Genomic DNA, 71329 nt, shown 5'->3' with positions numbered 1-71329 from the left:
TTAAAGTCTTTGTTGTGGAGTCTGACAGCAGTGGGGAGGAAAGACCTGCGAAATCTCTCCGTCCCACACCGTGGGTGCCGCAGTCTCCCACTGAAGGAGCTGCTCAGTGCTGTCACAGTCTCATGCATGGGGTGGGAGATGTTGTCCAGCAGGGATGACAGCTTAGCCACCATTCTCCTGTCACTCACAACCTCCACTGGGTCCAGAGGGCATCCTAGAACAGAGCTGGCCCTTCGGATCAGCCTGTTCAGTCTCTTCCTGTCCCCAGCAGAGATGCTGCTGCCCCAGCAGACCACACCATAAAAGATGGCTGAGGCCACCACAGAGTCATAGAAGGTCTTCAGGAGTGGGCCCTCCACTCCAAACGACCTGAGTCTCCGCAGCAGGTACAGCCTGCTCTGCCCTTTCCTGTAGAGGGCGTCTGAGTTATGAGTCCAGTCCAGTTTGTTGTTCAGATGAACACCAAGGTACCTGTAGCTGTCCACAGTCTCAATGTCCATACCTTGGATGTTCAGTGGTTGCAGTGGAGGATGTTTGTGCCTGCGGAAGTCTACCACCAGCTCCTTGGTTTTACTGGCATTGATCTGGAGGTAGTTCAGCTGGCACCAGTCCACAAAGTCCTGAGTCAGTCCTCTGTACTCCTTGTCGTCCCCATCAGTGATGAGGCCGACTATAGCAGAGTCATCAGAGAACTTCTGCAGGAAGCACTGGGTGGAGTTGTGGGAGAAGTCTGCAGTGTAGATGGTGAAGAGGAACGGAGCCAGAACCGTTCCCTGTGGGGCCCCCGTACTGCAGACGACCCTGTCCGACACACAGCCCTGAGTCCTCACATACTGTGGTCGGTCAGTGAGGTAGTCCAAAATCCAGGTAGTGAGGTGATGGCCCACTCCAGAGTTCTCCAGCTTGTCCTTCAGAACCGAGGGAAGAATAGTGTTGAAGGCACTGGAGAAATCAAAGAACATGATTCTCACAGTGCTCCCAGCGGTCTCCAGGTGAGCGAGGGAGTGATGTAGGAGGTAGTCTAAGGAGCTTGGAAAGAAAAGCGTCTGGACTTCTTAAAGTTGCTTGAAGACGTTTCACCTCTCATCCGAGAAGCTTCTTCAGTTCTAAGGTCAAATGGCCGAGAGTCCCAGATTTAAACCCAGTGGGAGTATCCCCCCAAAGAGGGACAAAGGACCCCCTGGTGATCCTCTAATCACATGAGCCAAGGTGTGAAAGCGGGTGTGGGACCTAATCAGCCAGGGTTTCGGGTGAGCTCATTGTTAAACCTGGCCCCACCCTATCATGTGAATTCCTGAGGTCAGATGGCCCAGAATGTGAGTGGGCGTTAAGGCGTCTGGGAAGGGATCTCAAAACTGGATTATAGATGGCAGACAATTGGTGTCGTAAACCACCGCCTCTGTTCAAAGATGGTCGCTCACAGTGGACATAGATGGCCTCTTTCACTCCTCTTTCAAACCATCTGTCCTCTCTGTCCAAAATGTGAACATTGGCATCCTCGAAAGAGTGACCTTTATCCTTAAGATGCAGATGGACTGCTGAGTCTTGTCCTGTGGAGGTGGCTCTTCTATGTTGTGCCATGCGCTTGTGAAGTGGCTGTTTGGTCTCTCCAATGTAGAGGTCTGGGCATTCCTCGCTGCACTGTACAGCATACACCACGTTGTTAAGTCTGTGTTTTGGAGTTTTGTCTTTCGGGTGAACCAGTTTCTGTCTGAGTGTGTTGCTGGGTCTGAAGTACACTGGGATGTCGTGCTTGGAGAAAACTCTCCTGAGTTTCTCTGATACACCAGCTACAAAGGGGATGACAACGTTGTTGCGTCTGTCTTTCTTATCCTCCCTCGCTGGTGTCTGATCTTCTTTTCTGTGCATCTTTGCTGACTTCATGAACGCCCAGTTGGGATAACCGCATGTTTTGAGTCCTTCCTTTACATGTGTGTGTTCCTTCTTTTTCCCTTCAGGCTTAGAGGGAACATGTTCTGCCCGGTGGTGTAGGGTCCTGATTACTCCAAGTTTGTGTTCCAGAGGGTGATGGGAGTCAAAGAGGAGGTGCAACTTTAAGAAGTCCAGACGCTTTTCTTTCCAAGCTCCTTAGACTACGATGACCTGGATGACTGAGAACCTTCACAGACAGATGTAGGAGGTAAATGACGGCATCATCCGCTCCAATGCCAGGCTGGTAGGCAAACTGAAGTGGGTCCAGTGATGAGCTCACAAGGCGCCGAAGCTGAGCCAGGACCAGCCGCTCCAGGGTCTTCATCAGGTGGGATGTCAGAGCCACCGGCCTGTAGCTGTTGAGGTCCTTGGGGCGTGAAGTCTTTGGCACTGGTACAACACAGGAGGTTTTCCAGAGCTGTGGGACTCTTCCCAGCCTCAGGCTCAGGTTGAAGAGGTGCTCCATCACACCAAACAGTTGGTCCGCGCAGGACCTGACGACCCTCGAGCTGATGCCATCTGGACCCGCTGCCTTCTTGCCATTAATCCTCCTCAGTTCCCTCCTAACCTGGGTGGTTGAGAGAGACAGGCTGGAGCCTTGTGTTGATTGTGTATTGGATGGTGTTGTTGTGCTTGATTCTTTAAAGTCAGTCCAAAACACAGACAGATATCTTTTGAACAAATCTTTTGCTGATGCACATGTGAGCTAATGTCCAGCATTTAATAAATGAATTCATGAATAGATGACACATCCACATTTAGGCAGGTTATCCCCCCCCCCCCCCCCGATATCAAACGGAATCAACTTGTCACATCTTTCATGTCTAAACAGAATGTCTGTATGTGTTCTAACTCTGCAGGAATTATATTAAATGAGAAAAGTTGAGAATAATTGCTTTACATTTAAATAAGAATAAGAATAATTATGTGCATATTGTACTTTACATTGACACATACATAATAAAGTAGTGCTTAAGAATTCATCAGAATCCAAGAAATTAAGCATCTGTCTCTCATCACAATGCTCAAATCATAGCTAAAACTAAGACATGGCTTTACATAAATTTACATCTGATAATTTTACATCACATAACTCCATACTGAACCTTTAGAACTCAAATTATAATGAAATGGAAACATGAGACATTATGTGGCCATTAATCAAATCAATCATTCATCCATCATTAAATGTTATCATACTAGTAACATGTATCATACTTTCCTTTTTTATCTGAATATCAGTGTCAATCTTTTAATGCTATTGGCTTTTTACACCAAATCTTTGATATGCTAGCCTACACAAAAATATAATTCGCCTTCGAATTTTAGTCAGGACCAAACCGTAACAAACTGGATTTAAAATAGGTGGGATGATGAGGAATTCAATGGCCATGAAGTTCTTTAAATGCTGTGGCAGAGATGCTGATCCATACCTCGAGTACATGAGATCAAAAAGCAAAGCAATCGTGACATTAAGCAGACAAAATAAATGTGGCACACAAGTCTGTGTGAACTTTTTCCTGCCTGCTCTAGATTTTAAAGCTGCATTTACAAGCTGCACATATGAACATGCAATGCAGACAGCATGGCAACAATAAAAGGTGATGAGAATCAGCCCGACAATGTCATTCACTTTTGTTGAACCACAAGCAAGTTTGACAATTGACCAGTTCTCACAGTAAAGCTTGTTTATGTTGGAGCCACATAATTTAAGTGTTGACGTTAAGCTTATAACAAGAGTCTCAAAGCAGAGAGGAACAAGCCAGGACAGAGTGACTAACACTGCAGTCCTTCGTACAGACATTACAGAGTGATACTCCAGTGGTCTACATATAGCCACATATCTGTCATAAGCCATTAGAACTAAAGTAGAATAGTCAACCTTTGCATTTGAATATATAACAAACACTTGCAAAAGGCATCCAACATATGAGATCAGATGTGTGTCAGACAACAGATCAAAGGCAAATTTGGGAAAAAACCCAGCAGTCCCATAAAGTCCATTAATACACAAAGAACACAAAAATATATACATGGGTTCATGTAGGTTTTGATCTGATATTATAGTTAAAATAAGAGATATGTTTACCATCAAAATGAGAAAATAACACAGCAAAGTGAGAGAGAAAAGTGTGACTCTGTAGTTCACAGTTGCACTGAAGCCAGTCAGAGAAAAGACAACTATACTAGAAGTATTCATTTTGCTATCTAGATGTGTAAAAACATAATTAACTATTATATTGGCACCTTTACTGTAAGTGCACTTGTTTTAGAAAGCTGCAAAATTTAAGGCAGGATGTTGGAGAAGACTCCTCCTTCTATATTGCTGCTGTGTCACTAGCTGACAGTTCAAAGGCTTGAATTTAATATATTTTAGGAATTCTGTATTTCGAAATCTATCTATCTTTTCTAGCATGATCAAAGAAAAAACAATCTCATCCTGTTTTTAGTCCACAATATTTTTTGCAGGGACCAACTTAATGATTCTCTCTAAGAAAGAAAATGAACATTTATTGAGAAAAAAAGTCTCTCTTTTAGAAACAAAAGTGCCATTTTGATTACTGTTCATTAAGGAATGAATTATTGCACAAGGAAACCAAAGAAATTTTATAAACAAAGTTGTCGCATTGTTGTTAGAAAAGTGTTCCATGTTGTCCATGATCTCACTGAGGAGGTTCAGCCCTATGCATTGCAGCAGTGGGGACAGGCCATCTCCTTGGTAGATCCCACACTTGATCGCGACTTGTGCAATTGGCTTGAAGTTGGCCTCCAGTGTTATTTGTCACATCCCCATTAAGTTCCTGATGAAAACTCTTAGGGTCCTGTTGATCTTGTATAGTTCTAGGCATTCCAGGATCCAGGTGTAAGGCATTGACTATTGGGCCTTATTGTAGTCAAACCAGACGGTGCACAGGGTGGTCAGTCTGGTCTTGCAGATCGGGTGACTGCTCTTTCTACCAGCAGCTGGTGTTTTGCTGCTCTGATATTCCTGCCTATTCCTTTCTGTGCTTCACTCATGTATTGAGCCATGTGCCTCGTCATCTTAGCCGCTATGACAGAAGCTTCCATATGGTAGTGAGGCAGGTTATTGGCCGGTATTTGGATGGGATTGCTCCCAGTCCTGATCACAACTGTCTTCAGTTAGCCATGTTGGGTCTCACTCGTCGATTAGCAGCTGGTTCATTTGTGCTGCCAAACGCTCATGGAGTTTAGTGAGCTTCTTCAGCCAGTAGGCGCGAATCATGTTGGGGCCTGGAGCTGTCCAACTCTTTATGCTGGAAACCCTTTCTTGGATGTCTGCCACTGTGATGGTTACTGGACCCTGTTCAGGGAGGTTGACATGGTCTGCTCTTAGATCCACTATCCACTGAGCATTGCCATTATAGGTTGCGTCTTTCTCCCATATGCTATTCCATATACAGTGGCTTGCAAAAGTATTCGGCCCCCTTGAACTGATCCACATTTTGTCACATTACAGCCACAAACATGAATCAATTTTATTGGAATTCCACGTGAAAGACCAATACAAAGTGGTGTACACGTGAGAAGTGGAACGAAAATTTTTTACAAATAAATAACTGAAAAGTGGGGTGTGCATAATTATTCAGCCCCCTGAGTCAATACTTTGTAGAACCACCTTTTGCTGCAATTACAGCTGCCAGTCTTTTAGGGTATGTCTCTACCAGCTTTGCACATCTAAAGACTGAAATCCTTGCCCATTCTTCTTTGCAAAACAGCTCCAGCTCAGTCAGATTAGATGGACAGCGTTTGTGAACAGCAGTTTTAAGATCTTGCCACAGATTCTCGATTGGATTTAGATCTGGACTTTGACTGGGCCATTCTAACACATGGATATGTTTTGTTTTAAACCATTCCATTGTTGCCCTGGCTTTATGTTTTGGGTCATTGTCCTGCTGGAAGGTGAACCTCCACCCCAGTCTCAAGTCTTTTGCAGACTCCAAGAGGTTTTCTTCCAAGATTGCCCTGTATTTGGCTCCATCCATCTTCCCATCAACTCTGACCAGCTTCCCTGTCCCTGTTGAAGAGAAGCACGTCCAGAGCATGATGCTGCCACCACCATATTTGACAGTGGGGATGGTGTGTTCAGAGTGATGTGCAGTGTTAGTTTTCCGCCACACATAGCGTTTTGCATTTTGGCCAAAAAGTTCCATTTTGGTCTCATCTGACCAGAGCACCTTCTTCCACATGTTTGCTGTGTCCCCCACATGGCTTGTGGTGAACTGCAAACAGAACTTTTTATGGTTTTGAACAGTGCTCCGTGGGATGTTCAAGGCTTGTGAAATCTTTTTGTAGCCTAAGCCTGCTTTAAATTTCTCAATAACTTTATCCCTGACCTGTCTGGTGTGTTCTTTGGACTTCATGGTGTTGTTGCTCCCAATATTCTCTTAGACATCCTCTGAGGCTGTCACAGAGCAGCTGTATTTGTACTGACATTAGATTACACACAGGTGCACTCTATTTAGTCATTAGCACTCATCAGGCAATGTCTATGGGCAACTGACTGCACTCAGACCAAAGGGGGCTGAATAATTACGCACACCCCACTTTTTAGTTATTTATTTGTAAAAAATGTTTGGTATCATGTATGATTTTCATTCCACTTCTCACGTGTACACCACTTTGTATTGGTCTTTCACGTGGAATTCCAATAAAATTGATTCATGTTTGTGGCTGTAATGTGACAAAATGTGGAAAAGTTCAAGGGGGCCGAATACTTTTGCAAGCCACTGTATAGTATACTGGCCAAGGCTGTGAGTCTTTGCGTTGCAGTTTCCAAAGCCTCAGGTATGGGCAGCTTGCTGTACTTCTTAGGCACCTTTTTCATCACACCTTTGTGCAACTCTGATAATTGGCTAACTTCCCTCTGTGCCACCTTGATCTTGGCCTCTAGTCTGCTTTTCCATGGAGGGTACTGCTCCTTGTGGCTTTTCATCTTGTAGCTAAGCATCTGACTGAACACTGCTGCCATGCTGTAGATCAGCTGGTTGGTTTCGGTGATGGTCAGCGTCGGGATTGTCTGTAGTGCTCCTTTGGGTATTGAAGATTTTATAGGTTCTACATCCTCTTCATGTAACCCTTTGCGCTGGGGTTACTTGCGTAGTAGCATTTCAAGCAGCCCGTTCTCATCTCTTGCCCTCTTATGCCTTCTTGTTCCAGTAGAACAAGAGTATTCGCATTCTCCTAGTTTTTTTTTTGTCAAAGTCCCTCGGGGTCACTAGAGATAGGTCTAAGAGCCGCATATGGGTTGATTTTGTGTAGTCAGTAGTTATTTTGGTCAATTTGCACTTTACTAAGTATCTGCAAAGACAACATGCTAACACAACAGCAGCATGATGTAAAAATATATATAAGCTGACCTCAGTCCAGCCTGAGCTTTATTTTCAGCAGGTAACAGAAATCAGTTATAAGAAGTCAGACTTTTAGTATTCATTTCAATCTGCACCTGTTTCATTTTCATTTTTCAGTGGAGTGCTTTTTGAGCTGGTTTTCAGCTTTAACCCTCTGTACTGGAAGTGATTGCTTACAGTGTGTACACAGCTTGAATGTGTGGGCATTTAACCTAAGTTTTATATTTTAACTGGTAATTATGAGATAACTCATTTAAGGTCAAATAATGTAACAAGTAACAAGTAATATTTTTATTCTGAAAGTAAGTCTCCTGACCACAAGCTATTGTTTTTCTGTGAAATGAAAGTACATAATAAATGTGTAAAAGATCTGTGTGCTTGCGTGTATGTAACATCTTTGTGAAATTAAAGTTTAGGAACTTACAGTCACAATGATGAAATACAAGTGGCGTAATTACAAATTTCCAGCACAACCTCCATTGGGTCCCTTGCTGGAAAACAGCAGGCCTCAGGGAAAATGGTTAGAGCCAGCTAATTATGATCCAGTGGTCAAGGTCTGTTGGCCTCATGGGATAGCTGTCAAAACACAAACAGTAACTTTTACCTGTTGAAACCAAATGTTGGAAAAGAGTTTAACTTTATTAATGAGCTCTTCAGAGGATTCTAGTGTTGCTCTTCCCAAAGAATAACAGCAATTATGTTATAAGAGGTCAACAGGTCATTAACTTCATTCCCCTTAGAGAGCAATTAAGAGAGCAACACCACTCTGGAGAGCCACACAAACAAGCCCTTTAGCCACTATACCACAACATCAACTAAAACCTTAAACTTTTCTTTAAGGTATTTTCTATTTCATGTCAGTGGGATATATGTTATCCAGAGTTTTTGAAAAAAGTGACAACTATTGTATTTGAACCCTGACTTTCCCCAAACCAAACCAAATTGTTTTAAATAATTAATCATGTATTTTAAATGAAGAATTTAATAACCCATCAGTAGTCTTTAAATATAAGGTTTGACTGTGCTAGGGAAAATATATTATTTGAACTTGGTAGTCATTATTTGGTCATTTAAAATGAGCCTGTGTTACCATTGTGCAATGCACTCTCACATCAGTTTGTGAAGTAGTCATGGCCTTTTCATCTGTTGATTTGTCTTTTTGGATGTAAATTTAACGATTTCCTCATGCTCCTGAAAACAATTCTTGATCTGTCCAGCCATATACCTATGGATTCACGTCCACGTGCACATAATCAGTATTTTCCTCCCCTCACCCCAACTGCTTGCAGTAGATGGTCGTCCCTCCCTGAGCCTGGTTCCTTCCTGTTAAAGGGGAATTTTTCCTTTCCACTGTTGCCAAAGCGCTTGCTCATAGGGGGTCATATAATTGTTGGGGTTATCTCTATTGTATCATTGTAGGGTCTACCTTACAATATAAAGCGCCTTGAGGCGACTGTTGTTGTGATTTGACGCTGCATAAATAGAAGTGAATTGAATTTTAAAAAGCAAAACTTGTGGAAGTTGTTTCATGGAGTGAAATTGATATTTTACTGTTCACACCAGAGACCCAAGTTTGAGTCATACGTGTCACAGATTTTCACACATAATTTGTCCGTCCATCCAACTCTTTCTGCTTATCTAGCTCAGGGTCTGGGTGGGAGCTGTAGTCTTTTCTGTTCAAATACAGAAAACACACAGACACATCCAAATTCACACCTAGAGCAAATTTAGACTCACTAGTTAACCTAGAATGTATGTCTTACATCTGTGGAATACAGATTGAGTACCCAGAGAGAGCCAGCGTAATGCATTTTTTAAATACAATACTTGGTTACATTTAAGCTCGTTCACTAAATCAACAATTAAATCTAATTAGCAGTTTACTGTAGTTTATGCATTGTACTGTAGAATAAGCTGTTGCAGCCTGGTGTTGCATCCAGTGAAACATACTTGTGCTATAATAACAAAATAATGAAATCCCATGGCCTGCTTACACTTTCAACACATCAATTTTTCCTTCCCATCCCTATGATATCTTTATGGTTCAGATGTAAACTGAGTTGTGGTCATGGTATTTGAGCATCTAGCTAGCACTACAGAAGAGAAGTGAACATAATTAAAGGTCAGACTTTTTTAGGTTACAGCTCAACAATTAGTTACAACTAAATGAACTAAGCATGTGTAGGGGCTATCAGCCCCCACTATGTAGGGGTGTAAGAGTGTACAAGTAGCCCTCAACAACTGAGGGGTGATAGGATCTGGGTTAGTCACCCACCTAGTACAACCATCCATCCATCAGTTAACCATCCATCAGTTACAATGGGCCCTCATGGATGGCAAGAAACAAAAATACAAAATAAATTAAAGGAGACTGGGTTCAAAAAAATGAAACAGGCAACAGTGACCCCACTGTTGTAAAACCCTTGGTTTACACTAGCCACAGAAGGGGTCCAAAAATCACAACACAAAGAAAATAATAAAATAAAATGAAGAAATCCTCCTCCCTAGAATGATTAACACTGTATCACAAACATAACACAATTTACAATGTTCACAAGGAAATAGTCCCAATTTCTACCTGTTATTTCCAACAAAATGTTCTTGGATACAAAACCATATACAGTCTCCTCTCTGAAGATGTAACTGTAGTGAACGGGAGCTGATTGCAGGGTCCCAGTCCATTAAGCTGACCAAAGGTACAGCAGCCAGAGTGAGCAATCCAGTCTCAGGTTCACAAAAGCAAAGAAAATAGAAACTGTACGTTTGTCTCTCGGCGACAGTGCGTGGGAAAAACATCAGCTACGAAAAGGTGATACTTTCACATACAGCCAAACGAAGCAGGATGAACAACCAGGACATCATCTGGAGGTCGCTAAAACTCTCCCGGAGACTTGTTAGCTTCCAGTGAGGTGGCTAGCCGTGGTGGGAGCTAATGAACATTCACTTAACGGCCAAACTCAGCCTAATCCAACTGGAAATGGTGGTGGCTCTTAAAGAAAAGCACCGCTGAAGTTAGCCCTACCCCCATGATATCTACTTCGACGATGGTCACGGCTACGCAAAGCCAAGCTTCGCACCCAGAGCAAAACTCTATCTAAACTTAAATCTTACATGTAATGTCATAATTCATTTTTTAAGTCAGATATTGAATCTATACATGATGAGTTGCCGAGCTGTATTTTTTGAAATGTTTTGCTATATTAATTAAAGTATACTAATTTTGTATTATTCAGACAAAATACTGGTAGCATTAGTGTAGACTAAACTTGTTAGTTTGCAGTAGTGTGGTGAAAATTTCAGTATTGTACTATGCTGGACTGGTACTGGTACAGTACATAGGTTTAGAAAATAATCACAATTTAGGTTAAAGTGCAACAGTTATTTTTTAAGTTCTGTTTTCTTGGTTGCCACGTTGATGTTTCCTTATTTTGTCTGGACAACATACATGTTTCAGGCACAAATATACTCCCTATTAAAATACATAACTTACAAATCTGCTGACTGTCATGAACAAGGTCACAATTTATGTGACAGTTTGTGAACAAAAACAGATTTTGTGACTTTTTCACATTTAGTTATGTGAGGGCCTAGACTTCACAGTAACACCTCTCTGGCTGTCAACAGAGATTTCAGGAAGTGACTTCAACACAATAGTTGAATCCAAGAAGATTCAAATTACACTTTCTCTACAGAAATGTATGCTAAACTTTAGCATACTCAAGAGAACAATGCCATATAACTATAATTGTTTTGTTTTTTTAGCTCAGCACCATCAGCATTAACAGGGTTGCTATGTTTTTGTGTCAGAAATCTCCAGATGATATTGATTTATGGAGTCAACGATGATGTATGGAGTCAACAACATTACAAAACTCCTCCCATTACTTAATGTTGTTGTGTGGTGTCTACAAATGTGACCAACAACCTATTTTATGAGCAAAACAAAGCTAAAAGTAGTGTAGTGACTGAAGTAGTGAATGAACCATAGTCTGGTAGGTATGTAGATACCAGTTATGATTAATATATTGACCGTATTTTATAACATAGCTGTTTCCATGTTCCTTTTCCACAGATGCTGTCATTAAGACCATTGTTTCTCAGACCATACCAAACTAACAAATGATTTCCGTGTCACTGACTCTATGAAGTGAAATGGAAAACAGCACTCTGTCATTTTACTTTCGCTTCACCATGTTTGCAAACATCGGACATTACCGCTTTATGGCCTTTATTTTTTGTCTTCTGCTCTTCATCTTTACCATTTTTACTAATCTTCTCATGATAGTGGTAATATCCCAACAAATAACATTACATGAGCCCATGTATATTTTCATTGCATGTTTATCTGTTAATGCTTTGTATGGGTCTTCAGGTTTCTTCCCCAGATTTCTCATGGACCTTCTGTCTGACACTCATTTGATCTCACGTCCTGCTTGTTTCACTCAGATCTATGTAATTTACTCATATGCATCCTGTGAACTGACTGTTCTCAGTATTATGGCTTATGACAGATATATAGCTGTTTGCCTTCCTTTACACTATCACACAAAGATGACTCTTAAAACTGTTGTGAAGTTGACAGCACTGGCTTGGATTCTTCCTGCATTTTCTCTTGCAGCATGTCTTTGTTTGTCTGCCACACTTCCTTTATGTGGTAATGAGATCCACAAAGTGTTCTGTGCTAACTGGAATGTAGTCAAATTGTCTTGTGTTAACACTGCTGTCAACAACGTTGTAGGTATGCTTTTGACTGTAACCACAATTTTCCTTCCCCTCTTTTATATCCTCTACACCTATTTACGAATTGTGGCTATTTGCTGGAAAAGCTCAGCAGAATTTAAAGGTAAGGTATTAGAGAGCTGTCTGCCACACACAATTTCATTTGTGATTTATTCTATCGCTGGATTTTGTGATGTTGCCTTGAGCCGGAATAATCTTGAAGTGATTAATCCATTTATAGCTGTCATTTTATCACTGGTGTTTGTTGTGATTCCTCCAGCTTTAAATCCTCTTGTGTACGGCCTTAAATTACCAGAAATTAGAAAACATATTTTAAGGTTGTTCTAGTATGAATGATGATCATTTGGAAGACTTTGATTCTACAAACATAAATGATTTATGACCCCATTATATTTTAAACAGAAAGACTTTTTTGTGGCAAATCTTGTGTTTATCATACCTACACTGTTTTCTTTATATATGAAACAATCTGAAATATGATCAATCTGTCTCTGTTAGTAGGCTGCTTACCACAGGTTAGCAGTAGTTAAACCGTTACTTAAAAAGCCATCACTTGACCCACCTGTCTTAGCTAATTATAGGTAATGGCTAATTATAACCTTCAACCTTTCTTTTATCGCAAAAATTGTTGAAATAGTAGTTTAGTAGTAGTAAATGATGATGAAAGCTAACTGATCATCTGCAGAGTAATGGTTTTTGAAGAGTTTTAATCAAGCTTCAGAACATCACAGTACAAAAAACAGCATTAGTGAAGCCTGAAAATTATGTTCTTATGGCCTCTGACAGTGGAATCATCTCTGTGCTTGTTCTAGATGTCAGTGCAGTGTTTGATAATGTTGACCATAATATTTTATCACAGCAATTTGAGATTACCATAGGTATTACAAGTACTAGGCTGCAGTGCTTTAAATCATATCTGTCTACCAGACTGGAATTTGTTCATGAAAATGTGGAGTCCTATTCACACTCTAAGGGTAATTATAGAGTTCCACATGGTTCTGTGGTAGGACGAATTCTTTTTATATTCCACGTTTCTCTTAGGCATATCATACACTATCAGTGCTATGAAGATTATAACTAGCTCTATCTATCAATGAATGCCACACACCATATTTTAGTGATTCTAAATTGATATGAAACTGAGTTTACTATACTTGGCCATAAAATGTTAGAAATTGGGTATCTAACTAGATACTCATTCTATATAAACATGCAATAGTAAAACCAAAGGTTAAGTAAGTAACTATTAATAATAGTGAATTTATTTATACAGCAATTTTCAAAACAGAATTATAAAGTGCTTCACATATTGAATAAAAGCCACAGATACATGTTTTAGCATACAGATATAAAGACACATAATCAACCATACGGTCAGACATTCCCAAATACACAATTCCATTCCAAACTAAAGGAAAAGGATTAGTTCTCAGCAGTTGTTTAAAACAAACTATCTGTTCAGCTGACCTGATAAGCTAAGGAATGCTGTTCCAGGTTTTTTTTGGATGCCAAAGATGCAAATGCACTGTCAGCTTGGGGTTTAAAATTAGAGTGTGGGACAGTTAGTAGACTCTGGTTAGTGGATCAGAGAGGCCTGCTGCAGTGATAAGGTCTTATAAGCTCATCTATATAAGTACGGGCCTGTTCATGTAGAGTTTTATATGTTACTAACAGGGTTTAAAGTGGATTCTGAATTTCACTGGGAGCCAGTGAAGGGATGCAACAACAGGTGTGATATTTGAGTCCTGGTTAGATTCTTGGTGGTGTGTTCTGCACCAACTGGTGATCAGTGGTGTTCTATACTGCAAATTTTGGTATTGATCCAATACCAAGTAAATACAGGGAAGGCATTGGCAATACCAATAGAGATACCAATACTTTTAACCTATAAATCAGCTTATATAGTGAAAAGGAGTGTTTCATGATTTTTTGAGATGAATTATCATCAACATGCAAGTTCTGAACAAATTTTAATGATGACTAAATCTCTGTGATCACTAAATCACAAAACACACCTTTCAGCTTTTCGTGTATTTTGAAACTGTATGTTATGGAGAGCTGGCATCTAAATGTGCCTGTCTCGATAGCACTTTGGGGCAATTTCTGTTGTTCAGATGTGCTCTAAGCTATAAATAAAGCAGACGTGACAACAGCGACTTGATGTTACTGATGAGGGGGCTGATGTACCGGCTGACTTCCTTTTGGAAATTATGAGAGCCAAACATAAGAACCTTAAAGATAACTTGTTACTGTTTAGGGTACATTTGTTTTCTGTAAAGAAATGTAACCACAGTACATACTAACGGGGTTTGGCGGCGTAACCCAACGCTGAAAGCTAGTCGTTGCACGTGCAAATCCGCAAAAGATACAAAAACGCCCCCTCAAAAAAATTCTCATCCATCCATTCAAATTATAAAATGAAACATATATGGCAAAACAATTTCTGTTGTATGTGTGAAAAAAGTGCAGAAATTGTATTTTCAAAAGTAAATTTAAAAAAAAGAGAAATGAAAGCACCACTAGCTTGAAGCACCACTTCAAGCTAACTACGTAATGCCATTAACACAAAGCGTATATAAACCTCTGGTGACATACTCTTTGAGGGAGACAGTCGACAGACAGTCTTCTTTTTACTGTGACACTAACTTCTACAAATGTAATGTTCTCTTGTTGCAAGTGTGAAATGACACCTTAAAAAGGTAAACTAAAATTTTATTATGGATAATGTGTCAGTGGTTACTGTTTTTACTCTTTCAGGTTTAAGTGGTATAGCAAACTACAAGATTACTATCTTTATTTTTACTTTACTGTGTTACTGTGTGATTTGGCTGGTAAATTTGACGATAATTGTGACAGTCATTGTGGATAAAAGTCTTCATGAACCCATGTACATCTTCCTCTGCAATCTGTGTTTCAATGGACTCTATGGGACAGCTGCATTTTATCCCAAGTTTCTCTACGATCTTCTATCCACCACTCATGTCATCTCTTATGCAGGATGTCTTTTACAGGGTTTAATGGTGCACTCTTCAATTTGTACGGACTTCTCTCTTCTAGCTCTCATGGCCTATGACAGATACGTGGCTATATGTCGACCTCTTGTGTACTACTCTCTGATGACTACACAAAGAGTTTGTATCTTCGTATTTTTTGCTTGGCTTATTCCCTTTTACCTGATATTAATGAGTACGATAACAACAGCAGTGTTGAGGTTATGTGGCTCACACATACCAAGAATCTACTGTATAAACTGGTTAATTTCTAATCTAGCTTGCTCTGCTTCTGTAGCTACAATTATTATTCCCGCTTTTAATTACACATTTTATTTTGGTCATGCCGTTTTTGTTTTCTGGTCTTATGTACATCTGATCAAAACATGTCAGTCATCCAAAGAAAACTGGAACAAATTCATGCAGACATGTGTACCACATTTATTCTCTTTAGCAGTCGTTGTTGTGTCTTTTCTTTTTGATATGTTATACATGCGATTTGGCTCAAAGGAAATACCACAAAGTTTTGAGAATTTCATGGCAATGGAGATTCTCTTCATCCCACCAATTATTAATCCCCTCATGTATGGATTCAAACTGACACAAATTAGAAACAGAGTTTTGAATTTTATATGTGGTAAAAGTTCAGCTTTTATATTAAAGTCATGAGTGTGTCTGTTTATATTTGTAAATATTTAATTCAAGAGAAATGTGAACTATATTGTTAATTAATAGACACTGTAACATATACATATTATTTCTAGGTTGTCTTCATTAATTGAAATATAAGCATCAGAGCTTCCTTTTGGTTTGAACATATAAACTAAACACATTTCCTGTACATTGTTCCTGTACATTCATTTATTTATATTTGTTTGTTTTCTAATAAAAAATGAGTTTTATTTAGTTACATCTTACTCTGAAGTCCAGCTTCTTTTTCTGGTCGACTGAGATGTTTTCTTTCACCTATTTAAGTTATACCTTAGGTCCAGAATTGCATTATCGGGTAATTACTGAAAATCTCAGGCACTAATTTATTTACTAAATTAATAGTGTTGTTTTTTCTTACACAGCCTCTTTTTGAGCTTGATGGTTCACTTCACACCTGGGGTTCACTGTTCAGGGTTGCCACCACAACAGGCCCTTACAACTGTACATGCCACAGATCAGTACTTGTTCCTTACCTCAGCAACAGAGGTGAGAAACACAATCCATTCATTCTTAATGACCCCAGCCACCCTTGTGATGCTGCTGAAGCTCTGTCAAGTTAAAAAACTCCCTGAACTAGGCCTCTCCATACCTTAAGTTTGAAAATAGTCTTTTTATTTACATATAAAATTAAGTGGTTGTCATCACACCATACCACAAACCCCTGTATTTCAAAATACTAAACGATTATATCCCCTTTCATGTGAAGAAAGTTTAAAATAGCAGTATAATCAGAGTATGTAACAATATAGGTCTGTGACTAGTTAGTTGATCAGTCATTTGTATGAATTGTGAAAAGGATTAATGAACTGGCACAACCAGTTGAAAGCAACTAACTGGAACCGAGTGTATTGATTTTTAACCCAGTGAATTGACTTTATTAAAACAGAATGACACACTTTATCCGAGGAGTGTACAGACTTGCTTTAGCTTTTGAATTAAAATAAAAAGGCTAGATAGTATTAAACACCAAGATAAAATCAATATAAAGCAGCTAAGCATACGTTGTGGGGGTATTAAAACCAAGCATTATACTATTTATAGCATCAACTGAACCTTATCCTTGCAAACTACAAATATTGCTCACAAAGATTTAGACAGATTTGTGAACAATATTTGAGAGTAATGTGTCTTTTGTGCATGTAGAAAATGTTTCAGATCTTTGAGTTCAGCTCATGAAAAATGGGAGCAAAAACAAAAGTGTTGCATTTATATTTTTGTTCAGTGTATAATGAATCTTGTCTTCTATTTACATTTCCCATAAGACACCCAAAACACATTTCTGAAAACATTTTATTACAAATGATGGTACTGATGGTACCAGTCTTTACTTTCAGCTGGATAAGCTGTGTTTGGAACAGAAATGATAACATACAGTATTTGTAACATAAAGTGTTTGCCACCTTCCTGTATTTGTTTCTTTTTTGCATTTATTTATGTGTATTTATTTATATGTTTCAGATTTTTTATATTAGATAAAGAAAACCTGAGTAAACATAAAATGCAGTTTTGAAATGATGATTTTTTTTCCTTAATTTAATATGGATAATAAAGCTTTCAAAACCTTCTTGGCTCTACGTGGAAAAAGTAATTGCCCATATATACATAATAACTAACTGTGGGACCCTTGGCAGTGAGAACTGCAATCAAGCATTTTGAATAACTGGCAATGAGTCTTTTACTCTGGAGGAATGTGGGCCGACTTGCCTTGGCAGAATTGTCTTAATTCAGCCACAAATGAGATTTTTTGAGCATGAATGGCATGTTTAAGAACATGCCAGAGAACTCAAGATTTAAGTTTGACTAGGTTACTCCAAAACCTCAATTTTAGGCCTTTCTTTCCTTCTTTTTTAATCCATGTTAGCCATTTCAGATCATTCTTCACTTGCATAACTGATTGCTAAGTATTCCCTTTCAGGAGTTTCTGGTAGAAAACAGAAACCCCATCTGTGATTTGGCAACTCATTGTGTTGGAGGGGTTTGTGTCTTGCAGCGATCCCAGGAGTTAGACTGGATGGTAGGGTCTCCCAAGGCAACCAGGTGCTGGATAAAGGGTCAAGTCTACCCTGCCCAGGACAGGGCCGCTTTGGTCCCATCCTGAAGAACGGCCCAGGGTGAGCATCTGGCAGCAGGCCTTCATCCATGGGGCCCAGCTTAGCTTTGCCATTGTGGGTTATGCTTTATGGAACAGGCAGCAGTCAGGGACTGAATGTCCTGGCACTCTGATCCTGAGCTTTTAAAATTGGCTTGTGGTACATGGAACATTACTTCTCTGGTGGAGAAGAAGCACAAGCTGGTGACTGAGGTTGAGAGATACTGACTAGATATATTTGGAGTTACCTCAACTCACAGCTCGGACCTTGGAACTGGTTGGTTGGAGACAGGAGAATCTGTTCCACTTTGGAGTGGCCCAAGTTGAGAGGCAGCAGTCAGGGGGTAGTATACTTGTATCCCCCATGCTTGCTACCTGCATATTGGGGTTTTACTTTGATGGACAAGACAGTTAATTCCTTGTAGATTCAAGGCAAGGAACAGGTCCTGACTTTTGTTTGTGCCAATGCACAAACATAAGTACCAGAGTACTGGTAGTGGTGACTTCCATGTGGGTACTCCATTGTTCTGCTGGGTGATGTCAACACTCATGTGGGCAATGACTGTGTGACCTGGAGGGATGTGACTGGCAGGAATGGCTTGCCCAGTCTGAACCAGAGTGGTTTTCTTTTGTTGGACATCTGTCCTAGCCATATGTTGTCCATGACAAAAATCATGTTCAAGCATAGGGGCATTGTTATGTGCATGTGGCACCAGGACACCATAACTTGTAAGCTGATGATGGATTTTGCAATTATATTATTATAACTGTGGCTGAATGTCTTGGACATTTGGGTGAAGAGAAGAGCTAAATTGTCAACTGATTACCCACTCAGTGGTGAATTATATCAGATGGTGGAGGAAGATGGTGGGCAGACCTGGTGTACTAAAACATGTAGTGTAAGTTCAATTTTCAATTCAGTTCAATTTTATGTATATACTGCCAAATCAAAAGAACAGTTCCCTCAAGGTGCTTTATTGTAAGGTAAAAACCCTACACTAAACACAAACATTCAGGTAACCCCCTATGAGCAAGTACTTGTGACCGATTGGGGGTGATGGGAGTAAGACAAGTCAAAGACAAATAATAACATTAATAATAACTAATGATTAATAAAGATAGGCTGATTATATTTAAGATTGAAGCATTAATAATTTGTAGGACTTCTTGGAGTAGTCTTGTAGGAAGACAAGTTGATGATTTGGAGGAAGTAATCATTGACATTAACTCAGAAAAATCAACTGGAGAGAAATACTCTAAATAAATATCAATAGCATTGAAATAATAATTATATAATATGATTATATTATGAAATATAATAATAATGATAAGTCTTTCAGTAATTTTTTTCTCTAAAGGTAGAGATTTCTGAAGAAATCCATGAAGTCATTGCTAATTAATATTAAAGGAATGTTTGACTCAACTGAGCTATGACTTTTTTGTCATCCTGGCTACAGTGCTGACAAGAAACCTAAGGTTGTTCTTTTTTTCTTAACTTCACTGGAAATATCTGCTGTAGTCACTGGTCCAAGAGATCTTCAATTCCCACCTCTGTCAGAGCTTCAATAGCATTCAGCAGGAGGGTTGTGACACTGAGTTTGAGGACCTTAGACCCTAGGGTCCCCTAGACTCATTCATTATTTCACTCAAGGAGTTAAAACAGCACTTACATCATGCTAAATATGCAACTGTTCCTGGCACAAACAGTATATTAACCCTGGTGCCATACCCTGCAAGCTATGTGCAAGACAGTCTTCTTTTCCCGTCTAACATTAATTTGTAAAAATTTAATTTACTTATGCAGGTCTGAAATGACCCGTAGTAAGGTAAACTAATATTTTATTATGGATAATGTTTCAATAATTACTGTTTTTACTCTCTCAGGTTTAAGTGATATTGCAAACTACAGGGTCATTCTCTTTGTTCTCACTTTACTGTGTTACTGTGTGATTTGGTTGGTAAATGTGACAATAATTGTGACAGTCATTGTGGATAAAAGCCTTCATGAACCCATGTACATCTTCCTCTGCAGTCTATGTTTCAATGGACTCTATGGGACAGCTGCATTTTATCCCAAGTTTCTCTACGATCTTCTATCCACCACTCATGTCATCTCTTATGCAGGATGCTTTTTACAGGGTTTTGTAGTGCACTCCTCAGTTGCTGCTGACTTCTCCCTTCTAGCTCTCATGGCCTATGACAGATACGTGGCTATATGTCAACCTCTTGTGTACCACTCTTTGATGACTAAACAAAAAGTTTGTATCTTGATATTTTTTGCTTGGATTATTGCCTTTTATCTTCTCTTCATGAGCACGATAACAACAGCAGTGTTGAGGTTATGTGGCTCACACATACCAAAGATCTACTGTATAAACTGGTTAATTGCTAATCTAGCTTGCTCTGCCTCTGTAGCTAAAATTGTTATTCCTGCTTTTAGTTACACCTTTTGCTTTGGCAATGTCTGTTTTGTTTTCTGGTCTTATGTACATCTGATCAAAACATGTCAGTCATCCAAAGAAAACATGGGCAAATTCATGCAGACATGTGTACCACATGTATTCTCTTTAACGGTTGTTGTTGTGTCTTTGCTTTTTGATTTGTTATACATGCGATTTGGCTCAAAAGAAATACCACAAAGTGTTCAGAATTTTATGGCAATGGAGTTTCTCCTCATCCCACCAATCATGAATCCCCTCATGTATGGATTTAAATTAACAAAAATAAGAAACAGAGTTTTGAATTTTACATGTGGTAAAAGTTCAGCTTTAATTTAAGTCATGAGTATTTCTGCACAGAGGGGGAAAAACTGTTTATATATGTGCATATGTAATTCAAGAGAAATGTGAACTATATTGTTAATCAATAGACAGTGTAACATGTACATAATCTTTCTAGTCTCGAGATATAGGATGCATTATTTAACTTGGAACACAAATAAAGGCAATTTAAAATAATATTTCGTGTTTTTCTTAGTTTGCATTTTAATGCTAATTTTATCACAGTTTCTTAGTATTGTCACAATTGTGGCCTTCCACACATCAGTACCATACATTACATTTAGTTTCTTCAAATGTGTCTAAAACTATATTCATAAACAGTTTATTTCTTGTTATGCTTTTATCTTAAAAGATCTGAATCTCTGTGAGGAGATTCAGGAAACCATCAGCATACAAGACCAGATGTCCACCATCTATTACAGCAGTGTCAAAACTAGTTAACCAGTGGATTTATAGTTTTATACATTTCTTATTAGTTTGCATATGTTGCAAAAAATATATATATATAAATTTGTTACATATATTGACTACAACCACTCATATCATATAGATAACACTGTCTCAATAAGCATATGGATCAGAGTGTTCATCTGGTTTTTCCACATTTAATAAAAAAAAAGGTGAACATTTTTTAAATTTATTTATTTTTTGTTTTGCAAATACAAAAACAATTTTAAATTTTATTTAAAACATCTAAGTTTAATTTCTACTTTTGATTTACTGAAATATTTTGTTGCAACTAGTTTACCTGTATTTACCTATAATACCCTTAGTCCAAAGTTGGTGTTTTACACTGTGTAAACAGTATTCAAATGTACCCTGAGGTTGTTGAAAATTTCAGGCAGTGAGTCAGTTTTTACCGCTTCTTTTCAGGGTTAAAGTTTATACAGAGGCCAAGTTGTTAGAGTAAAATACATTTTACTGGATTCTTTTCTTTTGCTATCTAAAAAGAAAAGACTGAGTATAACACAACTATTTTATGTATTTCGCAGGAGGGTAATACCGCAGAAAAAACTGACGTATTATTATGTGTATATATATATATATATATATATATATATATATATATATATATATATGGTGATCAGTGCCGAACATGGAATGATGCAGTGAACACAGTGTAGGGTCATGTGTTGGTGGTGGGTACAGTCATATGGTTATTGTTCATGAGTCCAACAGCAGAGGGGAAGAAACTGTTCTTGTGGTGAGAGGTTCTGGTGCGAATGTACCGGAGCCTCCTGCCTGAGGGGAGCAGGTCAAACAGACTGTGTCCAGGGTGAGAAGGGTCAGCTCTGATCCGAGCTGCACACCCCAGTGTCCTGGAGGTGTACAGGTCCTGCAGAGATGGGAGTTTGCAGCCAATCACCTTCTCATATATATATATATATATATATATATATATATATATATATATATAGTTGCAGAAAGGCTCAAAGAAGGTGCATAAGAAATACAGCAAGCTGTCCATACCTGAGGCCTTGGAAACTGCCAAGCAAAGACTCACAGCCTTTGCCACCCGCTTGAGGAGGTACACCAGAGAGATAGAAGGCAGGAGAATAAACCAGCTGTTCTCCACAGAACCAGCAAAGGTGTACTCTCAGTGGCAAGGGAACAATAAGAGAACAGCACTACCAAGGCTGGAGACGGAGCAATACTGGAAGAGCATATGGGAGAAGGACGCAACCCATAATGGCAATGCTCAGTGGCTAGTGGATCTAAGGGCAGACCATAGCGACCTCCCTGAACAGGGTCCAGTAACCATCACAGTGGCAGACATCCAAGAAAGGGTCTCCAGTATGAAGAGTTGGACAGCACCAGGGCCCGACATGGTTCACGCCTACTGGCTGAAGAAGCTGACTGCAGTCCACGAGCGCCTGGCAGCACAAATGAACCAGCTGCTAGTTAACGAGAGACACCTGGAATGGCTAACCGAAGGTCGGACGGTCCTGATCCCCAAGGGAAGGGACCAGTCCCATCCAACTACCGACCAATAACCTGTCTCAGTACTACATGGAAGCTCCTGTCAGGCATCATATCGGCTAAGATGAACAGGCACATGGGTCAATACATGAGCGGGGCACAGAAAGGGATTGGCAAGAATACCAGAGGCGCAAAACACCAGCTACTGGTAGACAGAACAGTCAGCCGAGACTGCAAGACCAGACTGACCAACCTGTACACAGCCTGGATTGATTACAAGAAGGCCTATGACTCAATGCCCCACAGCTGGATACTGGAATGCCTAGAATTGTACAAGATCAACAGGACCCTAAGAGCCTTCATCAGGAACTCAATGGGGATGTGGCGTACAAGACTAGAGGCCAACTCCAAGCTCATAGCACAAGTCACCATCAAGTGCGGGATCTACCAAGGAGATGCTCTGTCCCCACTGCTGTTCTGCATAGGCCTGAACCCCCTCAGTGAGATCATTAACAAGACTGGCTACGGATACCGACTACGGAACGGAGCGGTTGTCAGCCACCTCCTGTACATGGATGACATCAAGCTGTATGCCAAGAGTGAACGAGACATCGATTCACTGATACACACTACCAGGCTATACAGCAATGATATTGGAATGTCATTCGGACTGGAGAAGTGTAGTCGGATGGTAACAAAGCGAGGGAAGGTAGTCAGAACTGAGGGAATTGAACTACCAGAAGGCAACATTGCAGACATAGAGGACAGCTACAAGTACCTGGGGATCCCGCAAGCGAATGGGAACCATGAAGAGGCTGCTAGGAAAGCTGCAACCACCGAGTACCTGCAGAGGGTCAGGCAAGTCCTGAGGAGTCAGCTGAACGGTAAGAACAAGATCCGGGCCATCAACACCTACGCCCTGCCCGTGATCAGGTACCCTGCTGGGGTAATAGGCTGGCCAAAGGAGGAGATAGAAGCCACTGACATCAAGACAAGAAAGCTCCTTACCATGCATGGAGGGTTTCCCCCCAAGTCCAGCACCCTGAGGCTGTACGCTAAGCGGAAGGAAGGGGGCCGGGGACTGGTGAGTGTCAGCACCACAGTCCAGGATGAGACAAGAAACATCCACGAATACATCACGAAGATGGCCCCAACTGACAGCGTGCTCAGTGAATACCTCAGGCAGCAGAAACCCAAGAAAGAGGAGGAAGGCGAGGAACCATCATGGAAGGACAGGCCCCTGCACGGTATGTACCACCGGCAGATAGAGGAGGTGGCTGATATCCAGAAATCCTACCAGTGGCTGGACAAAGCTGGACTGAAAGACAGCACAGAGGCACTAATCATGGCAGCACAAGAACAAGCTCTGAGTACAAGATCCATAGAGGCTGGGGTCTATCACACCAGGCAAGACCCCAGGTGCAGGCTGTGTAAAGATGCCCCAGAGACAATCCAGCACATAACAGCAGGGTGCAAGATGCTAGCAGGCAAGGCATACATGGAACTCCATAACCAAGTGGCCGGCATAGTGTACAGGAACATCTGTGCCGAGTATAACCTGGAAGTCCCGAGGTCAAAATGGGAGATGCCCCCAAGGGTGATGGAGAATGACCGAGCTAAGATCCTGTGGGACTTCCAGATACAGACGGACAAAATGGTGGTGGCTAACCAACCGGACATAGCAGTGGTAGACAAACAGAAGAAGACGGCTGTAGTGATCGATGTAGCGGTTCCGAATGACAGCAATATCAGGAAGAAGGAACACGAGAAGCTGGAGAAATACCAAGGGCTCAGAGAAGAGCTCGAGAGGATGTGGAGGGTGAAGGTAACGGTGGTCCCCGTGGTAATCAGAGCACTAGGTGCGGTGACTCCCAAGCTAGGCGAGTGGCTCCAGCAGATCCCGGGAACAACATCAGAGATCTCTGTCCAGAAGAGCGCAGTCCTGGGAACAGCTAAGATACTGCGCAGGACCCTCAAGCTCCCAGGCCTCTGGTAGAGGACCCGAGCTTGAAGGCTAAACTGCCCGCAGGGGCGAGATGGGTGTTTTTTTTTTATATGTATATATATATATATATATATATATATATATATATATATATATATATATATATATATATATGTAGGGAGAGAGAGAGAGAGAGAGAGAGAGAGAGAGAGAGAGAGAGAGAGAGAGTTAACAATGTCACAGTGTGGAGAGAGGAGAAGCTGAATTTTTTCTGAATTTAAAATAAAGGTATGCCATTTATTTAGGCAGAAAAACAAAACAGGGAAAAACATGGATCTGAAACTAAATAGAGCAATGCCTGAACTGGGGAAACTATGCAAATACACCCAAAATCAGAACACTAGAAAATCCTTGTAACCTCGGAAAAAAACATGGAGGAATTACAAACACAATAACAACAGGTAAAGGAAGACAAAGGACTAAATACACAAAGGATAACGAAGGGATGGCAACTAGGAGGGAAACACGGCTGGGGCTAATCTTACACACACACATACACACATGAGACCAGGAGGAAAAACTGAATACACTATATACAAGACAAGGAATTATCAAAATAAAGCAGTAAAGATGAGAGAAAGACAGAAACGTGGACTAGATGCTGGAACCGGGGAAAAGCAGACATGAAAACTTAACTAGACATGATACATGGAACACAGGAGGAGGGATAGGAATAAAACCTGGGAACAAGAAATCACTAAATACAAAAGAACTAAGGAAGCTAGAAGTACAAGACACTAAACTAAGCACATAAACACAAAACCCGGAACACTAGAAAAACCTTGGAGTATCGGGGAAAACACGGAGGAAACACAGATGCGATGACAACAAGAAAAGGAAGACAAAGGATTAAATACACAGTTGGGGCTAATCACACACAAGATCTTGAGGAAGCAAAACTGAACACGCTACAGTGGTCCCTCGCTATAACGCGGTTCACTTTCCGCGGCCTCGCTGTTTCGCGATTTTTTTTGGGGGGGGGGGATTTTTTTTTTTTTACAGCGCATTGTGTTCTTCGTCCTGATCGGCTGTAGACCATTGTCAATCAATCTCCTCCGTGCCGTGTCTCCTGTACAGTACAGAATGTGTTCAGCTTGTGAAATATACATAAATCTTCAATTGCTAACAGTGTGACTCTGAAGTGCTGCACTGTATTTTTGTAAGTTTTCTCCCCATCAAACACAACAATGTCAACAAAACATTTTGCACTGTCAAAGTCACCTGCGGTAGCACCCAAAAGGCAGAGGAAGATGCTAACCATCGCACAAAAAGTTGGACTTCTAGACATGCTAAAAGAAGGTAGACGTTACCGTATTTTTCGGACCATAAGACACACCAGATTATGAGGCGCATTAAGCGAAACAAAACAGTCAGATAAGTCAAACTTTACTCAACTCATTCTTCTTGATTCCTCCACTTCCATGCCATTGATTCATTAGTGTTGAATTCTCTGGCAGCTGCTCTATTCTCATGTTCTGAACCTGAAAACAGGGTTTGATCTTTGGTTTCATACTATAATACTGGACTTATTTTTCTACTAAGGTTTGAACTTTGAGGGTGTTTAAACATAAGAGTAAAGTGTGAAAATGTTCATGCCTGTCTGAGAAAACTGTATAAAGTGTGTAATGAGGAGTTTTACAGCCTTAAAACATCCATAATAATTGTAAAAAAAATAAAGTTGGATACTTCACAGATTTCACCTATCGCGGGTTATTTTTAGAACGTAACTCCTGCGATAAACAAGGGACCACTGTATACACAAAACGAGGAACTATCAAAATAAAACAGAAAACATGAGACAAAGACAGAAACGTGGACTAGACACTGTAACCGGGGAAGAGCAGACATGAAAACTTAACTAGACATGACACACTGAACACAGGAGGAGGCACGGGAATAAAACCTTGGAATTAAAAAAAAAAAAACACTAAATGCAAAAGAACTTAGGAAGCTAGAATTACAAGACACTAAACCATGGAAAACATGTTACCATGTTACTGTTTTACACTGAAAACAAAAGTCTTAATGTATCAATAGACAGATTGAATAAACTGTAACAACAAGCTTGATACCCCATACCCATGAATCACCCCCCAAAATTCATCAGGATGCTGCTGAAGCTCTTCTTGCAAGCTCTTCTTCTTAAACAAAATGCATTAACTTATCTTACTCCTCATAATTTGATCAGACTTGTTTGTAATCATTTCCCAGACCTCAGCAGCTGCATAAAACACAAGGAACTGGTATTTTTTTTTAAGTAATTCGACCTGGTGAAAGCACCACTTACATCATTCTAAACACCTAACTGTTGCTGACAAGAAGAGTATATAAACCTCTGGTGACATACTTTGTCAGGGAGACAGTACGCAGACAGACTTCATTTCACCCTGACTCTAACTTGTAAAGATATCATTTGCTCTCAGTCTGAAATGACATCTAGTAAGGTAAACTAAATATTTTATTATGGATAATGTTTCAATAATTACTGTTTTTACTCTCTCAGGTTTAAGTGACATTGCAAACTACAGGGTCATTCTCTTTGTTCTCACTTTACTGTGTTACTGTGTGATTTGGCTGGTAAATGTGACAATAATTGTGACAGTCATTGTGGATAAAAGTCTTCATGAACCCATGTACATCTTCCTCTGCAATCTGTGTGTCAATGGACTCTATGGGACAGCTGCATTTTATCCCAAGTTTCTCTACGATCTTCTATCCACCACTCATGTCATCTCTTATGCAGGATGCCTTTTACAGGGTTTTGTATTGCACTCTTCAGTTTGTGCTGACTGTTCTCTTCTAGCTCTCATGGCCTATGACAGATACGTAGCTATATGTCGACCTCTTGTGTACCACTCTTTGATGACTAAACAAAAAGTTTGTATCTTGATATTTTTTGCTTGGATTATTGCCTTTTATCTTCTCTTCATGAGCACGGTAACAACAGCAGTGTTGAGATTATGTGGCTCACACATACCAAGAATCTACTGTATAAACTGGTTAATTAATAATCTAGCTTGCTCTGCCTCTGTAGCTAAAATTGTTATTCCTGCTTTTAATTACACCTTTTGTGTTGGTCATGTCTTTTTTGTTTTCTGGTCTTATGTACATCTGATCAAAACATGTCAGTCATCCAAAGAAAACTGGAACAAATTCATGCAGACATGTGTACCACATTTATTCTCTTTAACAGTTGTTGTTGTGTCTTTTTTGTTTGATATGTTATATGTGCGATTTGGCTCAAAAGAAATACCACAAAGTGTTCAGAATTTCATGGCAATGGAAATTCTTCTCATCCCACCAATCATGAATCCCCTCATGTATGGATTTAAATTAACAAAAATAAGAAACAGAGTTTTAAATTTTATATGTGGTAAAAGTTCAGCTTTGAGATTAAAGTCATAAGTGCAAAAAGGAAACTTTTTAAAAAAATATATATGTACATATGTAATTTAAGAGTTAAGAGTTATGCTAAGTATATTTCTAGGCTCAAGATAGAAGATACACTATGTAACTTGGAACACAATAAAAGAAAATTTACAATAATAATTTGGCGGTTTCGTAGTTTAAATTGAAAATTCTAACTTTAACTAAGTTTCTCACTTAAAATCAGACTTCAAATATTTTTTATATGTGTGGCCTTTCAAACATCTATACTATGCATTATATTTGGTGTCTTATATTTATAAACAGTTTGTTTCTTTTTATTCTTTTTATCTTTAAAGATCTGAACCTCTGCGAGTTATAAAAAACAATATGAGCACACAAGGCTAGATGCCCACCATCTATTACAGCAGTGTCAAAACTATTTTACCAGTAGATTTATAGTTTTATATCTTTCATTAGCTTTCATATATTGCATGAAATAATTACATATATTAAGCTACAACCACTTAAGATCATATAGACATTGCAGTCTCAATAAGCATGTGGATCAGAGCGTTCATCTGTTTTTTAAACATTTAATAACAAAAAAGGAGTAAAACTATGCACATTTTCTACACATTTTTAATGTATTTATTTTTGTTTTGTAAATGCAAAAATAATTTTCAATTTCATTTAAAATGTCTTAAAACTTAAAAAGTTAAAACTTAGTTTAAACTTTTTAAGTTTAAACTTAAGTTTAAATTCTCTTTTTGATTAACTGAAATATTTTGTTGGATCTAGTTTACTTGAAGTTACCTATTATACCCTTAGTCTAAAGTGTTCTACACTGTGTAAACAGTATTCAAATGCACTGTGAGGTTATTGTTGAAAATTTCAGGCAGTAAGTCAGTTTTTTCTGGGTTAAAAATTATACAGAGGCCAGGTTGTTAGGGTAAAATATATTTAGATTTGCAAAATACATTAACTTAATTGATGAGATATCCTAACTGATATAATGACCAGCAGCTTGTATGGCTGTGGCTCCAGCAGACATCAGCTGATACTAGAAATTAATATTAAATAAATTCTAACGACAGCTTTTCAAGCTTAAATGTGCTGCTGTTCTTTAGCGTGACACCCGCTGTTTTCCTCTTTCTGACGCAAAGTGGGCGATAAACAAAGAAGAGAGATGGAACTTGTGACAGAAAAGCTGATTGACTGATGATAGATTCATGATTGTTTCATGATTGAAGTACCAACAGGAGAGGGAGGGGGAGAGAATGAGAGAAGAAGAGCCAGCTGCTCAGTGTGTCACATCCGCAGACCATGTGGGGTGATTGAGGAGGACCCAGGAGCAGATACAGGTGAGGAGACGGAACAGAACTTGAAACCAAAAACGAGCCTTTATTATGGAAGATACACATAAAATATAAACCAAGGCGAGAAACGAACTTGAGCAAAACTAAATTGAGGTGACTATGGTAAAACAGAGAAAACTATGAATAAACTGTGACTAGACTATGACGACTATGAACACTGAACACTATGAGCACTATGAAGACTATGACTAGACATGGGGAAGGCAACACAAATGACCTGACGCTGACTGAATGGAAACACAGACTAAATATACACAAAGGGTGATCACGGGAAGTGGCCACACATGGGGAAAACAGCTGACACCAATAAATCGTAATGACACCACAGGGGAAGTGTAAACTAAACACAATAAGCAAAGAACACACAACTTTTTCAAAATAAAACAGGGAACATGGAGAAATAGACAACAGAAGCTTAACAGAGCTGAAACACATGACAGACTAGACAAGAAACCAAACACAGAAGCCAAGGAGACAGATAAATAATGGCTAACCCTAACCTCCACTAAACCATAAATAAGAGTAACACGTGAACTTTTGATCACAAACCTAACATGAGAACTTAAAAATACAGAATGCAACTCAAAACGCTGGGTCAGAGACCCAGCCTGAGTCCCAGCCTAAAGACAGAATAACTCAGCTTTGTGTCTTTTTTTCATTCTAGCTGAAGTACGGAACAAATCACGTTCGTTTTTACCTCAATACCATTTTCTTTTGTTTGTCTGTCATAACATTGCTTTCAGAGCTGTTGCCCAAGCAAGGGGGAGGGTGCATCCGACCTCCTCGGCTGTAATTGGTCCAGCCAAGAGTCGATTATGACCAAGTGGCCAATCCACCACCTTTCATTGTTTATACTGTTACAACCCCCCCACATCGGCCCATAAAACAAAAAAATCACCATCGGGCCACCGGACAAATGCCCAGTATGCCTGATGGCCAGTCCACCTGTGGCGATGGGAGGAGCGACGTGTCCCCCAGGAACAGGGAGCTGGTGAACTAGACAGCTGGGCCTTCAGCGTGGAGAATGGCAGTGCTGAGGCTGGAGAGTTTGTGATTGAAGAATACAGAGTATTCCCACTTGAAGCTGTGAAAACATGGGTGCTGGCAGGGCAGCAGGTGGAGGAGCACGGCATCTCCGCCAGACCCTAGATAAGCCCACCTGTCATGGTCCAGGTGGGTGCTGCAATATGCATTTTTTCTTTTTGCCGTCTCCACGGCTGGGTGGAGTCATTGCGCTCTGCGTGTTTCCACACCTATGAGCAATTGAGTCCCCTGCATTTAAGACCAGCGTTCACCACCACTCCTTCCCAAGTGATCTGCCAACCTTAATTAGTGTTTGGCCATCACATTCTTGGTCCTAATCAAAGTTCATTCAGGAGAAACTTTCGACCTTGTGTTTTGTTCCTCACAGCCTCCAGTTTGCTGCCACATGTTACCTGAGACAATTCTCACCATCATCTCGTTGCTGGTCTGCCCACGGTGGCTCAGGTTATCGCTGCCGCTTTGTTTACCACTCACCTGCCTGCCACCCGACCACTACCTCGGCATTTCACGGTTTTCTCATTCGGCATTCTGGCAGCTAACCGGACCCCTCTGCCTCCCCTCTCATCAGTCCTCCACTTGCAAAGACTGTAAGCTTGTGAACGCTCTGTCTTGCTCTTTTTCCTTCTGTGGCAGAGGTGTGGTCCCGGGCGTGGCTGCAGGGGAGGAGTGGCGCAGTGAGCTCAATGGGGCGGTGCTGGAGAGGCAGGTGAGAACAGCTGATGGCGTTTGGACTGATGACAGTTTTCCTGCCTTTTTTAGTGAGACGAGAGAGGAGCGGAAGAAAGGCTGGGACCGGTGCTCTGGTAAGCCTGATTAAGGAGAGAGATGAGTTAGGGCCGGAGGTACCAAATTCCATTATCCCTGCCTCCCTCCCTTGTGATGACCATCTCACACAGGCTCAGAGAGCGGACGTTGTTGCGTTACAACAGCGTTTTGTGGATGTGTTCTCCCCCCTGCCCGGCCGAACGTCTCTCATTGAGCACCATTTTGAAACGCAGCCTGGCGTGACGGTGCGTTCACGGCCCTACAGGCTTCCTGAGCATAAACGACAAATTGTTCAGAGGGAATTGGCAGAAATGCTGAAAATGGGAGTGATAGAAGAGTCGCACAGCGCCTGGTGTAGCCCCATCATTCTTGTGGTAAAGAAGGATGGGTCTATATGGTTCTGTGTCGACTATCGTAAAGTGAATGAGGTGTCACGATTTGATGCTTTAACTTTTGCACTGTCCACTTCCTGCTGTGACAAAACAAATTTCCCACATGTGGGACTAATAAAGGTTATCTTATCTTATCTTATCTTATGCTTATCCCATGCTCCGGGTCGACGAGCTCCTGGATCGGTTGGGCACGGCCCGTTTTTTCACGACACTGGATTTAAGCAAGGGCTATTGGCAGATTCCCTTGTCTGCCGAGTCCAAGGAGAAAACGGCCTTCTCCACTCCGTACGGTTTGTACCAATTCGTTACGCTTCCGTTCGGCTTGTTCGGAGCCCCGGCCACCTTTCAACGCCTCATGGACCGGGTGCTGCGTCCACACGCTGCATATGCTGCCGCCTACCTGGATGACGTGATCATCCACAGCGACACCTGGGCGGAGCATGTGCAGAGGGTGGCCGCGGTCCTGGAGTCCCTGAGGAGGGCGGGGCTCACGGCCAACCCGAAGAAGTGTGCGGTTGGACGGAGGGAGGTACAGTATCTGGGGTACCACTTGGGGGGCGGGCAGGTGCGCCCACAGGTGGAGAAGACGGCGGCTATCGCATCCTGCCCGCGCCCCAAGACTAAAAAGGAGGTGAGACGGTTTCTGGGGCTGGCAGGTTACTACCGTCTTTTCGTGCCGGGGTTTGCGCAGCTGACCAGCCCCTTGACCGATCTCACCCGGAAGGGTGCTCCAGATCTGGTTCAGTGGACGGGGCCGTGCCAGGTGGCGTTTGTGCAGGTAAAAAAAGCTCTCTGTGGAGAGCCGCTGCTTCACACTCCTAACTTTTCCCTCCCTTTTGTTCTGCAGACTGACGCCTCGAACAGAGGGCTGGGGGCCGTTTTGTCCCAGCAGGTAAGGGGGGCCGACCGTCCCGTACTGTACATCAGCCGGAAGCCGACGGAGCGTGAAAGCCGGTACAGCACCGTGGAGAAGGAGTGCTTGGCTATCCGGTGGGCGGTCGACTCCCTTCGTTATTACCTCCTGGGGCGCTCATTCACCCTCTGCTCGGACCATGCCCCGCTGCAGTGGCTCCACCGCATGAAGGATGCCAACGCCCGGATCACCCGGTGGTATCTGGCTTTACAGCCCTTTAAGTTCAAGGTGGTCCATAGGCCGGGGGCGCAGATGGCTGTGGCCGATTTCCTCTCTCGCTCGCGGGGGGGGGGGGGGGGGGGGGGGGAGTAGGTAGGTAGGTTCGGCCGGACGGCTCCCCGGCCTCAGTCGGGCGGTAGGGGTGTGTGGCGGAGGTGTGGTCCCGGGCGCGGCTGCAGGGGAGGAGTGGCGCAGTGAGCTCAATGGGGCGGTGCTGGAGAGGCAGGTGAGAACAGCTGATGGCGTTTGGACTGATGACAGTTTTCCTGCCTTTTTTAGTGAGACGGGAGAGGAGCGGAAGAGAGGCTGGGACTCAGCTGAGACCGGAGCTGTCAGACTGTGTACTGTCACAACAAACCACAAACTATAAATAAACGTGGCCTCTGGCGACAAAGAACTGTGCGTGTGTGTACGCGTGTGAAGTGTATTTCACACCTTCTTACTGGACCTCTGGGATTTTGTCATTAAAACACTTTTCTTTTCCTTGCAGTGTGCCGAGACTCCTGACTATATTTCCTGGTGTTCGTGTCCACCTCCCCAGTCTCTGGCCCAAAGCCCTCAATGATTGCACATACTCTTGCGAAGGGTTTTTTGGGGGTAGTTGTGGATTCTTGTTTAAAATCATAGACCACCTAAAACGTCTTGATGCATTCTCAATCATCCAGGAAAGTAAATCTCCAAAAGTTGATTCTGTTCATCTGGACGTAGCGTTTTGTGGGAGAAACGTTTCGTCACTCATCCAAGTGACTTCTTCCTGAGATAAAAGACAGAAATACGGACTAGACGGTGGAATCAGGGAAGGCAGACATAATACTTATGTAGACATGATACATGGAACACAGGAGGAGGCACAGTAATAAAGCCTAGGAATAAGAAATCACTAAATAAAAAAGAACTTAGGAAGCTAAAATTACAAGAGACTAAACCATGGAAAACTACGGAGCCCCACAAGGGACATGGGAGAAAAAATATGAAGATGAACTTTTGTGACATCTCGCAAAAGTTTTGCGAGATCCCGAGTTACTTTTGCGAAATCTCGCAAGACTTTTGCAAGATCTCGTAAAAGTTCATCTTCATTTTTTTTTCTCCCATGTCCCTTGCGGGGCTCCATAGAAAACACCATGAAAAACATGAACCACGAAAGAATATACAAAGCCCAGAAAACCAAAAACACTGGGTCCCAGACCCCGTACCATGACGAACCAATGTCATGACAAAACAGAATTTTGAATCTTATATGTAGTAAAGGTTCAGCTTTTAGATTAAAGTCACGAATTTGTCTGCACACAAAAAATGTTTTTGTGCTTTGGAGTTTGTACGTGCTTTGGAATTTGTACGTGCTTTTTGGAGTTTGTACGTTCTTTGTCTCTGGGGGCCACCGTATATATTTATATATAAATATATATAAATAAAACCACAGGGTTTTTTTTTTTACATAAGTAATTCCTTTTGTGCATAATTTTATATTGTTGTTAATAATAAATTAAAGCAACAAAACCTGAAGAGCTGGTTGGGAGCTGAAAGAGCCGGTTCTCTAAAAAGAGCCGGAAATCCCATTAATAACAGTGTGACATGTACGTTAGATAGCTAGGCGTTTTTCACTAGTTTGCATATATATTACACTGATTGAAATACAAGTGTCAGAGCTTCCTTTTGGTGTTTACATGTCTGAATAAAAAAACTAAAACTAAAGCCATCTCCATTATATTATTTTACTTGACTTTGTTTTGTAAGTGACATAATTAGGTTTAAAATTACTTTTTTTTTCTGAAGTTTACCTTCATATGTTTAAGTACAATATTTTGTTATAGTTAACTGTAATAACCTTAGCCACTGTGTTGCTGTTTTACACTGTCTTAATGCATCAATAGAGAGCTTGACTACATAACAACAAGCTTGATACCCATGAATCACTCCCCAGAATTCCTCGGGATGCTGCTGAAGCTCTTCTTGCAAGCTCTTCTTCTTAAACTAAATCTTATCTTACTCTTCATCATTTGCTCAGACTTGTTTGTAGAACTGGTATTTTAATTTTTTTTAAGTTATTCAATTCAAGGAGTGAAAGCACCACTTACATCATACTAACTACGTAATTGTTTCTGACAAGAAGAGTATATAAACCTCTGGTGACATACTTTGTCAGTTAGACAGTATACAGATAGACTTCATTTCACCCTGACTTTAACTTGTGAAAATGTCATTTTCTCTCAGTTTGGAATGACATCTAGTAAGGTAAACTACAAATGTTATTATGGATAATGTTTCAGTAATTACTGTTTTTACTCTTTCAGGTTTAAGTGATATTGCAAACTACAGGGTCATTCTCTTTGTTCTCACTTTACTGTGTTACTGTGTGATTTGGCTGGTAAATTTGACGATAATTGTGACAGTGATTGTGGATAAAAGTCTTCATGAACCCATGTACATCTTCCTCTGCAATCTGTGTGTCAATGGACTCTATGGGACAGCTGCATTTTATCCCAAGTTTCTCTACGATCTTCTATCCACCACTCATGTCATCTCTTATGCAGGATGCCTTTTACAGGGTTTTGCATTGCACTCCACAATTTGTGCTGACTTCTCTCTCCTAGCTCTCATGGCCTATGACAGATACGTGGCTATATGTCGACCTCTTGTGTACCACTCTCTGATGACTACACAAAGAGTTTGTATCTTTTTATTTTTTGCTTGGTTTTTTCCTATTTATCTTCTCTTCTTGAGCACGATAACAACAGCAGTGTTGAGGTTATGTGGCTCACACATACCAAGAATCTACTGTATAAACTGGTTAATTAATAATCTAGCTTGCTCTGCCTCTGTAGCTAGAATTGTTATTCCCGCTTTTAATTACACCTTTTATATCGGCCATATCGTTTTTGTTTTCTGGACTTATGTACATCTGATCAAAACATGTCAGTCATCGAAAGAAAACTGGAACAAATTCATGCAGACATGTGTACCACATTTATTTTCTATAATAGTTGTTGTTGTGTCTTTTTTGTTTGATATGTTATATGTGCGATTTGGCTCAAAAGAATTTCCACAAAGTTTTGAGAATTTTATGGCAATGGAAATTCTTCTCATCCCACCAATCATGAACCCTCTCATTTATGGATTTAAATTAACAAAAATAAGAAACAGAGTTTTGAATGTCATATGTGGTAAAAGTTCAACTTTGAGACTAAAATCATAAGTGTTTCTGCACAGAGGAAACTTTTTTATATACATGTACATATGTAATTTAAGAGAAATGTTAAGTATATTTCTAGGCTCAAGATAGAAGATGTGTTATGTAACTTGGAACACAATAAATTAAAATTTACAATAATAATTTGTTTGTTTCTTAGTTTAAATTACCGGTAAAGTCTAACTTTAACTAAGTTTCTTAGTTAAAATCAGACTTCAACTATTTTCATATCTGTAGCCTTTCAAACATCTATGCTATGCATTATATTTGGTGTCTTATATTTATCAAAAGTTTATTTCTTTTATCTTTTAGGATCTGAATCTCTGTGATTTATAAAGAAGAACATGAGCACACAAGGCTAGATGCCCACCAACTGTCACAGCAGTGTCAAAACTGTTTTACCAGTGGATTTATAGTTTTTCTTTCTTTTTCATTAGTTTGCATTAGGGCTGCCACAAATGATTATTTTGATAGTCGACTAGTCATCGATAATTTTTGCGATTAGTCGACTAATCAGATCATGCATCCATTGGACGTAAAACATACAGCTTATTGCACCAGCATGCATCTGCACTTATATAACTATCATTAGCTTACAGCTTTAAGTGTTTAAGGTATGTGCTAACTAAAAATAAAGACAAGATGATAGTTTATTAAATTTTAATAAACTCTGCAGATTGTTTCGGTGGAGTTTAATGAACTCAGCCGTCTGCTCCTTCCTATCTAAAATATAACAGGACACCGGAGTATATTCTCGAGGATCTCACACTTCTGATAATCAGTTGTCTGCTTGACGTTTATTCAGCTGTGTAAAAACTATAACTTTAATCTCAGCCAAACCGATTTACTCAGGAACAAATAAAATAAATAAAAAAGCCAAACAATAACATTTTTGAGTTATCTAAGTGACTTATATATCATGTTTAACCTGAGTAGCGAAAGACGGCGTTGATTTGAAAATGGTTTGCCCGGAGTCCGGTGTTCTCACCGGCTCTAATGAGCCTTGAACCCCGGCTCGCTATCGAGCTGGTGGGTAACAGATGTCTCCGAAAATGTTGGAGTGCTTTTGAAAATATGTGGTGTCTTGATAAACTGATCAGATACTTGAAGTTTACACAGCTACATTCTCGCCTGAAAACATGTTAAACGTTTATTTTGTGACCCAGAAAGAATAATAAGAGTAATATTAAAACTAACTAGCTGCCGCCATTGTTGGAAACTGAACAGGGCCACGCTGGGCTGCCCTATGAATTCTGGGACACAGCTTCTCCTTCTTCAGGGTTTAACGGCAGCTGGCCTCCTTGTACATGCAGTCCTGCCATCTTCTGTTTCAGTCCGTTATTATACTCTTAAATCCTACTACTTATTCCTGCATCTTTTGTGATCTTACAAAGCTTCAAGCGACGTGTCGACTGTTAAATTAGTCGTCGATGATTTTGATAGTCGACGTAGTCGTGACTAGTCGACTAATCGTGGCAGCCCTAGCTTGCATATATTGCATGAATTAATTACATATATTAAACTACAACCACTTAAGATCATATAGACATTGCAGTCTCCATAAGCATATGCATCAGATCGTTCTTCTGGATTTTATACATTTAATAACAATAAAGGAGTGAAACTACGCACATTTTCTACACATTTTTTATGTATTTAAGTCTGTCAACACACACAGTCTCCCTACGACCCCCAAATGCTTCCGGCCCAGTTCGATAACCCTAAACGGGCCGTAATGCAGTGGTGTCCTGTGGGCATCGTGCCTGACAAAAACAAACTTAGCAATCTGTAAAGTCTTTGGGACAAAGGTGTCAGGCAGGCAATGGTGCAGATGACCAGGAACGCAAAGCGAGCGCAATTGAGGGTTAAGAGACAGCACAGATGGATCAAAGCATGGGGGAGGGGCTCTCAAGCAAGAATTAGCGAGCTGAACAAAAACACCCTGATAACAGACTGTGCTTAGACTGTTCCTCCCCTATGCAAGGCCACCTGGGTTGGCTGGAAGACTGTTTACTTAGCCTGGCAGGGCGAAGGACACTGTCTCAGCTGAACTCTGGACACACACACACATCAGGAAAGTAAATCTCCAAAAGTTGATTCTGTTCATCTGGACGTAGCGTTTTTTGGGAGAAACGTTTCGTCACTCATCCAAGTGACTTCTTCAGAGACGCTGCCCAAGCGAAAACCTGTAGTGATCCCATATGTGTCAGGAGTATCGGAACAGTTGAGACGCATTTTTTCTAAACACCGGGTCTCTGTGGCTTTTAAACCCCAAAATACGCTGCGCCAAAAGTTGGTCCACCCCAAGGATCGTGTCCCCCGACACAAACAGAGTAACATAGTGTACGCTGTTAAGTGCCAGGAGGATTGCCAGGATTTATACATCGGGGAAACCAAACAACCTCTGGCGAAGCGGATGGCACAACACAGAAGAGCTACCTCGTCAGGCCAGGACTCTGCAGTCTATTCACACCTACAGGCCAGTGGACACTCTTTCAATGATGAGGATGTACACATCCTGGACAGGGAAGAACGCTGGTTTGAGCATGGAGTCAAGGAGGCCATTTACGTGAAAAGGGAAAGACCATCTCTGAATCGAGGAGGGGGCCTAAGGGTACATCTTTCACCATCTTACAATGCTGTGATTGCAGCCATTCCCCAACTCTCTGTGAATGGTACTCATGGCCATTGATCAGTGGTCTTTGATCAGTGGGTTTTGGTCAGTGGTTGTTGATCAATGGTCATGAGAATTTGCATAATTATGATTAAGGAACTGACCTCCCAGCCCATTGTTCCTTCAGTGGGCTGGTTTCAGTCATTATGCAAATGTACTGTTTATAAGATTTGGGGAAACCTGCAGTCAGCTGAGACTGAAGAAGTCACTTGGATGAGTGACGAAACGTTTCTCCCACAAAACGATACGTCCAGATGAACAGAATCAACTTTTGGAGATAGACCATCTAAGTTTTCAGTTCATAGTTCTGAAGTTCCCGCTTTTCTGATGGACCTTTTTTAGTTCCTAGCTCTTGGTTTTGATCTCTTAGTTAATTTTACTCTTACTTTAGTGTGTCACTTTATAAATAAAGCTTTGCTAACCCGCGTTTCTGTGTGAGTCCTGCTCTCAGTCCACCTGTCTTGTGCGGCCTCGGCCGTGACACCAGTGTTCTGTCACAATTACTGATGCAGATGGCATGGAGAGAGGATGTGGACCCAAGAGCAGACGATGGAAACAGAATCTGACTTTAAATTGAAGGCATGCCATGGGAATCAGGGGAAAACACAGCTGGAGCTAATGACACATACACATACACCTCACACACATACACACACGAGATCAGGAGGAAGCAAAACTCAACACACTCAACACAAGACGAGGAACTATCAAAATAAATAAAAGAGAACCTGAGATAAAAGACAGAAACACGGACTAGACGCTGGAATCAGGGAAGGCAGACATAATACTTATGTAGACATGATACATGGAACACAGGAGGAGGCACAGTAGTAAAGCCTAGGAATAAGAAATCACTAAATAAAAAAGAACTTAGGAAGCTAAAATTACAAGAGACTAAACCATGGAAAACTACGGAGCCCCACAAGGGACATGGGAGAAAAAATATGAAGATGAACTTTTGTGACATCTCGCAAAAGTTTTGCGAGATCCCAAGTTACTTTTGCGAAATCTCGCAAGACTTTTGCAAGATCTCGTAAAAGTTCATCTTCATTTTTTTTTCTCCCATGTCCCTTGCGGGGCTCCATAGAAAACACCATGAAAAACATGAACCACGAAAGAATATACAAAGCCCAGAAAACCAAAAACACTGGGTCCCAGACCCCGTACCATGACGAACCAATGTCATGACAAAACAGAATTTTGAATCTTATATGTAGTAAAGGTTCAGCTTTTAGATTAAAGTCACGAATTTGTCTGCACACAAAAAATGTTTTTGTGCTTTGGAGTTTGTACGTGCTTTGGAATTTGTACGTTCTTTGTCTCTAGGGGCCACCGTATATATTTATATATAAATATATATAAATAAAACCACAGGGTTTTTTTTACATAAGTAATTCCTTTTGTGCATAATTTTATATTGTTGTTAATAATAAATTAAAGCAACAAAACAACCTGAAGAGCTGGTTGGGAGCTGAAAGAGCCGGTTCTCTAAAAAGAGCCGGAAATCCCATTAATAACAGTGTGACATGTACGTTAGATAGCTAGGCGTTTTTCACTAGTTTGCATATATATTACACTGATTGAAATACAAGTGTCAGAGCTTCCTTTTGGTGTTTACATGTCTGAATAAAAAAACTAAAACTAAAGCCATCTCCATTATATTATTTTACTTGACTTTGTTTTGTAAGTGACATAATTAGGTTTAAAATTACTTTTTTTTTCTGAAGTTTACCTTCATATGTTTAAGTACAATATTTTGTTATAGTTAACTGTAATAACCTTAGCCACTGTGTTGCTGTTTTACACTGTCTTAATGCATCAATAGAGAGCTTGACTACATAACAACAAGCTTGATACCCATGAATCACCCCCCAGAATTCCTTGGGATGCTGCTGAAGCTCTTCTTGCAAGCTCTTCTTAAACTAAATGCATTAATTTATCTTACTCCTCATCATTTGCTCAGACTTGTTTGTAGAACTGGTATTTTAATTTTTTTTTAAGTTATTCAATTCAAGGAGTGAAAGCACCACTTACATCATACTAACTACGTAATTGTTTCTGACAAGAAGAGTATATAAACCTCTGGTGACATACTTTGTCAGGGAGACAGTATACAGATAGACTTCATTTCACCCTGACTTTAACTTGTGAAAATGTCATTTTCTCTCAGTTTGAAATGACACCTAGTAAGGTAAACTAATATTTTGTTATGGATAATGTTTCAGTAATTACTGTTTTTACTCTTTCAGGTTTAAGTGATATTGCAAACTACAGGGTCATTCTCTTTGTTCTCACTTTACTGTGTTACTGTGTGATTTGGCTGGTAAATTTGACAATAATTGTGACAGTCATTGTGGATAAAAGCCTTCATGAACCCATGTACATCTTCCTCTGCAATCTGTGTGTCAATGGACTCTATGGGACAGCTGCATTTTATCCCAAGTTTCTCTACGATCTTCTGTCCACCACTCATGTCATCTCTTATGCAGGATGCCTTTTACAGGGTTTTGCATTGCACTCCACAATTTGTGCTGACTTCTCTCTCCTAGCTCTCATGGCCTATGACAGATACGTGGCTATATGTCGACCTCTTGTGTACCACTCTCTGATGACTAAACAAAAAGTTTGTATCTTTGTATTTTTTGCTTGGTTTTTTCCTATTTATCTTCTCTTCTTGAGCACGATAACAACAGCAGTGTTGAGGTTATGTGGCTCACACATACCAAGAATCTACTGTATAAACTGGTTAATTAATAATCTAGCTTGCTCTGCCTCTGCAGCTAGAATTGTTATTCCTGCTTTTAATTACACCTTTTATATCGGCCATATCCTTTTTGTTTTCTGGACTTATGTATATCTGATCAAAACATGTCAGTCATCGAAAGAAAACTGGAACAAATTCATGCAGACATGTGTACCACATTTATTTTCCTTAATAGTTGTTGCTGTGTCTTTTTTGTTTGATATGTTATATGTGCGATTTGGCTCAAAAGAATTTCCACAAAGTTTTGAGAATTTCATGGCAATGGAAATTCTCCTCATCCCACCAATTATTAATCCCCTCATGTATGGATTTAAATTAACAAAAATAAGAAACAGAGTTTTGAATGTCATATGTGGTAAAAGTTCAACTTTGAGACTAAAATCATAAGTGTTTCTGCACAGAGGAAACTTTTTTATATACATGTACATATGTAATTTAAGAGAAATGTTTATATTTCTACGCTCAAGATAGAAGATGTGTTATGTAACTTGGAACACAATAAAATAAAATTTACAATAATAATTTGTTTGTTTCTTAGTTTAAATTAAAGTCTTAGTTAAAATCAGACAACTATTTTCATACCTGTAGCCTTTCACACAGCTATGCTATGCATTATATTTGGTGTCTTATATTTATCAAAAGTTTATTTATTTTTATCTTTTAAGATCTGAATCTCTGTGAGTTGTAAAGAAGAACATGAGCACACAAGGCTAGATGCCTGATAGCTAGATCCCCACCAACTGTCACAGAAGTGTCAAAACTGTTTTACCAGTGGATTTATAGTTTTTTTATATCTTTTTCATTAGCTTCCATATATTGCATGAATTAATTACATATATTAAACTACAACCACTTAAGATCATATAGACATTGCAGTCTCCATAAGCATATGCATCAGATCGTTCTTCTGGATTTTAAACATTTAATAACAATAAAGGAGTGAAACTACGCACATTTTCTACACACTTTTTATGTATTTAAGTCTGTCAACACACACAGTCTCCCTACGACCCCAAAAGTCCAAAACAAAATGCTTCCGGCACAGTTCGATAACCCTAAACAGGCCGTCATGCAGTGGTGTCCTGTGGGCATCGTGCCTGACAAAAACAAACTTAGCAATCTGTAAAGTCTTTGGGACAAAGGTGTCAGGCAGGCAATGGTGCTGTCATGGCGAGTGAGATGAGCCGTGTGGAAAATAAAGGAGGATCCAAACGCAGGCACTTGTACAGGTGTGAGGGTGGTTTATTAAACACAAAATGAAATGGACAAAATGGCGAACGGAGCAGAGACTAAACTAAACTGGGAACAAACTGACTACAGAACACGAACCTGAACATGAATGAGAGTGGGCGGAAACAGATGACGGTTGACAGCAGGGAAACACACAGATCAAGCAGGGTGGATACACAGACGGACCAGCAACTACAAACACAGAAGACGCGACTTAAATACACTGGGTAGTAATGAGGGAATGGGCAACAGAAGGGAGACACAGCTGGGAATAATCAACAAGACAAGACAGAGGTAAAACTGAACACACTCACATGAGACGCAGACCTTCACAATAAAGCAGGAAATGAGAACACTACACCAAGACGCAGAAACCAAACAAAAAACAAGGAGCATGAGTCCAGAGTAGTTCATAAACACAACAAAAACGGTGCAACACAAACACTGGAGACCTAGAAACAGTCCAAGAAATCCAAAGTCCAGGGATACAGAAACGATCCAAACAAAACTAGACCGGAACTCAACACGAGTCCACGAAAAGTTCAGGGGGCCGACCGTGCGGACAGCAGCGACGGGGAAACAGTTCTGAAGGCCGACCGTGCAAACGGCCACGGCAGCGACAGGAAAACAGTTCTGGAGGCCGACCGTGCACACGGCAACGGCGGCGGCGCAGGCAAAACCAATCAGGAGGCCGACCACTTGGAAGGCAGTGGCGGCCACTGAGCAGGTCCGGAGGTCGGCCGCGATGCCAGCGGCGGCGACGAACTCTTTCCGGAGGCCGTCCTCGACGGCCATGATGCCAACTTGGAGGCCTGGAAAACGGCCGGCAGAGGCGAGGCGGAACAGGACGAGCTGGGTCCCATGACGGTGTGGCAACCGCAGGGCCAGACGAGGCAGGGCCAGACAAGGCAGGGCCAGACAAGGGCGAAGCAGAAGCTGGACCAGACGAAGGCGGAGCAGAAGCTGGACCAGACGAAGGCGGAGCAGAAGCTGGACCAGACGAAGGCGGAGCTGAAGCTGGACCAGACGAAGGCAGAGCTGAAGCTGGACCAGGCGTGGACGAAGACACAGAGGCTGGACCAGGCGTGGATGAAGACACAGAGGCTGGACCAGGCGTGGACGAAGACACAGAGGCTGGACCAGGTGTGGACGAAGACACAGAGGCTGGACCAGGCGTGGACGAAGACACAGAGGCTGGACCAGGCGTGGACAAAGACACAGAGGCGGAACCTGACGGCAGCGGGACGGCAGCGGAACCTGACGGCAGCGGGACGGCTGCGGGCAGTGATATGGATGCTGCAGGAGATGATGCTGCGGGCAGTGATATGGATGCTGCAGGAGATGATATGGATGCTGCAGGCGGTGATGTAGATGCTGCAGGCGGTGATGTAGATGCTGCAGGCGGTGATGTAGATGCTGCAGCGGTGATGTAGATGCTGCAGGCGGCGATGCAGATGTCGCGGGGGATGATTCAGCAGGTGACGGCTGAACAGCCCTCCCCGGACCGCCAGCAGACGGGAGGATGTACTGTCTGGGTCCTCCAGGATCCTCAGCTAACGAGGTGTGGTGCTGGGTGGGCTCCTCGGACCGACCAGCAGACGTGGCATAAGGCTGGACGGGCGACTCGGGCCCTCCAGCTGACGACACTTGAGGCTGGCTGGGTTCTCCCGAACCCCCAGCTGACGACACTTGAGGCTGGCTGGGTTCTCCCGAACCCGCAGCTGACGACACTTGAGGCTGGACGGGCGACTCGGGCCCTCCAGCTGACGACACTTGAGGCTGGCTGGGTTCTCCCGAACCCCCAGCTGACGACACTTGAGGCTGGCTGGGTTCTCCCGAACCCGCAGCTGACGACACTTGAGGCTGGACGGGCGACTCGGGCCCTCCAGCTGACGACACTTGAGGCTGGCTGGGTTCTCCCGAACTCCCAGCTGACGACACTTGAGGCTGGCTGGGCTCCCCTGAACCCCCAGCAGACGAAACTTGAGGCTGGCTGGGCTCCTCGGGCCCTCCAGCCGACGAGGCAGGATGCTGGCTGGGTTCACCTGAACCCCCAGCTGACAACACTTGAGGCTGGCTGGGTTCTCCTGAACCCCCAGCAGACGAAACTTGAGGCTGGATGGGCTCCTCAGGCCCTCCAGCCGACGACACTTGAGGCTGGACGGGCGACTCGGGCCCTCCAGCTGAGACAGACACTGAAGCAGCAGGTACGCAGACCTCTGCCAGTGTGGACACTGGCTGGGACTGAGCAGCACAGTGGCTAGACTCAGGCAGCAACAGTAGGATGCAGTCCTCAGAGGGCTGAAAGTGTTCCCCAATACACTCAGCAGAGGACGGAGGCGGACGGGTGAACTGACTTGAACTCACAGGGGGTGCTGAGAGCCGAGCATGTTCTGGTGAGTTCCCCGGTGAAACTGCTGGCGCTGGCGTCTTGACCTCTAGGGGTCCAGAGTCAGCTGGTGAGCGACACCCAGCCTCTGGGGAGGCCTTAGAGGGAGTAACTGTCTCTGAGGTGGCCAGCTTAAGAGAACCAGCAGATGTTGTGGTGAAGTGTGTTCCCTGCTTGTAAAGAGACAGTGAGGATGGTGACTGAATGAACAAGTGGGTAGGCTGCTGAACTGATGGCAACTGAGCTACAGGTAGCGAAGTTGTAACAGGTGGTGGAGTGGCTGACTGAACTGCGGGCAGCTGGGCTGCTGACTGAACTGCGGGCAGCTGGGCTGCTGACTAAACTGCGGGCAGCTGGGCTGCTGACTGAACTGCGTGCAGCTGTACAGACCTGATGTTTGACTGGGGTGAAAGTGAGGATGGGACAATATGGCCAGAAAAACCTGTTTCAGAAAGGTTTATTGCTTTCCCTGGAGGAACTGACGGAGACAAAAAAGCTTCCCTGACACTTAAATTCCCTACGTTCGTAGTGCTAGGCTCAGCTACTCCAGGCATGGAAGCAACAGCGTGAACACAGTCATTAACAGAGAATGTGGGCTCAGAAAAGGCAGTCTTAGGAGCTATGACCATGGGTGAGACGGGGAAAACATTGTTATCCTCAGTAGAAACACAAAAGGTTGCCCCAGAAACAACAGTCACAGAAGCAACAGAATCAACAAAAGTGTCCCTTTCACTCACCACAGCTGGCTGCTCTGACATTCTGAACTCCGGCTGTGGGGTGCCGCGCCGGCGGCGTGAACGTCGCTTCCTCCGTGGAGACGGCTCCGACGGGCCGGGTAACTCCTCATCCGGCGGTACGGACGGCACGTCCTCCGTTGAAGCGAGCGGGTGAGCAGTGGCGGCGGGGGGGTGAAGGTGTAGTTCGTGGAGAATGAAGTTTTGTACGAGCGGGTGGAGTGAGTCCAATAGCCAGGGATAATCGGACATAAGCTGTTGTAGCCTGACTTCCAGAACGTAGAGAAACGCTTCTCCCTCATGCTCGAGCCATAGGTTGATTAATTTGGAAGCTGATTCCGTTATGAGCTCTCGAAGCTCCGTGGGTGGGGTGAATGCCGCTGGATCCATATCTGGCTGGTCCGTACTGTCACGGCGAGTGAGATGAGCCGTGTGGAAAATAAAGGAGGATCCAAACGCAGGCACTTGTACAGGTGTGAGGGTGGTTTATTAAACACAAAATGAAATGGACAAAATGGCGAACGGAGCAGAGACTAAACTAAACTGGGAACAAAATGACTACAGAACACGAACCTGAACATGAATGAGAGCGGGCGGAAACAGATGACGGTTGACAGCAGGGAAACACACAGATCAAGCAGGGTGGATACACAGACGGACCAGCAACTACAAACACAGAGGACGCGACTTAAATACACTGGGTAGTAATGAGGGAATGGGCAACAGAAGGGAGACACAGTTGGGAATAATCAACAAGACGAGACAGAGGTAAAACTGAACACACTCACATGAGACGCAGACCTTCACAATAAAACAGGAAACGAGAACACTACACCAAGACGCAGACCTGACACTGAGAGACAGACAGAAAATAACACATGGAACCTAAATGCTAACATGAGACACAAAACCCGAGACACAAATAAACAGAACATGGAACTCTAATAATAATCTATCATCACAATAATCATCACCACCACCACCAGTATAACAGTGAAAAATCCATCATTCAAAACCAAAACATAACTCAAAATACTGGGTCACACCGACCCAGAACCGTGACAGGTGCAGATGACCAGGAACGCAAAGCGAGCGCAATTGAGGGTTAAGAGACAGCACAGGTGGATCAAAGCATGGGGGAGGGGCTCTCAAGCAAGAATTAGAGAGCTGAACAAAAACACCCTGATAACAGACTGTGCTTACTGTTCCTCCCCTATGCAAGGCCACCTGGGTTGGCTGGAAGACTGTTTACTTAGCCTGGCAGGGCGAAGGACACTGTCTCAGCTGAACTCTGGACACACACACACACACATACACATACACTGATACACACTCATCCCCCCTCCCTTTCCAAATGCCTTCGATGCTTGTCCCCTCCCGGGGAAGATGGCGGTGGACTGGACCAGCGCAGACATGCTGCAGGACCGGATGCGCTGTCTACACCGGCTCTCTATTACCCGCCCCTGTTGCTTGTCTTGTGTTTCTATGGTGTATTGATAGTCATGTGCTTTTTGTATGCGCTGAGGTGCTTTTTTTCTGTTCTCAAACTAATCCCCCTGTTGGAGCTCAGTCTGGGGGGAGTTCTTTTTTCTCTTTGTCTTTCCTCATGTTGTGCATTTTCCATTGTTATACCTCTCTGTCCTGTCTTCCCCATGTGATGTTTGTGTAATGTATGCATGGTCGGAAGGGTAAGATGGCGCTGGCACGGCTGGCAGCCTTAACCTAATTTCCCTCGGGATGATTAAAGTATGATCAATCAATCAATCAATCAATTCACTGGGAACGCTGAGGAGCTGACCAAGAACCACTTCAGGCGGAGACACGTGATCCTTCTTAACTGCAGAGCGCAGCCCAAGCAAAACCCACGGGAGGCGGTCAACCCAGTTGTCATCCTTTAAGGAAGCACGAAGCGCAGCTTTAAGCGACCTGTGGAACCGCTCACACATCCCATTGGCTTGCGGTTTGTATGCAGCGGTGTGATGGACCCTGACCCCCAGTTCATCAGCTATGGTCGACCAAAGCTCCGAAACGAACTCAGGGGACCGAAATGCGAAACCCAAGTTGACAAAAATGCTCTGGCCACCACTGCTGCGGTCGTGGACACCAGAGGGATCGCCTCTGGCCACTGGGTGGTGCAGTCAACGATGGTCAAAAGATGCGTGAAACCTTGTGACTGCAGCAGGGGAAGCCACCAGATATACATGCACATGATCAAAACATTTGCCGGGGATGAGGAACTGCTCAAGGGGCGCCTTAGTGTGTTTATGGACCTTCGCAAGCTGGCATGGAACACACACTGCTGCCCATTCCTTCACAGATTTGTGAAGGCCTGGCCAAACAAAGTTGGACCTGACCACTTTAACAGAGGCCCGGATCCCTGGATGAGATACAGCATGCATCGAGTCAAAAACGCGACAACGCCATGAAAATGGAAACACCAGGCTTGGGTGGCTGGTGGGAACGTCACAGACCAGGAGAGGACCGCCATCTTGCATGGGTCTGTCCTCCAGCATGAGGCCTGTCTGCGCAGATTTAAGTGCAAGGGTGTCTGGGTCACTACTCTGATCAGCAGCCATGGCGGAGTAGTCTATGCATAAACTGGAGAAACCAGCGCATGGGACAAACAGTGAACCACGTGGTTGGACTTACCAGCCACATGCTGAATGTCTGTGGTAAACTCAGAAATGGCTGCCAAATGGCGCACTCCACGTGTGTGGTAAAGTTATGACCCTAGAGAAAGCGGTTGTAAAAGTTCACTATCCCCCAAAATTCCTGCAGTGCCTTAACAGATGTCATACGCGAAAAATCTGAAACAGCCCGGACTTTGTCTGGCAATGGAACCGCTCCCTCAGCAGAAAAACGGTGCTCCAGGAAATCGAGAACCAGCAACCCAAACTGGCATTTAGACGGGTTAATGATCAGGCCATGCGCTGCCAAGAGCTCAAAAACCTGACGCAGATGGGAAGTGTGCTGCCCCTCTGAGCTGCTGGCCACCAGTATATGATCAAGCTATACAAAAAGAAAGGGCAGCCCACGTAAGACCGAGTTCATCAAACGCTGGAAGGTTTGGGTGGCACCTTTCAGGCTGAAAGGCATGTGCAAAAACTCAAAAAGACCAAACAGAGTAATTACGGCAGTTTGGGGGGCATCCTCAGCGCACACGGGAATGTGGTAATACTCCTAGTGTAGTGATGTAATATTCCACCCCGTGCTTTGTCACAGTGTTCGAGAAGGTGGGGACAGTGAGGAAAACTCTGAACGCAAACACTGAAGTAATTCTCCGAAGCTACAAAATTAGCATGCAACATGGGCTCAGCACCCCGAATAAAACAGGGTAATAAAGAAAAAGACAGCATCAATCAAACGTCTGTTGGCGATATCAAGCAGTAGTATGTGAGCACAAAGAAAATCAGTGCCTATTATAGGCACAGAGCTAGCAGCAACTACAAAGTTCCACTGGAAGTCCCGGTCATGAAAACAAACAGTTACTTAACCTTTCACCGAAATTTTTGCATGAGTCCTCTATGAAGAGCAGCCTTTCCTTTTCGCCAGCGATCGCAGCCGCCGCAGAACGCTGGCGGGCTCATTTCCCTGGGCCTTAAAACTGCAAGGCAGCAGACAGCGCTGTGCTCTGGCAGAGTCAGAGGACCCTGGGAGAATCGGCGGGGGTGCAGGGGATGCCGCCAGTGAGTCGCGAACAATCGCCTGGATGCCAAAGCTCCTGGTAGCCAGGAGGATGCGATCTGCTTCTTCTGCAAGTGAGCAGTAATCCTTCACGGCCAGCAGTGGGGAGTTGGCAAAGGCAGCACGCACTGGAGCTGGCAGCTGTCAGAGGAAGAGGTGAGTGAAGAAGAATCCTCAGTCATCCGTTCCTAGCAAGGACAGCATGCTCTCCATGAGCTTGAGAGCAGTATCATCACCCAGGCCAGAGAGAGAGAGGAGTTTCTCGGCCCGCTCTGCATCTGAGAGGGAGTAGCGCTGCAGCAGCAGTACCTTGAGAGCAGTGTATTTCCCTTGGGTGGGGGGATCCTGGAGGAGGGTCATAACGCGGCGGGTGGACAGCGGATCCAGCGAGACCACCACATGATGGTATTTCGTGTTGTTGGCTGAAACGCCACGAAGAGCTAACTGAGCTTCGATGTGCACGAACCATGAAGGAAGGTTGTAAAATCAAAATTCCAGCAGCTTAACCACCACAATAAATGCAACTATAGGTGGAGGTGGAAGTCTGGCAAACGCCGATGTTTCCAGGCTGGAGCTGGCTCCGTGTGTGAACTTTTGCATGTTCGCCTCAGAGGTCACCAATGTGGAGGTAGGTAAGGATGACACGAGATATCTCAATATTTCATTCCAACTTTAATCACTGCTTTACACAACTGAACATAGAAAGCGCCAAAACCTTCATCCCCTCACTTCTCCTAACCCTGGGTGTGAGTGGAGCCACCTGGTGGTCCGCCACAGTGCGTCCTGAGATTTGGTTTTCACCCAGGTGTCATCCACATATCTGAACCAATGAGTTGGTGGTGTTCCAGGGTAGGATATCCACTTCTTCCATCTAATTGGCCACAATGGGAGAAACTGGGGAACCCATGGCACACCCATCTTTCTGCCTGTAGTACTGACCCTTGTATGTGAAATAGGTGGAATTAAGACACAGTTACAAAAGCAAACACACTTGGTCGGTGCTGAGACTGGTACTGTTGCTGAGGTTGGGGTCATCCTTTAATCTCTTACGAAATACCACCACTCCAACTAAAGAGCTCTCAAACTAAACATGAGAATCCCTAAACTGGGGAAACCAAGCAAATAAAAACAAAACCTGGAACACTTGAAAAACCTTGGAACTTTAGGAAAAACATGGAGGAAACGCAGATAATTGAGACCAGGTAAAGGAAGACAAAGGACTAAATACTCAAAGGATAACAAGGGGATGAGAACCAGGAGGGAAGCACAGCTGGGGCTAATTACACAAACACACACATGAAACCGGGAGGAAGCAAAACTGAACACAAGACGGGGAACTATCAAATCAAAACAGGAAACATGAGACAAAGACAGAAACGTGGACTAGACGCTGAAACTGGGGAAGAGCAGACATGAAAACTTAACTAGACATGACACATGGAACACAGAAGGAGGCACATGAATAAAACCTGGGAATAAGAAAACACTAAATGCAAAATAACTTAAGAAAACAGTCAATCAAAGAATATACAAAACCCAGAAATACAAAAACACTGGGTCCCAGACCCCATACCATAACAAACCAGCTTTTAGATTAAAGTCATGAATTTCTCTGCACAAAAAATTTTTTTTTGTGTATGTGCATATCTCATTACAGAGAAATATGAAGAATGTTGTTGATAAACAAACACTGTGACCTGTATGTTATATGGCTAGATGCACTTCATTAGTTTGCAGATATTGCACTGATTGAAATACAAGTATCAGAGCTTCCTTTTGGTTTTTACATTTGTGAATAAAAAAGACTAAAACCAAACACATTACCATTATATTATTTTACTTGATTTTGTTTTGTAGGTGACGAAAAGGTTTCAGTTAGTTTTTTTTTCTAAAGTTTACCTTCATATGTTTAAGTACAATGTTTACTTATACTTAACTGTAACAACCTTAGCCACTGTGTTGCTGTTTTGCATCGAAAATGAAGGTCTTAATGCATGTGTAGAGAGTTTAAATAGACTGTACCAACAAGCTCAATACCCCATGAATCACCCCCCAAAATTCCTCGGAATGCTGCTGAAGCTCTTCTTGCAAGCCCTTCTTCTTAAACTAAATTTATTAATTTATCTTACTCCTCATCATTTCCTCACACCTGTTTGTATTTTATGCAACTGCTGAGATCTGGGAAATGACTACAAAGTGCTTGTATCTTTAAAAGTAAAAATAAGTTATTCGACTAAAGGAGTGAAAGCACAGCTGACATCATGCTAACCACGTAATTGTGGCTGACAAGAAGAGTATATAAACCTCTGGTGACATACTTTGTCAGGGAGACAGTACACAGACAAACTTCATTTCACCCTGGCTTTAACTTGGAAAAATGTCATTTGCTCTCAGTCTGAAATGACACCTAGTAAGGTAAACTAAAAATGTTATTATGGATAATGTTTCAGTAATTACTGTTTTTACTCTCTCAGGTTTACGTGACATTGCAAACTATAGGGTCATTCTCTTTGTTCTCACTTTACTGTGTTACTGTGTGATTTGGCTGGTAAATGTGACAATAATTGTGACAGTCATTGTGGATAAAAGCCTTCATGAACCCATGTACATCTTCCTCTGCAATCTGTGTTTCAATGGACTCTATGGGACAGCTGCATTTTATCCCAAGTTTCTCTACGATCTTCTGTCCACCGCTCATGTCATCTCTTATGCAGGATGCCTTTTACAGGGTTTTGCATTGCACTCCTCAGTCGCTGCTGACTTCTCTCTTCTAGCTCTCATGGCCTATGACAGATACGTAGCTATATGTCGACCTCTTGTGTACCACTCTCTGATGACTAAACAAAGAGTTTGTATTTTTGTATTTTTTGCTTGGCTTATTCCCATTTATCTTCTCTTCATGAGCACAATAACAACAGCAGTGTTGAGGTTATGTGACTCACACATACAAAGGATCTACTGTGTAAACTGGTTAATTTCTAATCTAGCTTGCTTTCCCTCTGTAGCTAAAACTGTTATTCCTGCTTTTAATTACACCTTTTATGTTGGCCATGTCGTTTTTGTTTTCTGGTCTTATGTACATCTGATCAAAACATGTCAGTCATCCAAAGAAAACTGGAACAAATTCATGCAGACATGTGTACCACATTTATTCTCTTTAACGGTTGTTGTTGTGTCTTTGCTTTTTGATATGTTATACATGCGATTTGGCTCAAAAGAAATACCACAAAATGTTGAGAATTTCATGGCAATGGAGTTTCTCCTTATCCCACCAATCATGAATCCCCTTATGTATGGACTCAAACTAACAAAAATAAGAAACAGAGTTTTAAATTTTATATGTGGTAAAAGTTCAGCTTTTAGATTAAAGTCATAGGTGTGTCTGCACAGAGGGAAAAAAATGATCATATATGTACATATGTAATTTAAGAGAAATTTGAATTTCCTTGTCAATAGACAGTGTAACATGTACATAACCTCTCTAGTTTCTAGATAGAAGATGCATTATGTAACTTGGAACACAAATAAAGACAATTTACAATAATATTTCGTGTTTTTCATAGTTAAAATGTCTAAGTCTGATTTTAACTTAAAATCAGACTTCTAGTCTATTCATACTTGTGGCCTTTCAGACTTCTGTACTACACATTATACTTGGTTTGTTTAACTGTATCTCAAAATAGTCAAATAGTCAAAAGTTTATTTCTTGTTATACTTTTATCTTAAAAGATCTGAATCTCTGTAAGGAAATTCAGGAGAGCATACAAGACGAGATGCCCACCATCTATCATAGCACAGTCAAAACTAGTTTATTCTGGATTAATAGTTTTATATATTTTTTCATTAGGTAACTCTTTATAACATGACCTGTGAATAAGGCTCGAGCACCCTGTACTTACCTGCAATTTGCAGGCACCAGTCAGGTTTTTGCAACAAACAATAAAACAAGTACACTGTAAGTACCTTGTACTTTCTGGGGCACAGGTCAAGTTTTGGAGCAACTAAGGTGCAAGTATCCTGTATTTACTTGCATTTGGCGGGCAACAAGTCAGGCTCTTGGAGGAAACAATTAAACAATTTTCACTGTAAAACCTGCACCTCTGGCAAAAGTACCCTGTACTTGCATACAATTTCTGGGCAACAAGGCACAAGTACCCTGTTTTTACCTTCAACTTGTAGGCAACAAGTCAGATGCAGGGAACAAAGAAACAATTACACTGTAAGTACCCTGCAGTTTCTGGGGTGCGGGCCATATTATGGAGTCACTTAATCTTGCCCAACTTCCTGGTATTTTACAGGGAAAGAGACACAAATTGTACTGTAAATAATTTTATGTATCATAGCAGCCTAAGTAATTACTAAGTAAGTACTGCTTAAGTAATTTTCTGCATAATAGAAGTTTTAGTATTCAGATGTCTTTATATATTACCTATAAAATGAATACAGTGATAATCACTTCTCCATTTCTTATTGAAAATTATACATTGATACGTACACTCAAACTCTGGAGAGCATAGGCATCATACAAAAATGGAGGTGGTTTAATGGGTAACCCTTAAAAACGTTATACTCAGAATCACCATGGAATTTACAAGTTTTTTTCTTTTCAATTTGGAAAATATTTTTTACTTTGTGAGCAAATGTCCAAAAACCTCCTCAGACTGTCAGCATATTTTCGTAGAGTCATCCCAACTAGTAAAAAAGCACACCAAAGCTTTCACCTTCTCGAGTGATGTCCACCTGTACAGACAAAAATTTACGATGGAAGTTTTTAGTGTCTTGTGTCTCTGTTGTGTTTTCATATCTGTTATTCCTGGTCTCGTCTGTGTATGACTTCTTGTTACTTCTTGCTTTACTTTGACAGTTTGTGCCCTACGTTAGTGTTTCTAGTTTTGCGTCTCCCTGGTCCCATCTGTTAATTAATGTCACCTGTGTTCCCCATATGGTCCTCATTTCCTCGTTTTCCTGGTGTATTTATTGTCTAAGTTTTCATCTGTTCAGCGTCGCATCGTACCATCATACCTCACTGTGTGTTCTGTTTGCCTGCCAGCCTGCTTGCTTATTTAGTTTTTGGTATTTTCAGTTTCAGTTTAGTTACATGTCAGTGTTTACAATAAATCAGTTTAAAGTGCACTGTTCACCTTTGAGAGTTCTGCATATTGGGTCCTTCTCCTGCCTGCCTCGACACAGCCATGACAGAACGACACGACCACACAATGGACCCAGCAGACTTGGTGAGGGAGCACCGCTCGCGCTTTGATGGAACACGGTTGGTTCTTGGGGGTCCTCTGTGTTGCCGGACTTCCTCGTTTGCCACTTACCCTTCTGCCCACTCTTCCTTTTCCTCCCCTCTGTTGATGTATCCCAGTCCCAAGGAAAGCACTCAAGGCGGCACCGGGAGGATTACTATGAACCTGCGAGCAGCCAGCTCACGCTAGGGTTGGGCAGTCCAATAATCGACGATGGGCGATATATCCGACTTCTTGATGGATGGAGCAGTGTAATCATGCACGGACTGATTTGCGCGTTTACAATACAGAAGAAGTCCAAACATGGACGAACTACTTAGCCAAAAAGACCTCCCGAAAAAAGCTGTCAGCATTAACGTGGCTTAAACGTGGTCAACGCGATTAATGCGATTAAAATTTTTAATGCTCTCAACCCATCTGGAGCGCAGAATGAACAAAATTTGGACAAACTGCCTGAAATGCATTGGCAGAGATGTTTCAGGGATTTTGACTTAGTCTGTGCTCCAGATGGGTTAATTGTTAATCACATTAGTCATGATGCCGACACGTTAACGCTGACTGCACAAAAAAAAATGTAAAGTATAAAAGTATAAAATATGAATTTCTTTGGGTTTAAACCAGATGAAAGGGGTAAACCTAAGGATGTAACCAAAGCAATGTGCCACTTGTGCAGACATATAGTGTGAGCAAAGTACTCAAACACAACTAACTTGCATGAGCATGTACGTGTCCACCATCCGGCTGAGTATGCTAGGCTATCACCAGCTTCTGCAGCTCCATCAACAAGCATTTGGGCGCACTCTGAGGAGGGTGCATTTGCTTGCAGATGAAAGAGGGTGCTGCAGCATGTTGAAACAGTGCTATTATTTTTATCCTGTTGACTGCTTCTATTAGCTCCATCATTATTAGCAAACTTACTCATGGGCAAATAAATAGTCTAAATATTTGTCCACTGGCCCAACCCTAGCTCACGCCAGCACAGGCGTTTTGTAAGATCCTGGGAATAATCATCATTCCACCCAGTTCACCCAGCATTTCCACACCGCAGCAGGAGCAGCCACGGCAGAGTTTGTCCATGTCACTGCAGCGGCCAGGTTTTTCCACGTTGCTTCAGCCAGCCCTGTTCCCTCTTCCACAGGGTAGCAGCGTATGCGCCGCCGGCGTTCACAGCTTCAGCAGGAGCCCAGGATTTTTCCAGAACAGCCACCTAGGGTGAGTGACAGAGCTACTCTTTTGGCTCCTGCTGAAATAAAAACTGTTAATTATGGGGCAGCCTCTTGTGTAAACAGCAGTTGTTTTCTCACTACTTCGTGCACTGGAAATGAAAACACTGTGACTGAGTTCATCGTCCCCCTAAAAACTGCAGTTCCAGCGCACCTAAACACTTCTGAGACTGTAAACTCCATGTGTCTAATCCCAGAGACTTTTAACTCCGTGTCTGGTAACTCAGGAGCATTTAATTCAGAAACTGCATTGCCTACTCTCTCCCCCAAGTTTAAAAATTACTGTTTCTCCTTTGCTCCTTTTGGGTTAACAATAGCTAATACAAAAACTGATAACATCATCTTGGAAAATCAAAAGACTGTTTTTTCTAGTCCTGAGTCCTGAGGTTTTTGTTTCTGTTAAAACTGAACTGTGTCTTCCAGCCCTCAAAGGCTGCACCTTCTGTTCTTCAGGTTGTGAATTCGCAGACTATCAAGGTTGCTCCTGAACCTGTGTCAACTTTAGACTGTTTTTATTCTGCTCCTTCTGGGCCAGGACTTGTAAACTCCAAGTCTGTAAACACACGGTCTGCTGATTCCACGTTAGAACATATAAAGTCTGTTAACTCTGAGTCTGAAAACACTAAGATTCCGCTGAGCCTGCTCCTCTGCCTCTCTGTACCCCCGTTCCCAGGGTGACTGCGGTCCAGCCATCCCCTGCACCCGCATCAGTTTCCCGGGTGAGGGGGGCTGGGGCCCAGTTGGTCCCTGCTCCGGTTTCCAAGCCGGCTGAGGCTCTGCCAGTCCCTACACCATACCAGCTCCTCGGGTGGGGACAGCAGCTGCCCAGCCGTTGCCTGTCCTGACTCCTAGGGTGAGGGTGGCCTTGAACCAGCTCACTCCTGCACCCGTACCCACTCCTCGGGTGGGAGTGACTGGTGTCTGGTCTGTCCTGGCACCCATGCTGGTCCCTGAGGTGAGGCCTGCCAGGACCCAGCCGACCTCCGCACCTGTACCTACTCCTCGGTTGGCAGTGGCTAGTGTCCGGCAGGTGCTTGCACCCGTTCCTGTCCTTGCTGGAGGCTCAGCTGAGCCTATCCAGCCATTCTCCTCATCTTCTGGAGGCTCGGGAGAACCACAATCACTACTACAACCAATACTTCAGTCACTAGCTCAGTTCGTAGCTCAAGCATCTGTTCAGTTACCAGTTCAGTCTTCAACTCAGCCATCTGTTTTGTCTCCTGTTCAGTCTCTAGCTCTGTCTCTAGCTCAGTTATCAGCTCTTCCTGCAGCTCAGCCGTTAGCTTTGTCATCTGCTCCACCACCTGCTCAGCTACCTACCGAAGCCGGTGACCTCGGCTTCGTCTCAGCCAGGGGTCTCCGCACCTTCTGGCCCTGCATCTGCTCCTGCTGGTGGCTCGGGTGAGCAATTCCAGCACTCCGTGGCTTCCACGCCACGGAGTGTCTCATCAACTGGGGGTTCTGGAGAACTGCTCCAGCCATTTCTCTTCTGTGCTGGGAGTTCAGGAGAACCGCTCCAGCCGTTCCTCGTCTCCGCTGGTGGTTCAGGAGAACCATTCCAGCCATCTGCTTCATCTCTGCAAGAGGACTCCGTGTCCGCTGGTTCTGTTTTGTCTCTGCCAGAGATCTCAGCACCTGTTGGTTTTGCTTCGTGTCTGCCAGAGGACTCCGCACCTGCTGGTTCTGCTTTGTGTCTGCCAGAGGACTCTGTGGCTGCTGGTTCTGCTTCTGTTCCCACTGGGGGTTCTGGAGAACTGCGCCAGCCATTGTCCGTCTTCGCTGGAGGGTTCAAGGAGCCGTTCCAGCCATCCTCTGCCTTCGGCTGGAGGGTCCGAGGGGCCCGTTCAGCCATCCGTCCCTGTTGGAGGCTCCAGGGAGTCCATCCAGCCTGCAGCGCCACCACCTGCTCCATCGCCGGTGGCTTCCACACCGTCGCCTCCAGCACCAACACCTACGGTTTCCACGCTGTCGCCTGCAGCGTCACCACCTGCTCCATTGCTTGCGGCTGCCAAGTCACTGTCTGGGCCAGTTCTGTCGCCTGTGGTTGCCCCGTCTGGTCCTGCCTCGTCTGGTCCTGCCTCGTCTGGTCCTGCAGCTGCCTCGCTGCCGTCCAGTCCACGTCCTGTTTGGACAGCACGTCCACGTCTAGCACGGCTGGCTTGTCCACGTCTAGCACGGCCAGCTTGTCCACGTTCGCCACCTCAACATCACTGGCCACTTTCCAGGCCGCTGGCTGGACATCATCGCTGTCATGTGTGGCCTCCTGAACTGTGTCGCCGCCACTGCCTTCCGCATGGTCGTCCTCCAGATTTGCTTCGCCTGTGTCGCTGCCGCTGTCTTCCACCCGGCCGGCCTCCGGACTGGCTCAGTAATGGACTGTTGTGTTGTCGACCTCAGGGTCGTCCCCCTGAACTTTTCTGCCATGGGCTCCTGTGCTGTCGACCTCCGTGTTGGCCTCCTAAACTGTTTTTGAGCCCCGGCGCCATTGGTGAGCATTCGGATTTGGACTTTTATGAGCTCCAGCGTCTCTTGTGGACTTTTTGTTCAAAGTGCACTATTTGCTTTTGAGGGTCCTGCATATTGGATCCTTCTACTGCCTGCCTGCACACAGCCATGACAGTAACTCTTAGTGATGCTGCAGTGTTGGTTTGACTTTGGGACCTGAAGTGGAGTGTGGACCCGGATTACTCCGTGAGGCTCCTGACTATGGCAGCAGTAATGCTCTGACAATCCATCAAGTGCTGCAGCTTTGTAGCTTACCAAAGTTGTACTAAAACATTTTTTAAAGATTTTTGAGCACTGTGTACCACATAAAATCGGTTTGAGGTCAGTAAGCACCCCCAGATATAAACCATAAAGCGCACTGGATTATAAGGTGCACTGTCAATTTTTGAGAAAATTAAAGGATTTTAAGTGCGCCTTATAGTGCGGAAAATGCAAGGCGGGGCTCCGGTAACCCTATCCCGGGCAGGGTGAACTGTTCCCTTGGTCTTGTACTTATAGGGCTACTTATAGGGCTCTTCTGAATTGCTCTTTGTCTGGTCCCTCACCCAGGACCAGTGTGCCATGGGAGAGCATACCAGGGGGCAAAAGCCCCTGGACAACATAGCCCCTGTGATTCTTGGGACACACAAACCCCTCCACCACGATAAGGTTGTTGGGTCTGCGCTTTGCAGGCCCCGCTGGTTTAGAGACTTATTCCCGTGAACAAAGCAAGACAGAGCTCGATTCATTTTAACTTGCAAGGGGAGCTGATCGGACCAGGGTCTTGGAGCTGCAAGCTCCTCACCTGATCCCAGACAACTCCAAAAGCTCCGGCCCCCTCCCGCAGCTCTTTTATTAACTCAGTGGTCACACAAACACCCATTGTAAAAACCCCCTATGGTGCGTCATAAAACAAAGGCATTCAGTGTATGTATGTGTGTGTATGTATGTGCACGTGAGCGAGTGAGTGTGTGTGAATGTGGGTGTTTCTGTGTGACTTCCTGCTCACAAAAGGGTCATCTCCCCTTACGATGTATATGGCTCAATTCCTGTAACGGTCTACCATACACAAACGCAGGTGAGGAGATAAAGAGCAAGAAGTAAAACATCCTCACTAAATAACAAAGCAGAACACTCACGTAGAATGTGCCTACAGTTACACTATAGCCCCCCTCACCATTCAACAGGCTGGGGAGGGGAACAGAAACAGAAGAATGTCTTTGATCCTACAGCTTGAACTAAGACTTAAATGTTGTCATTGCTTTACTTAAATTTCTAACTATTTCAACCAAACAAGGTAGCATTTCGCGGAGGGGGCGTAGCCAAGTGACAGAGCCTTACACTTGGGTGGTCTCAGAATCTCATCTCTGCTTTTTGCAGATGATGTGGTTTTGTTGGCTTCATCAGGTTATGGGCTCCAGCTCACAATGGAATGGTTGACAGCTGAGTGTGAAGCGGTAGGAATGAGAATCAGCACCTCCAAATCTGAGGCCATGGTCCTCAGCCAGAAAACGGTGGAGTGCCCACTCTGGGTCAGGGATAAGTTCCTGCCCCAAGTGGAGGAGTTTAAGTATCTCGGGGTCTTGTTCACGAGTGATGGGAGAAGAGAGCGGGAGATCAACAGACACATTGGTGCTGCGGCTGCAGTGATGCGGACGTTGCACCACTCCATCGTGGTGAAGAGAGAACTGAGTGTAAAAGCGAAGTTCTCAGTTTATCGATCGATATACGTTCCTACCCTCACCTATGGTCATGAGCTATGGGTAGTGACTGAAAGAACAATATCGCGGATACAAGCGGCGGAAATGGGCTTCCTCCCTTAGAGACAGGGTGAGAAGTTCAGCCATCCGGGAGGGGCTCAGAGTAGAGTGGCTGCTCCTCTACAGTTCAGGAGGTCAGTTGCGAGACCACCGGCTGAAACAATGCATTTCAGGGCGGCAACCCAAGGTCGACGGCACAACAGTCATGGCTGGGGCAGCAGTCGTGTGGTGATGTGAAGAAGGACCCAAAATGCTGGCACTTGCTGTGATGCATGGGAGCTTTATTGTGGACAGTGAAAATAACAAAAGCCAGGACAGAACTAAACATAAACCTAAAATGGGGAAACTAATAACAAACAAAACCCGAAACCATAACTCACAGAATAACGCACAGGGAAAAACATAAGGAGGTGACACCAGGGATGATGAGCAGAGAATGGAGAGCTGGAATAAAGGGCAGAGAGACGCTGGAATTACCAAGTAACACAGATGACGTGACAAGGAACACAGGCAGACACACACTATAAATACAAAGAGGGACACTGGGAAATCACACACAGGTGGGAGACTCATTAACCTGACGAAACACTAACACCAGGCCAATCCCCTTCACCAGTTGTGAAGGGGATTGGCTTCACAGCTGGTGAAGCCAGCTCTCAGTGGAGGCAGAAGGCTAAGATGGCTTGATAGAGCTTCAAGTGGAGGCCGCCGTAGACAGCTGAGATGGCTTGCCCGAACTCTCAGCACAGACAGGAAGCTGAGACGGCCCAACAGAGTTCCCAGGTGACATAGGCTGCGCTGGCTTATTAACCTCCAGGGGTCCAGAGTAAACTGAGGGCTGAAACTCAGCCTCTGGGGAGGCCCTGGAGAGAGTGACAGTCTGTAGGAAGGCCAGCTTTTGAGATACAGCAACAGTCTTAGCATTGTGGAGGCTCGGAGTCCAGCCGTGTGGAAAATGGTGGCCACTTCTAAAATCTTAAAATCTTAAGCTCTGCTACGTCCAGGTTGGAGACATGGCACTGCCATGTCTTCAAATCATACATCACAGCATGCCTTACTAGGTTGTAAGCCTTAATATTCACTTTAGAGGCTGTCCTTCTGTCACAAATCAGACCTGACGCATGTGTGCACCCACGCCATCCTGCCTATACTGTAACTTCACCTCTCTTTTGGACATTCTTGCTTTGTATGGTTCCCTCCATGTATTGAAACTGATCTACCATCACTACCTCTATTCCTTGCATCTTCATTGTCATATCTATCTATACATCACATCTGAAGTGCTCTTTCTTGTCATGAAGCCATACTGAAGTCATACTGCTGCTCACACAAACTGCATGCAAGTACAGGGTACTTACTAGTGATGTGCGATACCACCAATTTCCTTTCCGATCCGATACCAAGTAAAATTCAGGGTGGTATCGACGATACTGATCCGATACCGATACTTTGTACAAAAACTTATTTTATTTATTGTATCTTTTATTGTATCTCAAATTATAACTTCATAATGATTACAGGATATTAGACTTCTTGTTCTTATTGCTTGACAATGCAGAATTATCATATATAAATAAAAAAACTGAAGTTGTTCGCTATTTGAACATGTTGCCTGCCTGCAGCACTAAACACTCCGTGAGAGACGTCTGTCTCGCCCCTGCAGCACCTGTCCCTCTCCTCTCATCGTCTTCAGTTCGCCTCAACATACGCTCGTCATGTTCTGTGATATGATTTACTGTGAGGTATTTCACAAGGTTAGTGGTGTTGCCACAACACCTCACTGCCTTGCCACATGTATCGCAAACCGTGTCTTGGCTGTTTGTGGAGGTAAAATACGTCCGCACATGACTCCATTTACGCTCAGCCATTGTTGTGAGTGTGCACCCCAAGGGGCTGGACACATTTATACAACCATATTTTGCACATGACTATAAAAAGGCAGAAGAGGAAGTAGTTCCTTCCAATGTAGACAATCCGAATGATATAGTTTCTTTCCACCATGTTCCTGTTAATGATAAACTACAAATCTACCCTAAATTACTAAAATATTGATATTTTAATATGAGAATCGATTCTAGAACATAAATGACTGGTATCGGAGGAATCGATATTTCAGTATCGATCCACACATCACTAGTACTTACAGTGTACTTGTTTCATTGTCTCTTGCAAAAACCCGACTTGTTGCCTGAAAAATGCCCGTAAGTACACGGTAATGCACCTTAACAAGACCCGCGCCCCAGAAAGTACAGTGTACTTACAGTGTTCTTGTTTCGCTGTTTCTTGCAAAAACCTACCTTTGGTGTCCTCAAATTGCACTTGTACAGGGTACTTCCGCTGTAGTGGCAGATCATGTTATAAAGTGTTACCTTTCATTAGTTTGCATAAATTCATTACGTATATTAAACTATAAACACTTAAAATCATATAGACATCACAGACTCAATAAGTATATGCATCAGAGCGCTCTTCTGGTTTTTACACATTTAAATTTAAAAAAAAAAAGAGTGAAACTAAGCACATTTCCTGCACATTATTATTTTTGTTTGTTTGTTTTGTAAATGCAAACATTTCATGTAAGTTTAATATCTCCTTTTGATTAACTGAAATGTTTTGTTGCATCTAGTTTACTTGTAGTTACCTATAATACCCTAGTCCAAATGTTTTTTTCTGCTTCTTTTCAGGGTTAAACATTATAAAGAGGCCTGGTTGTTAGGGTAAAATACATTCTCATTTACAAAATATGTTTCACTGGATTCTTTTCTTTTACAATCTAAAAAGAAAAGCAAGACTCACAGCTGTATTATGTTTTTTTTTTTTGAGGGAAGGGAAGAATGCGTTGCTTATCAAATGTATAATAACCTTAACCACTGTGTTGCTCTTTTGCACTGAAAATTAAGGTCTTGTTGCATCAATAGAGAGCTCGAATAGATTGTAACAACAAGTTTGAAACCCATGAATCACCCCCCAAAATTCCTCGGGGTGCTGCTGAAGCTCTTCTTGCAAGCTCTTCTTCTTAAATTAAATTTATTAATTTATCTTACTGCTCATCGTTTACTCAAACCTGTTTGTAGTCATTTCCCAGATCTCAATAGTTACATAAAATACAAAGAACTTAATTTTTAACTCAACTCAAGGAGTGAAAGCACCACTTACATCATACTGACTACGTACATGTGGCTGACAAGGAGTGTATATAAACCTCTGGTGACATACCTTGTCAGGGAGACAGTATGCAGACAGACTTCATTACACCCTGACTTTAACTTGTAAAAATGTCATTTTCTCTCAGTTTGAAATGACATCTAGTAAGGTAAACTAATATTTTATTATGGATAATGTTTCAATAATTACTGTTTTTACTCTTTCAGGTTTAAGTGGTATAGGAAACTACAAGATCACTGTCTTTATTTTTACTTTACTGTGTTACTGTGTGATTTGGCTGGTAAATTTGACAATAATTGTGACAGTCATTGTGGATAAAAAACTTCATGAACCCATGTACATCTTCCTCTGCAATCTGTGTGTCAATGGACTCTACGGGACAGCTGCATTTTATCCCAAGTTTCTCTACGATCTACTGTCCACCACTCATGTCATCTCTTATGCAGGATGCCTTTTACAGGGTTTTGTAGTGCACTCTTCAGTTGCTGCTGACTTCTCTCTTCTAGCTCTCATGGCCTATGACAGATACGTAGCTATATGTCGACCTCTTGTGTACCACTCTCTGATGACTAAACAAAGAGTTTGTATCTTCGTATTTTTTGCTTGGCTTACTCCCTTTTACCTTCTCTTAATGAGCACGATAACAACAGCAACATCGAGGTTATGTGGCTCACACATACAAAGGATCTACTGTATAAATTGGTTAATTTCTAATCTAGCTTGCTCTGCCTCTGTAGCTAAAGTTATTATTCCCGCTTTTAATTACACCTTTTATTTTGGTCATGCCGTTTTTATCTTCTGGTCTTATGTACATCTGATCAAAACATGTCAGTCATCCAAAGAAAACTGGAACAAATTCATGCAGACATGTGTACCACATTTATTCTCTTTAGCAGTCGTTGTTGTGTCTTTTCTTTTTGATATGTTATACATGCGATTTGGCTCAAAAGAAATACCACAAAGTTTTGAGAATTTCATGGCAATGGAAATTCTCCTCATCCCACCAATTATTAATCCCCTCATGTATGGATTTAAATTGACACAAATAAGAAACAGAGTTTTGAATTTTATATGTGGTAAAAGTTCAGCTTTGAGATTAAAGTCATGAGTGTTTCTGCACAGAGGGGCAAAAAATCTGTTTACATATATACAGTATACTGTTAATCAATATACATATTACCAGACTGTCTTCATTAATTGAAATATAAGAAGAATTTGCTTTTGGTTTGTACATGTCGAAATTTAAAACACACACACACACACACACACACACACACACACACACACACATTGAAATTAAACACATTTCCTGTACATTATTCATTTCTGTCTTGTATTTTAAAAGGGGTTTAATTTCGTTACATCTTTTTCTGACGACTATCTTCTTTTTATGGTTGACTAACATGTTTTTTCTCACCTAGTTTAGTTACACTTAACTATAATACCCTTGGGTCTAAAATTTTATTCTCAGGTAATTATCAAAAATCTTAATATAAAAATCAGACTAAAGCTCGTGTCATGCTATTTATAACATCAGCTGTACCCTATCCTTGCAAACTGTAATGGATCTTGCCTTCTGTTTACATTTATTTTCCTTTAAGACACCCAAAACACATTTATTATTATTTATTTCTGTAAATTCAAAAGGTACTTTTATTATAGTCACTTACCAGAGTATTGCTTTGTTGATTTTCAGGGGATTTTTTTTAACAGATCAAGAGAGGTTGAATTCCCAGGTGTGTTTTGTTGTTAAACAAAAGGCAATAATTAAGAGGAGGTGTAGACGCTACAGCAGACAATGGTAGACATGTAGACGCAGTAGCTCTTTCCTCTGTACACTCACATATATTCACACACATATTTTTAAAATAATAAGGCATTTGAGTTCTCTGATCATGGATAATGTGTCTAATGTGGAAAGTTTTGTTCTATTAGGATTTAATGACACAATGAATTTCAGAGTACCCCTCTTCATAATAACTTTACTGCATTATTGTGTGATTTTGTTTTTCAATATCTCTCTTGTGCTGCTCATTTTCTTGGATGAAAACCTGCATGAACCTATATACATTTTTCTTAGTAGCTTTTGAATAATGCACTTTATGGGACCACAGGTTTCTACCCAAAATTCCTTTCAGACTTACTGTCATCTTTTCATCACATCTCATATGAAGGATGCTTGCTACAAGCTTTTATCATGTACTCATTTGCCTCCTGTGATTTGTCCATTTTAGCTGTTATGGCCTTTGACAGGTATCTGGCTATATGTCGACCTCTGCACTACCACTCTTTCATGACTAAGAGGAGGCTCTCTCAGCTGGTGTGTTTCTCCTGGCTAACACCTTTCTGCATTTTCTCCATCAATATCCCAATAACATCAAGAGTCAAGTTATGTGGTATAAACATTCAGAGAGTCTTATGTCTAGACTGGTTAATTGTTAAACTTGCTTGTCTTGAAGTCAACACCTTTTTAAAAAATACTGGTCCATATGCAACACTTATTGTTTATATATTTCATGGCTTTTTCATAATTTGGACTTACATGCATCTTATTAAAACATGCATGAGGTCCAGTGAAGACAGGGTAAAGTTTATGCAGACATGTGTGCCCCATCTGACCTCTTTGATCATATTTCTCTTTGTAATGGTTTTTCAGTCGATATATAGGCGATTTGACTCCACAGATTCATCTCGAACCTTCCAAAATTTCATTGCTATTGAGTTTCTCATTATCCCTTCAGTTATGAATCCTCTCATATATGGATTCAAACTCACCAAAATACAAAACAGAATCCTGACTTCAGTTTATCTTAACAGAAAATAACAACACACCCATCCAATGTACATTCTGCAAAAAAGAGCAATAAGGATAATAAATAAAACTACTTCAAGAGAACCATCAAATCCACTTTTTATCAAATTAAACATTCTCAAATTTAAAGATTTGGTTGACCTCAGAACTGCACAAACAATGTACAAAGCAGCGAATAAATCTTTGCCCCACAACATTCAGAACTTGTTCCAAATAAGACCAAATACTCATGACCTGAGAGGAATCCTTATGTTCAGCAAGCCAGTAGTAAGGACAAATGTAAAATATCAGAGAATTACAGTCAGAGGAGTTAGTGTGTGGAACACCTGTACAGATGAAATCAAGACAAGTACATCAATACAAAAATTCACACGATTGTTCAAAAATAATAAATTGCATGAATATAGGAAATCTTCCTCTCAGTGACTGAGTTGTCTCATTGTGTCCTCATTTTTTATAGATCAAGGCCTGAGTACTCCAAGCTTAAGTGTTCATTAAGGTGTTTGTCACATAGATATAAAATAAGCTCAGAGATTAAGCGGGTGTTAAAGACAGGGTGATTAGTTTATGTAAAAATGTAGTTTGTTGTTGTTCTGGTTTGTGTGCTGAAAATGGTTTTATTTGTGTATGTTCAATGTGTTAGACTTGTACATAGTTAACCATATATGATCAAATAATGTTGAATCCTGGATATGGATTTGTAAGCAATGAAATTTGAAATAAGGGGGTAGGAACAAGAAAAGTGTAAACTTCATCCTACTCCTTTTCGAGCACACGCATTCTGTAGACATAGATATATACATGAAAACTTGATGATTTTTAAGTTTTGGGGGTTTTTTTTTCTGTTGTTATTTCAATTATATTTGCATGTTCGAAATAAATTATATCTATCTATCTATCTATCTATCTATCTATCTATCTATCTATCTATCTATCTATCTACAGAAAATAACTAACATGAAATTTAGAGTTTCTTCAAAAATGAAAATGTAGGTTTTGCTTATAGTAAAGAATATATAGTGAGAGATATGAACATACCTGAAAAGAGCATGCCTTACTGTGTGTTCTCTTCAGTTTTGTCAAAGACCAACTACAATGTATCATGTTATGTTATTTTTAAGTGAATAAATTTACTTATGTGGATATATTGATCAGATTTATTGTAAATTGTATTTTTATGGGTTTTTATTTATTTATTTATTTTTTACATCGTTTTTAATTCAATACTTCCACAAAAGACTGTACTTGCTGAAGTTTCATTTTTATGCTTATAAAATGCTTAACTTTAGCCTGTTTGTTATTTCCAGGATTGGTTTTATTAATTTTTTTGTTTCATACTATTATGAGATGCTGTTTATCAGCAAGGAATTTTAGTAAGTTTAAAATAGATGTAACAATCCAAACCCAACACTTTGTGCATGAAATAGACTCAGAGGGATGTAGAATACCAGATTAAATAAGTGCATGCAGAAATGTTTATTTACATTTAACACAAACTTTAAAGTCTAACTTACTGAAGATATTTTCTGTAATTTTAAAATTTTTATTTTAGTTTGCTTTATTTACACAAGTATTGTTTCAGTTATTTTTATTTATCATTGTGTTTATCTGCAAAGCATTTCCAGATTTACAGTTTTAGTAAGATGTAATAACTTTGATATGGACTCCTGCACCCCTCCTTTGTTTCTAGGTGTAATGCAATTAGAATAAAAGCAACAGTTCATTGAAAGATGTTTATTTTACTTATTTGTGCCATGTCTTCATATCTATATAGAAATGTATAACACATAATTTGCACGCTGCTTAGTAACTAATGATGTGTACTGTATACGCTGTTGGCGTATACAGTACACATGTGATTTATCCTGAAATGACTGAAAATATTTTCTACTGCCATATACTTAAAGAGCCACAGTTCTGATGCGTGGATTTTATTGTATTATTGTAATAAGAGAAATTTAAATTTCACCACAAAGGCCACTATTGTGAGATATTACATTAAAATATTATTTTAGATTTTAGTTGATAAAATAATAAAAATTAAAATTATGATAAAAAATCAAGAAGTCAAGTTCTTGCAATGGCCACTGATTCAAAAAGTATGTAAATCCTAAGAGATTGGTACAAAAAAAATTTGAGTTTCTATGGATAGTATAACATATCATAACATCTCTATTGGGAGTGAACTGTTTGACAACTTGTCTTTCTGGATACTGCAACTACTGCTACTACTAATATTAACAATAATAACTTTATTTGTATAGGACTTTTCAGAACAAAGACATACAAAGTGCTTAACATTCCTAATAAAAGCCGCATATAAAAGGGGACACACTTTCCAGCATACAGACATATCTTCAAGATAGGCCAAGATTAAAAACCAGATCCAATTTGCCCATTTTTATGTGTCGAACTTCTAACATGTTGCACCAAATTAATTGATTTTGCAATGCTAAGTTGTATCCGTGCAATAGAGTATCCTACCAAAATGATCGTGTCAAATTTTACAAACAGAAAAAAAGCAGGTTAGAGAATTCATTCAAAGAAATTTGCAGGATTTAAGAAAATGATATAGGAGTAAATTGAACACTGTTTAGGATACTCGTGCATCTTAAAATGTGGCCTGAGGATCTTGAGACATTGGATAATTTATAATTGGGTGGACAAGTTCAGCAAGGGGTTCCTCTGGTTTGAGACAGGTGTCGGTGATACAGAAATTGTCCACTTTTTTCTGACATAATTATAAACAATAAATGATTAATTAAGAAAGATCTACTGTTAAATAAGGGTAATATGGCCACAGTGCTTAGATTATTGAGCTTTGGTGTACAAATGTGACCAATGTAAGATTTTTTTCTGTCTTATAATCACTGGAATTGGTAACGATGAGGTAGTGGACTGGGAAACTAGGCATAGTAGTGTTGCAGCAGCGGTTGTACAATTTAGCTAGTGAAACTGTGAGAAAACAGTTGAAGTGGAGCGTGGGTAACATGATTTTTCAGGCATCATGCTGTAGAAGACTTATATGAATGACCAGTTATAGGTACAGCCACTTCGAGTAACAGGTGCCATGACCCAGCAGCTGGAGGTGATCAGCATCTGCGAGGCCTGACCACTGTTACTTGGTATCACTGACTGGGTGCCTGAACTGTTTGTGTGCTGCTGGTAACTTTTGGAACACTTTTATTTAAATATGTGTCAAATAATATGGCTTGAGGTGAGGTACAAACCTTCCAAGTCCTTCAGTGTGCCTGTATTAATAGTTTATTATTTAGCACTAATCAGCAAGTATCTGTGTGATGTACCTATACAGTTTATGATTGCAGCTGGCTAACAAAGCTACCTAGCCATCATCCATTTATTTCTGCATTTATTTCTTTACAATACCACATGTCCTATCAGGACCTCTTTCTCAGGAGACTTAGGTTATAATTCTCACAGGCAGAATTGCAGAATAGAAGATTGGAAAAATGTTTCCTGGTCTGATGAGTCTCAGGATCAGAAGTTGGTGAAAACAACATGAAAGGCAAGCTCCATCCTGCCATTACACCACGATCATTGTAAGGGGTGCTGTCCTACTGCCTACCTTTACAGGGACTCCACTCTTCTATGTAGCGTCATATAAAATAATTTATTAATAAAAGCCAGTGGTTCTGTCATAAGGCTGGATGAAGTGGGCAGGATGGAGGATCTAAAATGCAGACTCTGAGACAAAAACTAAATTCAAAAAGTGGCTTCATTGCTGGACTTAAGAAATGCAAAAAATAAACTGGAATGAACTGGAAATTAATCAAATAGTAAAACAGTGTTTTCCAAAACAGAAAGCGCTGGGTACAAGACCCAGGAATGCGAGAGAATTTCAGTTCTCTGCTTATTGAACTAATGAAAAGCTTCACCCCTTAATACTTATTGTTAAGGTAAAATGCAGCACTTTAAGCATTTCACATGGTGAAGAGCAACTGCATATTATTCAATCTAACTAGTAAGTAAAGTCTGTAAGGTAAGACGTGTGCTGCTGTCATCACTTTAGGATGGCGCTAACCATGGCACCATGAACAACTACAAAATTGAACTTAAATCCATCTTCTCTTGTTCTTTGGTCATTTTTTTTCTTGTTCCGTAGACCAACAGAGGCTAATTTCCCAGGTGTGTGTTTTGTTGTTGAACCAAAGGCAGTAATTAACAGGAGGTGTTGAGGAAGAGCAGGTTATTGTTAGGGATGTAGCTACAGCAGCTCTTTGCTCTGTACACTCACAAGTTGTTACTCTAAGAAAGTACATGTTTTTTTCTGATCATGGATAATGTGCCTAATGTAAGAAGTTTCATTCTATTAGGATTTAATGAGACGATGAATTTCAGAGTACCCCTCTTCTCAGTTACTTTACTGTATTATTGTGTGATTTTGTTTTTCAATATCTCTCTTGTGCTGCTCATTGTCTTGGATGAAAACCTCCATGAACCTATGTACATTTTCCTGAGTAGCTTTTGCATTAATGCACTTTATGGGACCACAGGTTTCTACCCCAAATTCCTTTCAGACTTACTTTCATCTTCTCATAATATCTCATATGAAGGCTGCCTTTTACAAGCTTTTATCATGTACTCATTTGTCTGCTGTGATTTGTCCATTTTAGCTGTTATGGCCTTTGACAGGTATCTGGCTATATGTCGACCTCTGCACTACCACTCTTTCATGACTAAGAGGAGGCTCTCTCAGTTGGTGTGTTTCTCCTGGCTGACTCCTTTATGCACTTTCTCCATCAATATCATATTAACAACAAGAATCAAGTTATGTGGTATAAACATACAGAGAGTCTTATGTGTAAACTGGGTAATTGTTAAACTTGCTTGTCCTGAAACTGACACACTTTCAAACAACATCAATGCATATGTAATACTTGTCGTTTATCTGTCTCATTGGCTTTTCATACTTTGGACTTACATATATCTTATTAAAACATGTGTGAGGTCCAGCGAGGACAGGGTAAAGTTTACGCAGACCTGTGTGCCACATCTGATCTCTTTGATCATATTTCTCACTGTAATGTCTTTTGATTCGATGTATTTGCGATTTGGCTTCAGAGATTTACCCCAAAGCCTCCAAAACTTCATCACTATTGAATTTCTCATCATCCCTCCAGCTATGAATCCTCTCATATATGGATTTAAACTCACTAAAATACGAAACAGAATCTTGAGTTTAATTTATTTGAAAAAGAAATGATTTCCATTAAGGTTAAAGTTCCTTATTTAAAATAATTCAAAAATATTCAAAACAGATGCCGCAATATAAATACAAGTCTTTCTGGAGGCACTTGATTCAGAAACATTTAGTCATGTTTGCCTTGTCTAAGGCAAAC

General features: G+C 41.8%; 11 protein-coding genes across 11 annotated transcripts; 10 read left to right on the top strand and 1 right to left on the bottom strand.

The window, feature by feature from the left end:
- Nucleotides 1-698: 698 nt before the first annotated feature.
- LOC134644041 (olfactory receptor 6N1-like) lies at nucleotides 699-4132 on the bottom strand (the record flags this gene model as incomplete). The annotated part of the gene is made up of 2 exons (XM_063496690.2): nucleotides 3240-4132; nucleotides 699-711 (listed from the first exon to the last, which is right to left on the bottom strand). Coding segments are annotated over exons 1-2 (906 nt in total), but the record flags the coding sequence as incomplete, so codon positions are not given.
- A 7321-nt stretch (nucleotides 4133-11453) lies between these two features.
- On the top strand, nucleotides 11454-12368 carry LOC134645950 (olfactory receptor 6N2-like). Its single transcript, XM_063499595.1, has one exon. The coding sequence runs from the start codon at nucleotides 11454-11456 to the stop codon at nucleotides 12366-12368; it is 915 nt and encodes a 304-aa protein (XP_063355665.1).
- A 2390-nt stretch (nucleotides 12369-14758) lies between these two features.
- LOC134644040 (olfactory receptor 6C4-like) lies at nucleotides 14759-17857 on the top strand. The gene is made up of 2 exons (XM_063496688.2): nucleotides 14759-15668; nucleotides 17733-17857. The coding sequence occupies exons 1-2, from the start codon at nucleotides 14759-14761 to the stop codon at nucleotides 17855-17857; spliced, it is 1035 nt and encodes a 344-aa protein (XP_063352758.2).
- Nucleotides 17858-19675: 1818 nt separating this feature from the next.
- Nucleotides 19676-20608, top strand: LOC134644039 (olfactory receptor 8H1-like). The gene has a single exon (XM_063496687.1). It carries the CDS (start codon nucleotides 19676-19678, stop codon nucleotides 20606-20608), a length of 933 nt encoding a protein of 310 aa, XP_063352757.1.
- A 6391-nt stretch (nucleotides 20609-26999) lies between these two features.
- On the top strand, nucleotides 27000-27941 carry LOC134645772 (olfactory receptor 11A1-like). The gene has a single exon (XM_063499361.1). The coding sequence runs from the start codon at nucleotides 27000-27002 to the stop codon at nucleotides 27939-27941; it is 942 nt and encodes a 313-aa protein (XP_063355431.1).
- A 6924-nt stretch (nucleotides 27942-34865) lies between these two features.
- On the top strand, nucleotides 34866-35807 carry LOC134645796 (olfactory receptor 5F1-like). Its single transcript, XM_063499389.2, has one exon. It carries the CDS (start codon nucleotides 34866-34868, stop codon nucleotides 35805-35807), a length of 942 nt encoding a protein of 313 aa, XP_063355459.1.
- A 4877-nt stretch (nucleotides 35808-40684) lies between these two features.
- On the top strand, nucleotides 40685-41626 carry LOC134645811 (olfactory receptor-like protein COR6). Its single transcript, XM_063499409.1, has one exon. It carries the CDS (start codon nucleotides 40685-40687, stop codon nucleotides 41624-41626), a length of 942 nt encoding a protein of 313 aa, XP_063355479.1.
- A 10075-nt stretch (nucleotides 41627-51701) lies between these two features.
- On the top strand, nucleotides 51702-52652 carry LOC134645731 (olfactory receptor 5F1-like). Its single transcript, XM_063499294.1, has one exon. The coding sequence runs from the start codon at nucleotides 51711-51713 to the stop codon at nucleotides 52650-52652; it is 942 nt and encodes a 313-aa protein (XP_063355364.1). The 5' UTR covers nucleotides 51702-51710.
- Nucleotides 52653-63323: 10671 nt separating this feature from the next.
- LOC134645741 (olfactory receptor 6C4-like) lies at nucleotides 63324-64265 on the top strand. Its single transcript, XM_063499309.1, has one exon. The coding sequence runs from the start codon at nucleotides 63324-63326 to the stop codon at nucleotides 64263-64265; it is 942 nt and encodes a 313-aa protein (XP_063355379.1).
- A 787-nt stretch (nucleotides 64266-65052) lies between these two features.
- LOC134644004 (olfactory receptor 5B21-like) lies at nucleotides 65053-65981 on the top strand. The gene is given in 2 exon segments (XM_063496632.1): nucleotides 65053-65242; nucleotides 65245-65981. Coding segments are annotated over 2 exon segments (927 nt in total).
- A 4282-nt stretch (nucleotides 65982-70263) lies between these two features.
- On the top strand, nucleotides 70264-71193 carry LOC134645826 (olfactory receptor 6N1-like). Its single transcript, XM_063499430.1, has one exon. It carries the CDS (start codon nucleotides 70264-70266, stop codon nucleotides 71191-71193), a length of 930 nt encoding a protein of 309 aa, XP_063355500.1.
- Nucleotides 71194-71329: the final 136 nt, after the last annotated feature.

The sequence above is a fragment of the Pelmatolapia mariae genome, linkage group LG16_19 (assembly GCF_036321145.2).
Source record: "Pelmatolapia mariae isolate MD_Pm_ZW linkage group LG16_19, Pm_UMD_F_2, whole genome shotgun sequence".
Lineage (NCBI taxonomy): Eukaryota > Metazoa > Chordata > Actinopteri > Cichliformes > Cichlidae > Pelmatolapia > Pelmatolapia mariae.
Note: the sequence above shows the minus strand (reverse complement) of the source record. Positions and strands in the feature narration are given on the sequence as shown.

Excerpts from the sequence above, each read along its gene's own strand:
- LOC134645950 (XM_063499595.1), top strand. The coding sequence starts at position 11,454 with ATGGAAAACAGCACTCTGTCATTTTACTTTCGCTTCACCATGTTTGCA.
- LOC134644040 (XM_063496688.2), top strand. The coding sequence starts at position 14,759 with ATGGATAATGTGTCAGTGGTTACTGTTTTTACTCTTTCAGGTTTAAGT. Across the intron at positions 15,669-17,732 it reads AGTTTTGAATTTTATATGTG|CGATCCCAGGAGTTAGACTG; the intron begins GTAAAAGTTCAG and ends TGTGTCTTGCAG.
- LOC134644039 (XM_063496687.1), top strand. The coding sequence starts at position 19,676 with ATGGATAATGTTTCAATAATTACTGTTTTTACTCTCTCAGGTTTAAGT.
- LOC134645772 (XM_063499361.1), top strand. The coding sequence starts at position 27,000 with ATGGATAATGTTTCAATAATTACTGTTTTTACTCTCTCAGGTTTAAGT.
- LOC134645796 (XM_063499389.2), top strand. The coding sequence starts at position 34,866 with ATGGATAATGTTTCAGTAATTACTGTTTTTACTCTTTCAGGTTTAAGT.
- LOC134645811 (XM_063499409.1), top strand. The coding sequence starts at position 40,685 with ATGGATAATGTTTCAGTAATTACTGTTTTTACTCTTTCAGGTTTAAGT.
- LOC134645731 (XM_063499294.1), top strand. The coding sequence starts at position 51,711 with ATGGATAATGTTTCAGTAATTACTGTTTTTACTCTCTCAGGTTTACGT.
- LOC134645741 (XM_063499309.1), top strand. The coding sequence starts at position 63,324 with ATGGATAATGTTTCAATAATTACTGTTTTTACTCTTTCAGGTTTAAGT.
- LOC134645826 (XM_063499430.1), top strand. The coding sequence starts at position 70,264 with ATGGATAATGTGCCTAATGTAAGAAGTTTCATTCTATTAGGATTTAAT.